General features: G+C 32.7%; 5 protein-coding genes across 24 annotated transcripts in view; 3 read left to right on the top strand and 2 right to left on the bottom strand.

Moving 5' to 3' along the window:
- LOC110605296 (pectin acetylesterase 8) overlaps positions 1–6,668 on the top strand; it is a 7,424-nt gene extending 756 nt beyond the window's left edge. Inside the window, exons 2-16 of one of the 9 annotated variants that reach the window (XR_002486371.2) lie at positions 245–331; positions 1,954–2,075; positions 2,176–2,258; positions 3,026–3,155; positions 3,249–3,328; positions 3,412–3,498; positions 3,583–3,707; positions 3,809–3,869; positions 4,033–4,086; positions 4,162–4,239; positions 4,332–4,437; positions 4,539–4,684; positions 4,829–4,951; positions 5,373–5,596; positions 6,288–6,668. Coding sequence is in view for 5 of the 9 variants with exons in the window: in XM_021743743.2 (XP_021599435.1) it covers positions 288–331; positions 1,954–2,075; positions 2,176–2,258; positions 3,026–3,155; positions 3,249–3,328; positions 3,412–3,498; positions 3,583–3,707; positions 3,809–3,869; positions 4,033–4,086; positions 4,162–4,239; positions 4,332–4,437; positions 4,539–4,684; positions 4,829–4,951; positions 5,373–5,474 (1,341 nt within the window). In the remaining 4 variants the exon portion in view is untranslated. Of the gene's footprint in view, positions 1–244; positions 332–1,794; positions 1,892–1,953; positions 2,076–2,175; positions 2,259–3,025; positions 3,156–3,248; positions 3,329–3,411; positions 3,499–3,582; positions 3,708–3,808; positions 3,870–4,032; positions 4,087–4,161; positions 4,240–4,331; positions 4,438–4,538; positions 4,685–4,828; positions 4,952–5,230; positions 5,293–5,372; positions 5,787–6,256 lie in introns of those variants that run through there. The other 8 variants (XR_006349267.1, XR_002486370.2, XR_006349268.1 and 5 more) reach the window with 8 other exon arrangements.
- Positions 6,669–19,972: 13,304 nt separating this feature from the next.
- On the top strand, positions 19,973–26,773 carry LOC110605411 (pectin acetylesterase 8). Its single transcript, XM_021743992.1, has 14 exons — positions 19,973–20,134; positions 20,185–20,357; positions 22,587–22,708; positions 23,168–23,250; positions 23,350–23,479; positions 23,555–23,634; positions 23,717–23,803; positions 24,317–24,441; positions 24,543–24,603; positions 25,629–25,682; positions 25,756–25,833; positions 25,939–26,044; positions 26,192–26,337; positions 26,459–26,773. The coding sequence occupies exons 1-14, from the start codon at positions 19,973–19,975 to the stop codon at positions 26,579–26,581; spliced, it is 1,530 nt and encodes a 509-aa protein (XP_021599684.1). The 3' UTR covers positions 26,582–26,773.
- A 3,149-nt stretch (positions 26,774–29,922) lies between these two features.
- On the bottom strand, positions 29,923–34,109 carry LOC110604779 (pectin acetylesterase 7). 3 transcript variants are annotated; one of them, XM_021743084.2, is made up of 13 exons: positions 33,972–34,109; positions 33,521–33,654; positions 33,359–33,441; positions 33,126–33,255; positions 32,971–33,050; positions 32,802–32,888; positions 32,579–32,703; positions 32,411–32,471; positions 32,085–32,138; positions 31,712–31,789; positions 31,474–31,579; positions 31,140–31,288; positions 29,923–30,271 (listed from the first exon to the last, which is right to left on the bottom strand). In XM_021743084.2, exons 1-13 carry the CDS (start codon positions 33,974–33,976, stop codon positions 30,161–30,163), a joined length of 1,203 nt encoding a protein of 400 aa, XP_021598776.1. In that variant the 5' UTR covers positions 33,977–34,109; the 3' UTR covers positions 29,923–30,160. The 3 variants fall into 3 exon arrangements, with proteins under 3 accessions (XP_021598776.1, XP_021598774.1, XP_043808237.1); XM_021743082.2 differs by having other exon boundaries at positions 33,736–34,085; XM_043952302.1 differs by lacking the exon at positions 31,712–31,789 and having other exon boundaries at positions 33,736–34,088.
- A 10,922-nt stretch (positions 34,110–45,031) lies between these two features.
- On the top strand, positions 45,032–58,389 carry LOC110605710 (tRNA threonylcarbamoyladenosine dehydratase). Of its 8 annotated transcripts, none has more exons than XR_002486441.2 (12): positions 45,033–45,204; positions 45,397–45,437; positions 45,955–46,072; positions 46,272–46,419; positions 47,620–47,832; positions 48,211–48,345; positions 49,539–49,673; positions 49,909–50,124; positions 53,538–53,662; positions 56,952–57,009; positions 57,762–57,942; positions 58,085–58,389. XR_002486441.2 is itself a non-coding variant. In XM_021744360.2 (11 exons), the coding sequence occupies exons 1-11, from the start codon at positions 45,113–45,115 to the stop codon at positions 57,870–57,872; spliced, it is 1,392 nt and encodes a 463-aa protein (XP_021600052.1). In that variant the 5' UTR covers positions 45,033–45,112; the 3' UTR covers positions 57,873–58,389. The 8 variants fall into 8 exon arrangements, 4 of the variants coding, with proteins under 4 accessions (XP_043808777.1, XP_043808779.1, XP_021600052.1 ...); XR_002486440.2 differs by having other exon boundaries at positions 58,039–58,389; XR_006349286.1 differs by lacking the exon at positions 56,952–57,009 and having other exon boundaries at positions 45,032–45,204.
- Positions 58,390–59,446: 1,057 nt separating this feature from the next.
- On the bottom strand, positions 59,447–67,724 carry LOC110605224. Of its 3 annotated transcripts, none has more exons than XM_021743638.2 (6): positions 66,950–67,722; positions 64,745–65,809; positions 64,201–64,395; positions 63,949–64,103; positions 61,612–61,722; positions 59,447–59,851 (listed from the first exon to the last, which is right to left on the bottom strand). In XM_021743638.2, the coding sequence occupies exons 1-6, from the start codon at positions 67,139–67,141 to the stop codon at positions 59,791–59,793; spliced, it is 1,779 nt and encodes a 592-aa protein (XP_021599330.1). In that variant the 5' UTR covers positions 67,142–67,722; the 3' UTR covers positions 59,447–59,790. The 3 variants fall into 3 exon arrangements, with proteins under 3 accessions (XP_021599330.1, XP_043808776.1, XP_043808775.1); XM_043952841.1 differs by lacking the exon at positions 59,447–59,851 and adding an exon at positions 59,858–60,014 and having other exon boundaries at positions 63,949–64,082; positions 66,950–67,724; XM_043952840.1 differs by lacking the exon at positions 59,447–59,851 and adding an exon at positions 59,858–60,014 and having other exon boundaries at positions 66,950–67,723.
- Between the last annotated feature and the right edge of the window lie 2,672 nt (positions 67,725–70,396).

Below are 70,396 nucleotides of genomic sequence, written 5' to 3'. Positions count from 1 at the left end.
TATAATTAAAATTATAAAAATTAAATAGTATAAATAATGATATTTTAATAAGGGTAATGTGTTAAATTTTATAAAATATTAAAATATTTTAAATTAATTTTATAAAAACTCATAGAGTTTATAGTTTTCTTTTTAGAGTTTTATAGTAATTTAAACTTTAAAAATGATCCCAAAAGCAAAACAAACAACCAGTGACTTGAAAAAAGATGGTATCAACTGAAAAGGGCTATTTTTTTTTTCTCAGGTTAAGAAAATCACCGACGGAAAAGAAAGAGAGTGGTAAGCTCATGCACGTGAGGTGGAACTATGAAACACGCGCCATAAATTGCATGTGAGCCCCATTTACCTTTGCATGCCTTCAATTAGTGTCACTGTTTGTTTAACTCCAAAATTATAATATTTATTTTAGTTTATTTTATTTTTCATAAACAATAATAATTATATTAATATAAATATTTATATATATATATATTTTTTAATTTTGTATATTAATATATTTTACATATTAAATATGTTATGCATTTAATAATAAAAAAATATGTTTAAATCTTATATTCTTAATATTATAATAAAAATCATATATTCTCAATTTTTATTAATTGCAATAATATTTCATAGTTGCATTATAATATAATGTATTTTCATATATTCTCAATTCTTTTAAAAAAGAATTCTACATATAATTATATTTAAAAATTAAAATTAGTAATTACCTTTAGATCTTCGCCTTACATTCTGAGTATTAAGTGTACGTAAATCGCTAATTTGATTGGATGGAAATTTGAGTCGAATCTAGTTGGTTCGATTTAATATTGATCCGAATCAAATAAATTAAAATTTAAAATTTTAGTATTTATAAAATAAATTTTAGTATTTATAAAAACCGAATTGAATTGATTTTAAGAGAAATCAATTTGAATTAAATTGATCTGATTTAATTCAATTCGATTTGACTTAATTAATTAGACTATACACCTTATTTTTAATATTTTAAAATTCAATTAAATTATTTTAATTTTAGTTATATTTTAATCTCTTTATATTATTAAAAATAATATATTATTATTTAGTAATCGGTTTGATTTTATCGATTTTTTATAATTAAAACTAAATCGAACTGAAATAACTAAAATTTTTAAAAATAAAAATCAAGCCAAAATAAAATTAAATCAAAATTTTAAATTAATTCAATTTTATCGGTTTTTTAATTTAAACCGAATACTAATCATAACTAAATAAAAAATCAAATAAAATGGAGCCAAACACTTTTTAACTGATAAGTGCTGACATATTAACAAATTTGGCACTAAAATAAATTAATTGAGATTAGAGAAAACACAAAATAAAAATTTAATTGATATGTTTGAAAAATCCAAAATTGAATCGAATAAAATTTTTAAAATTAAAAATTAAACTGAACTAAATTTCTGAATTAATTTAGTTCGATAAGTCTTTTTTCGATTTCATCAATTACTGCTCGCCCCTACAACGAACTATTCACTCTTCTTGTACCTCTCGTGTGCCCCATCTACACAATTTCTTCCTACTATAGAAGCTCATCAAATTTCTACTTCAAATCAACTCCTTGCCCAAACTCTCTTACAAGCTAAAGATCAAAGAGAAACTTAGCTTGAATTCAAGGTTTTTCAAGAGAGAAACTTAGGTAAATAGTAAACTCTAAAAGAAGAAAGCTTGGATAAGTAAAATATGGTTGGAAAAAGTTTTTTTTGCATTCTTTAAAGGTTTCCTATGTTGGAACTTAATTAAAATTTGCTTCTTTTTGTTTATTTGAAGAGCAAACCAATTTGGGAGTTAGGAGTTCTAAGGGAAAAGAGAAAGGATTTTAAGGAGACTTTTGAAGATCTTTATATAAGGTTTTGAAACTTTAAAGGTTGGTGCTCATTTCCCTTGTTCTCTTAATTTCTTTAAGTAATGATTTTTCCTTGTTTGTAGGATGATATATTCAAGAATGAGTCAATGGATGAATCTTCTTATTTGTGTTTTGTTGTTGAAGAAGATAGAAGGCCTCTATGTGGGAATTACTTATGTTAGGAATGCTGTGGCAAAAGGAGCTGGTAAGTATGCAACAATCTGATTAAATTAAATTTTATTGCTTCTATTTATTTTTCTTCGAATTAAAAATATTGAATTTTCTGAATTTATAATGTCCTACAGTTTGTTTGGATGGAAGCCCTCCAGCATACCATTTGGATAAGGGGTTTGGTACTGGCATTAATAGTTGGTTGGTTCACTTTGAGGTTTGTTTTCTTTAGTGATGTCCATTTAGTAATTTCTTGCAAGAAAAAAAGTTCTGATATTGTCCATTTGATAGTATGAACCAAAGCCGAAATTCAATAATATTAACTGTTATAATAGGTCTGGCTAAACGTCAGAGGAAGTAATGTTTTATGATCCACTTTCTGATAAAGTACTAATTAGACTCCGTCAGAAATTTTAATCAATATGGTTTGATTTTAACCAATGTCGTTTGGCTAAGACGATATAAATGAAATGATAGACTAGAAACCAAAAAATCTTATTGAAATTTTTCAAAAATTGAAAAGTGAATTTTAAATAGCTAAAACTATTTATAACGGAAAAAACCCTAATATGCAAAATTACAAAAATATTTTAAAAAATAATTAAAATGTAAAATTGATCTCTAAATGATGAAATTTTCGCATCCAACTTTATGACATGTATGCGGCCTTCATCATATTTTTGAAAGTCGTGTATCTCGAAATTTCTTTCTGAAAAATTATCGTGGGTTTATCAAATATCGGCAGTAAAAGTTAAACCCGATCCAAGTTTGCTGTAAAATTCAAGACTAATTGTTCCGTGTCTCCTTCTAATCATGTTAGATTGTGTTTTGAATCTGTTTAAAATACTAAATAAAATATATTATTGTCAGATACCACTAAATACCATAATTGGAAAGATGGATGAAGAGCAGTTGTTTACTTCTAGAATGATGAATGATTTTGCATTCTTATTGCAACATGCCTTTTTCTTTCATGGTTTTAAGGGAGGAGGTTGGTGTAACAATATAACAACTTGCCTTGCCCGCAAGAATACTCGTTTAGGTTCATCAAAGCAAATGGCCACACCACTTGCTTTCTCTGGAATTATGAACAACATGAGACAATATAATCCAGGTATCATCCAATATTTAAACATTTAGACATCCTGATTTGAATTTTGATTGTCACACATGTCCCATAAGCTTTATTCTGTTGGTATTTTTTCAGATTTCTATAATTGGAATAGAGTTAAGATTAGATACTGTGATGGAGCTTCATTTACCGGTGATGTGGAAGCAGTCAATCCCGTAAGTTGCTTAAAATTGGGAAGAAACCAACTTAAATATTTCAGAATTTCTTTTTTCCTTTAATCAAAACCTAATTTGATCAGGCTACTAACCTTCACTTCAGAGGAGCAAGGATTTTTCTTGCTGTCATAGAGGATCTATTAGCTAAAGGAATGAAAAACGCTGAAAATGTAAGATTCACTAGAAGATTTCTCCTTCTTTTTGAATCCTTTTAATCCCCTTTAATATTAAGGTTTTACATTATGTCATTTCAGGCTCTTCTTTCTGGTTGCTCAGCTGGTGGACTGGCTTCCATTCTACACTGTGATAGCTTCCGAGCTCTCCTACCAATGGGTACTAAAGTAAAATGCCTTTCAGATGCTGGTTATTTTATCAATGTGTAAGCTCATTAATGGAACCTTATGCCCTGACCCTATGTGCAAAACTACGTCTGCCATTTTAAATCTTTCCACAGTCTAATCACTTTAGGATTTTAAACAGGAAGGATGTTTCTGGAGCACCACACATACAAACCTACTTCAATCAAGTGGTCTCATTGCATGTATATCTTCTTTCTTTCATTCTTTCTGTTATGGATTGCATTTTTGTTCATCTCTTCTAATTGTATTACTCTGGTCTAGTTCAAAATATACATTACCTACTGTGGAAGAAGAGTTGAATTCTATGAAATATTCCTGATTCAGAATTTTTTATTATCTCTATAGGGATCAGCAAAAAATTTACCCCTTTCCTGTACTTCAAGACTAAACCCTGCATTGGTATGTGTATTCAAGCTTCTTTCCCTTTTCACTATTTCCTCTACAGACATGCTCATTCTTCTTAGTGTTTTATAGTGTTTCTTCCCACAATACGTGGTGCAACAAATAAAGACACCCCTGTTTGTGCTAAATGCAGCTTACGATTCATGGCAGGTAAGCACATTACTAGTTCTCTATGAACATATTCACAAGTTTTGGATACTGATACAGAGTTAGTAATCTTTTATATTATTTTATTGATTCAGATTAAGAATACTTTGGCACCAAGTGCTGTTGATCCCAGTGGCACCTGGAAAGCTTGCAAGCTTGACATAAATACTTGCTCCCCTATTCAACTTAAAACAGTGCAAGGTGACTAGAAGCAACCATATATATCAACAAAATTCAAATTCAATTCCTGATTGATTTCAGTAACTTTTTTCTTTTTTTGACAATCTTGGGTTTATTTTCAGATTTTAGGACAAAATTCTTGAATACATTATATAGATCAACAAACTCTTCTTCCAAAGGTGTGTATATAGATTCTTGCTATGTCCACTGCCAAACTGAATTACAGGAGACATGGTTCATGACTGGCTCTCCAGAACTTGGCAAAACAGTAAGAATTACTGCTTTCTTTTTCTCCCTATGATCAATAGACCAGTATTTGTTTTTCCCTTGAAACTTTTGGTGTCTTTCACTTTGATTATATTATTATTATTATTATTAAGATTATATAATTTTCCAAAAATATATCATGCAGAAAATTGCAAAGGCAATTGGAGATTGGTTTTATGACGAGAATCCTTTCCAAAAGATTGATTGTCCTTACCCTTGCAATCCAACCTGCCCAAGAAGTGATTTGGATAAGCAACATCACCTAGATGTATAGATTTTACTGCCTCAAAAGTCATCTCATTTCATTCTTATTATTTAAAGCTATAGCGGAAATAAGCTTAGGGGGGGAGGGGAATTTATTAAGGCTTTTTTAAATAAGCAGATGCCACCATTTGCACCAAACTTGTGTGCTAGGTGTTTGCCATCATTATTATTGTATTCAATTATCATTCATAAATAAGATCAATTCTTTTCTATTATGTCATCTACCACTTTTAGCTTAATCCACCATCAACTCATTTTTCTTTATATGTGTCTAACCCTACAGGGAAAAGAAAAGAAAAGAAAAGAAAAAGATGAATGGAAATAGGCACATGTGCTTCTTCACTTGTATAGCACATTGATTCCTATAGTATTTGATAACTTCTGTTTAAAGGAAATCTAAGAAGTTGATGGTTTTTGTTTGGCAGACAGGATTAGGGAATGGGATTGCAGCAACTGTAAAATTGAGTTTGGTGACAATGGTTTTTTGTTGGTTGATAATGGGCATGAAAATCAGTTTCAAGAACTGAAATCAAAGAGTAGATAGGTAGATGATGAAAAGGATGCAATATAGCACTTGAGCTCCTTGGCCAACATCTTTATACATTCAATATACCTCTACATCAATTGTACTCGCAGACTTACTCCAGTGGTAAGTGCATTGAAGTAAATTTGAGAAATCTCAAGTTCTACTATCCCAATTTCATAGGAGAATTCAAAAGTTGATGTTATTATTGAATAACAGAAGTTTACATTACAAATTATTTGTAAATACTTGAAACTTATTCTTTGTAAATAAAAAATCAACCCAGGTATATATGTATTATAACTTAATTGTATGATTTAATATATCTGGTTGTACATGATGAGTAGATCCCTCTTGCCATGGAGGAACCACAATAATTATGGAATGATACAGAAAAAAAACCTAATGTTAAGTGGTTAGGAAACCAATTTAATGAAGCTTAAATAAGCTTCATTTAATGGCATTAAAAGCTAAGGGAAAACTCTTTCCCATAAGTAGGCAAGAGCTAATGCCTTCATCACACACCGAGAGAAGATGTGTGAGAATGAGATTTACTTTTTATGTATTTTCTCTAAGATCTAGAGGGTCATTTGCTCATGTGAAGGTGACTTAAATACTGGATGAAGATAGCAGAGTCTTTATATTTATACAAGAGGAGTATACAAATATTGTAAAACATATTTAGTGGGAATTACTCAATTGATTATTATAATATTTTTATGTAATATTATTCATATAATAGAAGATATTTTATTATTATTCATTATTAATTTATTTATAAAAAAGAATCTAGAAGAATGTGGGTTTCAAAGTGAAGCTAAGATACTTACCGCCGAGGAAGAAGGCCGTTAGTGCTATAGATGATGGGTCCAAGGGAGAGCAACTAATTGAAAGTCCAAGGGAGATGGTGTTGTAGAAGCAATGGAGCCAAAGGCAACACTCCTTGAGGAGGAGCAATAATAGGTGTAAGGTTTAAAGGATGGCAAAGTCACCTAACCAGGATATATGAGAGGAGCACTGCTAAGGCGCAAAAAAAAACGTTAATGGCTAATAAATGCGAAATCAGCTTGTCTATATCTTGTTTATCTCATACATCATTTCAGTTTATCATATGTGTATTTATAATCTTAAAGACGTTCCGAAAAAAAAGACTGAGTTATAAGAGATCGACATTCAATTTTAATTCCTTCAGGTTGTACATGGTTTGTACGGTCTATATTGTTATAATATGATTAAACAGTTTATTTTATTAAAATATATATTATGAATTACTATAAGTTAAAAAAATAAAATAAAAATTGAAAAGTATAAAAAGAAAATTAGGATTTTTTAGTCATCAAGCCATTATTACACTAACCTTAATTAGTCATATATAAACTTTATAAAAATATTGTCACATAAATAATTAAATTTAACCAAATACTTGTAAGGAAGAAGATTATTGGAAATGTTCATAAAAAATTCCCCACACCTTCTCCACGCGCTTAAGCATGCGTTTTGGAATTGCAATTAAGGAATCACAAGCGGTCGCAACAGAACAGTGACCTTGAACTTTACCATATTTGGGTCCCACATAAAAAGCTAATCACCGACGATTACGTGTCCGCCTAAAACTCAACCAGTGGAAATGTGCCACATATAATTTGCGGTGGGACCATCGCCAAAAATGCGGGTGACGTGATGGTTGACATTTTCTTACGTAATTCCATGGCTAAATATATATCTACATATTTATATTTTAATATTTTTCTCTATTAAAAATCTTAACTCTAATTATGTCCTAAATTTTAAATACTTAAATATTTTTAAAAATTTACTTTTAAATATAATTTTGAAAATTATAAATTTAAAAAACTATTTATAAATACAAGTTTAAAATTATAAATTTAAAACGTAATTTTAAAATTACAAATTTAATAAAATCATGTTTAAAAGTATTAATTTTTTAAATTTAAATTTAAATTATATTATAATTTAAAATTAAAATATTTAATAAATAAAAATATTAAAATATAATTACACACACATGCATTTTAACCTTATTCTATTTATCAATTTTTGCAGCATCAGAAATAAATACAACTGGTCAAAGCCCATGCCTTTCACCGCACTTAAATTTTAGGAAATATTATTACATAATTTCTATGGTAGGAAAAAAAAGGATCTATCAATTTTAAAACATACAGTAAAATTTTTTAATATTTTAAAATTAAATAAATAAATTTTTTTATTAATTTTAATTATTAAATATTTTATTATTTAATTTTTATTTTTTTAAAAAAATTATTAATTAATTTCTTCAATTTTTAAAAAATTTATTAATTAATTCTTTCATATTAAGATATTTTAATACTTAATAATTAAAATTTTTGAATTAATATAAATATTGTAAAATTTTAATATATTTTTTTAAAATAGATGAACCAATTAATGAATTAATTAGTTTTGATTTTTTAAAATTTTAAATTAATTAATAATTTTTGTTTTAAATTTTTAAAATAAATAAATTCTATTAAAATAATATACTTTTATTGAACCTAGAAAGACGCAACCGCACGCCGCACCCAGCCGCAACCGCTTGCTGCTACTCTGTTGTTCGCGAGCTAGAGGATAATGACTTCGATGGAAGAGGATGATCTTCTCCAGCGTAGTGTACGCAGGAAACGTAAAGATGTTGAGATGAGTGTTTCATTGAATGAGATTTGTGATGATCCTGATTCTTCAGCTGACCATCCGATGATAGAGACTGAGAATAATCCTGTGAACCTTGGTTTTGTTAATGGACCTTCTTTTAAGGATGTAGTGACAAATAGAAACGGTTCAGGACTGCAGAGAGCTTCTGGGAGTGACATGGCTCCTGAAGACGATGAGTTTCATTTTGTTTCGGATGGTGAGGAGGATGATGAGGATGATCGTTGCCCTGTGATTAGACTTTCGAGTGTGGATAAACGTCGATTGTGTCGACCTTGGAAAAATTCCCTTATTGTGAAACTTTTTGGACGTTCAATAGGCTATACATATTTGTGTAGACGATTGAAAGAACTCTGGAAACCTTCTGCTCCAATAGATGTTATTGCTTTGGATAACAATTTCTTTTTGGTTCGTTTCGCTAATTCTGGGGACTTGGACTTTGCTAGATCAGAGGGACCCTGGATTATTGCTGACGACTACTTGACTATTCGTCAATGGTGCCCGGAGTTTGACCCTTTTCAGGATGTGTTAGAACGTTTAACTGTATGGGTTCGTTTCCCTTGCTTGCCTATTGAATATTATGCTGAGGAACTTTTGTTACGCATTGCCCATAAAATAGGTGAGCCTGTTAAAGTTGACTCTAATACTAGCCTTGTGACTCGAGGACATTTTTCCAGAGTTTGTGTGGAATTGGATTTGACTAAGCCCCTTCTATCTAAATTCAAGCTACACCGTAGAGTTCGCCGGATTGAATATGAGGGTTTGCATATGGTGTGCTTTGAGTGTGGTAAGTATGGGCATATGAAGGAAACTTGTCCTAGTATTAAACCAATGCAGGTTAATCAGTCTTATTCTGTTAATCAGCAAGGTGTTGTTGTTGGTCATGAGCTGAACCGTGAGACATACAAAATGTCTAAGAGTTTGCCTGTCAATCCCGCTGCTACTGAGGATTTTGGGGATTGGATGTTGGTTCGGAGAGATCGACGTAGGGATAATCGTCAAAGTATCAGGCCTGGGCCTAAGAGAGTTGATAGAGATGAGGTTCGAAGGGTAGTTGCAGATGGGTCTACGGGAAATCGTTTTGACTCTTTACTTAATTTAGAGGATGAGGTCATACCAGAGGAGCAGAATAATGGTAGTTTGGGCACTCAGGAGATTCACATGGCTGTCCATGATGAGCGTCCTAGCAACCGGGCAAATAATGTAGTATCTAGGGGAGGTGGAATCCAGAGAGGGAGTCGTGGTGGTAGAGGGTTGTTTCGTGGAGGACGAGGAGGTCAGGCTGTGGCTAATAATGCTAATATCGAGATAATTCCATCCTCTGCTACGACTTCTAGGGAAGTACGACCTAATACTAGAATTGGATTATCAAGGAAAGCAGTGGCAGAGATTGAGCATACTGTAGTTGTTGGTAATGGGAAGGAGAGGGTAGAATCTTGGGTTGTTTCTTCTGAAGATCAGGTGGGGTTGAGTGTCTTGAATCATGTGCCTCCAAATCCACCAGGTTTTCGTAACCCATCTTTCCCTCATCCGTCTAGCCCGAATATTGTCCCTGGACAGAAGACAGTCAATGGGAGTGAGGATGATGTCACGTTGATTGTGGCTGGGACAATTTTGAATGAGTTGAATAAGGCGACTTCTGCTAGTTTGGTTGCTCCTTTGGAGCACCAACAGCGTATGTGATACCCTTGTGAGATTAATCTGATGATGCTCTTTTTAATATTTATTTTAATGATAATTATAACCTGGAATTGTCATGGTGCAGCATCATCTACTTTTCGCAACGCTTTTCAGGAATACAAGAGGCTATATCATCCTAACATCTTTTGTTTAGTGGAACCTCGTATTTCTGGAGAAGCGGCTGATGAAGTTTGTGGTTTGTTGGGGTATGAAAATTGGATCCGTGTTGAGGCAGTCGGATTTAGTGGTGGTATTTGGTTGCTTTGGTCAGAAGATGGTTTTCGAATTGAATTAGTTGTTACCGATCCTCAATTCATTACGGTAGCAATTAATTTTTCTACTGGAGAGAAATGGTTGTTTAGTGTAGTTTATGCAAGCCCTGATATTTATTTAAGGAGGAAGCTTTGGCAATCTCTTTCTGGAGAAAATAGTCTATCCATTTCTAAATGGATTGTCGCGGGTGATTTTAATTCTGTAGTGGACTCATCTGAACAAAGTGGATATTCTTCTTCTAATCCTCCAGGAGCTCAGGATTTTTCAGACTGGATTTTCAAGCACTCTCTTATTGATCTGGGGTTTGTTGGGAGTGGTTTTACATGGCAGAGAAGTGGCGAAAATGTCCCCTATCAAGCTGCTCGGTTAGATCGATGTTTTGTATCTACTGATTGGAGACTGGATTATGTTGATGCTATTGTTGAACATCCACCTAAATTGCATTTAGATCATGTCCCAATTGTGATTAAATGTCAAGGGGTTCTAGCTTTTGGAGTTCGTCCTTTTTGGTTTTTAACAGCTTGGACACTACATGCTCAGTTTGATCAAGTAGTTGCATGCTCTTGGGATCCAAATCATTCCCTAATTCATAATCTGAGCACATTAAAAATTCAGCTTGGAGAGTGGAATAGGACTCAGTTCGGTAATATCTTTGATAACAAGAGAAGGCTTTTATGCAGGTTAGGTGGTGTTCAGAGAGATCTTGCTGAAAGCCGGACAAGGAGCCTTGTAAAGCTTGAATTTAAATTGAAACGCAGATTGGAAGAGATTCTACGCCAAGAGGAGATGTACTGGTTTCAGAAATCAAAAGAGGAATGGATAGCGAACGGCGAACGGAATACTCATTTCTATCATCTAGCAGCTACTATCAAACGGAAAAAAATTCTGTATTTCTGCTTTAAAGAATGATTTGGGGGAGGTTGTTACTGATCCGTCGGTTCTTAAAGGTATGGCCATCAATTTTTTTCGCAATTTGTATACTTCTGATTTGGGTGAGCTTTTGGATATTCCTTTCCAATATGCCCATCCTGTGCTCTTCACGACACAAATTACAGAACTTGATAGACCATTTTCTCCAGAGGAGGTTAAGCTAGCATTGGACCAGATGGCGAGTGGTAAAGCGGCTGGCGACGATGGTTTTACTGTTGAATTTTATAAGAAGGCTTGGCCAATAGTTGGGACTCAGGTGATTGATTTTGTTCTTTTTTGTTTACAAGGCAATGAGCTCCCAAGCATGATTAATGAGACGGTTTTGGTATTGATACCCAAGGTGGCTACCCCTGAATTTATTACTCAATTTCGGCCAATTAGCCTCTGTAATGTGCTTTATAAGCTTATTACGAAGGTCTTGGTGAATAGGTTACAACAAGTCCTTAATTCATTAATTGGACCAGAGCAGAATAGTTTTGTTCCGGGTTGGCAAATCACGGATAATGTAGTCATTTACCAAGAGGCTCTTCACACTATGGGGAAAATGAACGGTGGCAATGAATTTATGGCTTTGAAAATTGATTTAGAAAAAGCCTATGATAGGCTGGAATGGAGCTTTATTGATTGGAGCTTGGAGAAAGCTAATTTTTCCAGTTTATGGAGAACGAATGTGAGACATTGTGTTCATTCTGCTACTATGTCAGTTCTTTGGAACAATGAGAAGTTGGAGTCTTTTTTGCCCACTCGTGGGGTTCGGCAAGGCGACCCTTTATCATCCTATCTTTTTGTGCTTTGTGTGGAGCAACTTTCCAATATTATTAAACATTCGGCGGAACAAGGGGAGTGGCATCCACTTCCTATTTCCAACAATGGTCCGTTGATTTCACATCTCATGTTCGCCGACGATATGGTATTGTTTGCTGAAGCTACGGAAGAACAGTTGGATGTTATTATTAATTGTTTAACTGTCTTTTGTAATGCTTCTGGACAAAAGGTGAATTTTTTAAAGTTAAGCCTTTTTGTTTCTCCGAATGTGAGTACATCTACAGCCTCTCGTTTATCCTCTAAATCAGGAATTCCTTTGGTCTCTGACCTTGGGCGCTATTTGGGTGTACCATCTCTTCATGGTAGAGTATCTCAGGTAAAATTTCGTGAATTGGTTAATGATATGCGAAGCCGGCTTGCTGGTTGGAAGGCGGGTGCACTTTCTAGAGCAGGGAGAATAACGCTGGTCCAATCAGTCTTGAACTCCATTCCTATTTATACTATGCAATCTATTAAATTGCCGGTGTCTATTTGTAAGGAAATGGAGCGGCTTTGCCGTAATTTTATTTGGCATAGTAACAGTGGGGATTCTGCTGTTCATCTGATTAATTGGCAAACTGTGCTATATCCAAAGCAAAATGGTGGGTTGGGCATTCGGAATTTTGGATTAATGAATCAAGCTATGATGGGTAAATTATGTTGGCGGGCATTTATGAACCCATCTGACTTATGGATCTCATGTCTTCTTTGGAAATATAATAATGGTAGAATTTCTTGGAATCTTCGAGTACCTCCTGGTGCCTCTATGAATTGGAAGGCTTTATGCTGGGGCCTCCAATTAGTTTCTAGCGGTGTTTCTATTGACGTTCGTAGTGGTACTGATGTTAAGTTTTGGCAAGATGATTGGCTTTCGGTTGGACCTCTTTTCCGATTAGTTTCTGCTCCTATTGATCCTTTGGAATTAGAGGTGGTTGTGAGATATTATTGGATCCCTGGATATGGATGGGATTGGAATCGGTTGTCTTTATGGCTACCTGATTTCGTTTTAGCATTTTTACTCCCCATTTGCCTACATGATGATGCTAACTCAAGGGATGGAATAATATGGAGACATTCCATTAGTGGACAGTATTCAGTTAAAATGGGGTACTCTCTTCTGGTGGAGAAATGTGGTTTACCAGTTGCCTTACCATTATGGAAGCTTATTTGGAAAGCACCTGGCACGCAGAGGATGCGGGTTTTTCTATAGGAAGTTGCCCATGAGAAAATTATGGTCAATGTTCAGCGGTTTCGGAGAGGATGGATTAATTCAGACTTGTGTATGAGCTGTGGTACTCAGTCTGAGTCGGTGCTACATGTTTTAAGAGATTGCAACTTTATTAAGAGTTGCTGGCTTAATTTATTACCTGCTAGTGAAGTCCAAACCTTTTTTTGCTTCGTTGATATCCGGGAATGGTTGTCTTGGTGTCTTAAAAGCTCTTTTTGTATTGGTGAGCTTCCCTGGCCTGTAGTTTTTATGGTTACAGTTTGGTGGGCATGAAAATTTCGCAATGAACGGTCCTTCCATCTTGGAGTCCAAATATCAGTTCCTCGCCCACTAATCTTGGGCAAGGCTAAGGAAATATATCAAGCATGGAATGGTTATTTTCCTTCTTATATTCAACGTCAATGTCGAGTGATTAGATTGGCCTGGACACCAGCAGCTATGGGGTGGATTACAATCAACACAGATGGTAGTGTGCGTCAAAATTTAGGAGCTGCAACCTGTGCGGGTTCTTTTCGAGACAGTTTTGGTAAATGGCTACTTGGTTTTCGTTGTGTGTTGGGAGTTTGTGGTGTGGTTGAGGCAGAATTATGGGCCATATATCATGCTTTGAATGTGGCTTGGAGTAGGGGATGGCGGAAAATTGTTATTCAAACTGATTCTCAAATTACTGTTCAGCTTCTTCAAGGTCAGGGCAGTGGTGTTTATAGACTGCAGTCTTTAGTTATTAATTGCAGAACTCTTATCCGGCGGGAATGGGAGGTTAAGGTCGAGCAAATATATAGGGAAGCTAATATGGTAGCTGATTATCTTGCGAATAGTGCGCATGGTGGAGTTTTTGGTATGAGTCTTATTGATTTGCCTTCATCTAGTATTAAGCTCCTCTTGGATGCTGACTGTATGAATATTTTTCATGATCGTATAATAAATTAAAGGGCTCTATCCCTCCTTTTCAAAAAAATAAATAAATAAATATATATATATTATCAAATAAGCAAATATCATATTAACAAACCACTTTATATAAAAATTAATTTTTATAATATAAAATGAATTAAAATTTAAATATTTTAAATAATATCATAGAATATATTCTCACATGAATTAAATTTAGAAGAATTACACTCTTAAAAATATAACTTTAAGTTTCATTTAAAAAAAAAAAATCGGAATTGGGAGAGTAGAATATGAGATATCAGATTTACTTAGATGTACTTATCTCCTGTGAGTGCAAGTTTCATTCTTTTAAAAATGTATTTAATTTGAATTCCACTCTCTATCATAATAGATCTTATAACCGTTAAATCAAATAGAAATTTATATAAAATCACGGGTTGCATTTTGGGATGTGGTCATGAATTAACAATTCTAAATATTCATGTGGAATAGTTGTTTTACAACTAAGGTATGTTTATATTGTGAACTTTTTTGTTTTAATTCATGTTTTACAACATATGATTAATACATTGACAGATGAAACAAATATAATGAAATTTATAGGTTGTTTACTTAGATTCATAATTTAGGATTCACATTTTTTTTTAAAAAATTTTTATTCATTGGTATTAGAGCTTATATGTTTGTTTTCTAGTTTTTATGTATTTTTTTATCATATTATATGTGTTATAATTAATTATATTTTTGGTATTGATATTGCTAAAAATGCTTTATATATAATCTGACAACCTACAAAGAGGAGAAATGAGGTAGATATTGTCTAGAGGCAACTATTCTGTTACCCAAGTTAGAGAAAGCTCAAATGGCTGAGTGAAATAAGAAATTGTAATCAACTTAAATAAATAGCAGAATGTGTACCTTGAACTTGCATTCTGAATTGCCTTTATACTGTAAGAAGAGTAGGTTAGTTAGTAGTTTCTCTAGCAATCCGAAATGTATCGGCTAATGATAAGGGTTATCGTGACTGTAGAAATTCTGGTGATTGCATCGTAATAATCCTCAACAGTAGGAAAAGGATGGAGACTTTGCCAAAGCGAGGTGAGTCTTCTTAAATTTGTATGTTCTTGTGAATGTTATGTTCTTATGAATGTCATGAGAGAACAGTTTCATGTCTTGGGTACATGAGCATGGATGTCCAAGTATTCTAACCACCGACATGTCATCACATGGTCTAATGGAAGCTCGCCAACATGTATCATAATTTCGACGAGCATTGTGTCATATAAGAAGTCTCATGAAAAGTCTTTGATTCTTCAGATTTAAAATTTCATTGTTGGCGCCCATTACCATTGCCTGAACATGTGGTCCATTTGGATTGGACACATGTCCCGCGTCTTTTCACATGTCCAAGAGTAATTTTTCATTATACTCCTCTGATTCGTCATCTTTTCATGGCCTTTTCATATTCCTGCTCCTATTGTACCCTTAAGAGCTCATCCCTTGGAGAGTGAGTCCTTCTGATCCACAATATTCCATCCATTATTTTAGAAAGAGATGTACATAGGTTATTCACCCTCTACCAAATCCCTAGGGATTCATTTGAAGTAGTTCCACCCAAATCTGAGGCTCGGGCGAATGGGCATACTGATCACAGAATCATTATGGTATAAAAACTAAAGGTCGTACTATTAGGAAAACCAGAGATTACTGCAACCTAAAACACGCAGCGGAAAATAAAAAATCTTTGTTTCCCTACCAAGATCCAAGTGTTTCATTTATTTCAAAAAGAAGAATAAGAGACTAACTTGTTAGACTCGACGAAAAGATGCAGTTCCGGACTAATGGTGCTGCTTTTGAAACGAACACTCTTAATGGTATCCACATGAACGTGTTTTATCCTTCTAGAGTGCTAGCTCTCTCAACGGATGGATAAGCTATGTGCTCCCCAATCTGCAACTCAGAAAAATGATTTCTCCAAAAAACCTTACTCCTATAATTCGCAGAAGAAGTTTTATTCGTTTTTTAGTCTTTTGTTTTCCCACACTTTTTTTTGTAAAAGAGCTGTATTCATAACCAACTATCACAATCTCGCAGATACTCAAATATCTTATATGATAGTTTATTTTGAAAAGAAAAACTGAAAAATCTTTTATCTGTAACAGTTACAGATAAACTGTAGATCTTTTAAATATTATTATTTTATAATAATAAATAATTAATATTAATAATAATAACATCTTTATTATTATTAATTGTACTAATGGACTTTTAGCCCATTAATATGACATAGCACATCAACAACGTTCTTTTGTGTGTGACCCAATAAGTTCACATTAATTGGTAATAGGTCCAGTTCCACAAGGCCTATAAATTATAAGCGGTATCTTGCAAGACATTATGACTACCCAATTAATATGAGGATCAATAGTTCGATAAAGCATAATAAATATAACATATATTAATTTCTTTGTCACACGATATCTAGTTTGAACATAAGTCATGGTCAATGCCAAACTTATAATGTTCAAACTTATGATTTCTCGATCTCTAAGTAGACTGATAAAACCAAATGATATTGATCACACTATCAAATTATTTGTGCACGGCAATGCATTTCTCAGTCTCACTTATCGAGGGGCCCAGAAGATATATCTCTCAAAGAGAGGGACAAATTCTATATTGATTGTTCAATATCCTTTATATAATTTCTATTATGCTCAATCATAACCTTTATGATTATCCGATTAAAGATAATGTTTGGTTATGTCAAAACATAACAGTCCTTATATTAAAAACTATGACAATCTCAAGTCAAAGGCTTAAGACATAACTACTTTGAGACTCACTTATGACAATAATCCATGTAGTGATCTCTATGCGGGTCCATCCAATACTTTCTTCTCTAATAAGTATCTATGATTATTGAATTATATCAACATATACATAATCATCTCATGATTATCAATCAATAATCATACTAGTTATATTTTATTATTATCACCATAATAATAAATAATCAGGGATGTCAATCATTATTATGTAACACGCAAATAAATAATAATAATAATAAAACATCTTTTATTAATAACTAAAATGACATACAAAAACGTCCAAGATAATGGGTTAGGGCAAATACACTAACACGTACTTCACTTCACTATAAATCCTTTCTTTTATAGGTCATAAGTGTTAAAGCCACCAAAAATAAATTCTGTTGAATCTAAGGCTACTGAGGCCGACAATCGGTTAAAAGACGCTGAAAAGAAGGCAGCTTTACTGGTAGAGAAAGTAAAGGTGCTTGAATCTAAGGCTACTGAGGCCGAGAATTCTATTGCCTAGGGGGTCGCTAGAGTAAGAGCTTAAAGAGATAATGGCTTGGGGTGGAGAGATGTTCATTGAAGGCTAAGTTTCGGTGAAGAAGGAGCTCCTTAAGTATTTCACAACTGAGGACTTCTTATGGATCAACAACATCCTCCTTGAGGAGGAGGAGGAGGAAGAAGATGAGGAGATAAAAGGCTAAGAGGGTGAAAATCACAACCCTATCAACCCAACTTCCACCCAAGATCATGCAATCATCTTAGAGGAAAATATTATTGTAACAATGACCAAGGAGGAGGTCGAGAATCCTCCTACCTAGTGATTATGTATTATTTCAAATGAAAAGATGACTTTGTCTCCATTTTTGCTTATCATTGTATTTTTAAGTCTTGTTGCATCTATATTGGCTTAAAATTCCAAGGACTAACACCCGAAATATTATCCAACAGTGGCCTACTTTACGACAACCTGTCAATAAAAATGACTTGGTGCATGATTTAGGGACTAATACTCGGAATATCAATCAGCAATGGCCTGATTCATGACAATCTTAAATAAAAAATGACCAAGTAAAATATTATGGGGCTAATACCCGGATGCATTAAGATGCTCGCTTCTTGGCTATTTTTGGCAAAAACTTGCTAAAAAAATCTTCGTAACTATTTTAGTTGCATTATTCAGGGACTAACACCCAAACGCCCGTCTAGCGATTACCTGCCTTGTGGCTATTTTTGGCAAAAACCTGCTTTGGTTTCGCTCATTCCATTAAGGGAATACCATTAAGATGCTCGCCTTGTGGCGATTTTTTGGCAAAATTGTCTTAATCATTTTAAGGGATTAACATCCAAACGCTCGTCTGGCAGTGACCTAAATTGTGGTGAATTTTTAGTATAAATGCCTTAATCATTTTAAGGGACTGACACCAAGACGCTTGCCTGGTGGTGACCTACCTTATGGTGAAAAAACTGCCTTAGGTGTAATATTTAAATACCAACGCCTAAAGATTCGCCGGGAAATTACTCGTCCTGTAGCAATTTTTTTATCTATGTTTTCAACAACCCATCATTCCAAATAGCTTTGGTACAAACACAAAAAGAATTAAAAAATACATCATAATTTTATTGATAAAAATTTTATAAGAGCTACAAATATTCCAAGAATGAAAAATGACACGGCCATCTAATGTGGCCAACTTATGAGCACTAAGACAAATGACCTTGGAGACCCTGTATGACCCTTTCCAATTCCTGCCCAACTTACCAAACCCAACATCCCCTCTCGTTACATCAGATCGTTTAAGGAATAGATCTCTTATGTTAAAGCCTCGGGATTTGACTCGAGAGTTGAATATTTGTAATATTTTATTTATACAAATGACCATTTTGATAAATATTTGTTCTCTCAAATACTCTGATCAAAGTTAAATTGAATATCTTCAGGATTCCCTAATAAGTTAGGGGGTTGGACTCTAAACCTGCTCACTTGGACTTCCACAGGAATGACTGCTTTGGCCTCGTATACCAGTGAGAATAGGGTTTCCCGCGTAGCTGATCGTTGAGTCATTATATATGCCCAAAGAATGTGAAGCAATTCCTCGAGCCACCTACCTGTAACTTGGTCGAGTCTTATCTTCAACCCTTGGAGGATTATTCTATTCGTAACCTCCATTATATCGTTGGTCTATGGGCGGTAGGCTAAGCTGAATTAGGAGTGAGTATTCGGTTGGTTCGATTTAAAATCAAATCGAACTGAATAAATTAAATCGAATCAATTTTGGGCAGAAATCAATTTGAATCGAATCCATCTGATTCAATTTGATTCGATTTGATCGGTTAGGATTTTTATTTTTTTTTACCTTATTTTTAGTATTCTAAAATTTGACTAAAATATTTCAATACTGGTTATGGTCTAATATCCCTACATTATACAAAATAATATAATATTTTCACTAATCAGTTCGATTCAGTTTTATTGATTTTTTCTGATCAAAATTGAACCAAACTGAAATAACTAAAATTTTTAAAAATAAAAACTGAACCAAACCAAAAAGAATAAAAATCAAACTGAATTTTTAAATTAATTCAGTTTGGTCGATTTTTTCAGTTTGAACTGAATATTGCTCACCCCTAAGCTGAATTGTAGGTCAATGTCCCCTATGTTAAAGCCTTAGGAGAGTTGAATATCTGTGACATTTTGTTTCTGCAAATGGTCATTCTAATAAATGCTAGTTCTCTCAGGTACTCGGCTTGATCAAGGTTAAATTGCATCTTTTCAAGATTCCTTGATAAGTTGGTGTGTTGGACCGTGAAGCTGCTTATTTGGACCTCTCTTGGATTGACTGCTTCAGCCCATATATCAATGAGAATGAGGTTTCCCTCGTAGCTCATCATGGATTCATTTTGTATACCCAAAGAATATGAGACAATTTCTCGGACCACCTACCTTTGGCTTGGTTAAGTCTTTTCTTCAGCCCTTGGAATATTATTCTATTCATAACCTCCGTCATATCGTTGGTCTGTGGGTGATAGGCTAAGTTGAACCGTAGGTCAATATCCCATTTCCTGCAAAATTCTTCGAACTTGAAACTTGCGAATTGCATCCCATTGTTAGTAACAATTATTTTCGGAATGCCAAAATGAGTAAAAATATTCTTGCTGATAAATGAAATTATTTTTTAAGTTAAGATGGATTTGACTACTTCTACCTTTGTCCATTTGCTGAAATGGTCTAATGCTACTATCATGTATTTCCTTAGTCCTGATGCTTTTAAGAATGGGCCAAGAATGTCCAACTTCCACTGCAAGAAAAGCCAGGGGCTTCTTATAGCGGCTTGCATCTCTCCTAGGGTCTGAGGTATGGTGGCATGGACCTGAAACTTGTGACATTTCTGAATCAGCTCCTTTGCATCTTGTATCACTGTGGGCCAATAATAACCTTGTCTGAAGGCTTTCTGGGGGATTTTCTAAGCTCCCTCATGGCTCCCATATTCACCCTCATAGATATCACTGGGATGCCTCGTCGTTCATCCTCTGTTACGCATCACAACCATGGTTGGGAGGCAGACCTCCTGTATAATTAGCTATTAATCAATGCATATTTTAAAGATTTTCTTATTACCTATTTGGCTTTCATCTATAGGTAACTCTTCCTCTGTTAGAAATTTGTAGATTGGTGTTGTCCACGTGTTTGCAACATAAATTGGTAATGTCTTCTTAGTCTTGGTCGTTGGGGCTTGTAGTACCTCAAATGATAAAGAGTGGATCAAAATGATACTATCCTACTGCCGCTATTTTTGCCAACAAATCTACTTCACTATTGTCCCCTCTTGCTACCTGTCGAAGTTCACAATCACCTTGCTTTCCTCTAATTTCTGCTAGTAGTGACTACCCGTTTTCTTCATACTTCATCAGGCTCGGGTCTTAGACCTTGAAATGGCTCTAGTATTGGTTGACAACCAACTATGAGTCACTATAAATAATTTAACTTTGAATACCTACTTCATTTATTATTTTAAGTGCCATGATCACAGCCTCATACTTAGCAACATTGGTTGTGGCGTTAAAGACGAGTTTTATAGTATATCGTAGTTTAATGTCCACTTGTCTTTTCAGTACTATACCAATCCCTAATCCTCCGACTCTGCATACCCCATCCGCCCATACCTACTAAATCTCTACATTAGGCTCTAGAGTCTCGGGAATTGGAGTCATTTTTGCCACAAAATCCTCTAAAGCCTATGCTTTCATAGCCTTTCTAGGAATATACCTGGTGTCATAAGCTAACAATATGATTGACTAAGTGGATAGCTACCTTGATAACTCTAGCCTATGTAGCACCTTTCACAATGGGTGAGACTCAAAGTATTGTCGAAGCTTCCTCTCTCACCAAGACTAAGCTTATTGTTTCCTATGTTAGAGCTAAATACAAAAACAAAACTTCTCCATGCTTGGACGAGCTAAGCAATGGAGGAGAAGATTTATAAAAAAAAACCTTCAGGTCATTAAAAGCGTTAACACACTCTTCCCCTCAAATAAACTTATTCTTCTCTTTTAATGCTTTAAAAAATGGGAGACATCTTTTGACAGAACATGTATGAATCGGCCTAAAGTTGTCACCCGCCCATTTAGTTTTGGACATCATTAATGCACTTAGATCCTTCCATGTCCTGAATTGCTTTGATCATTTTATCATTTTTGGGTTAGCCTTTATACCTCCTTCAGAAACTATGTATACTAAAAAATTTTCAGCCTTTACCTTAAAAGTATATTTTTCAAGGTCTAGTTGCATATCTATTTTGTCTAACGTGTCTAGGACTTGCTGGATATCTCTCGAATGGTCTAGTTGCGAAACTTATTAGTTGATTTTTCAGTTTTAAAAAATATATTAAAATATTCCTTACGTTTTAGAATGTTTACTGGTTAGTCCATCTGTAAGTTGTAGCTATTAAATATTACAAAATAATTTAAAATGCCTCTGTAAGGATTAATTAGTAAACGTTTTATAAATATTAGAGACGAATTAATAAATTTTTTAAAATCATATAGATTAAAAAGTAAAATATTTAACGATAAAATTAATAGAAAAATTAATTAGTAGATTTTTTAAAATGTTAGAAATTATTTTAATATATTTTTTAAATTTGATAAATTAATTAGTGAAATATTATTTTTTTTTAACACGTGGAGCTTAAGAAATAAAAAATGAAATAAAATTAGTAATTATCTTTACATCTCTGCCTTCACATTCTAAATATTGAATATAGAGCGGGTAAACTGCCGAGATTAACCGCAGTAGTTTAGGCCAATAGAAATTTGGGTGGAGCTGTTGGCTCCTTACCGAATAAAAACCCATATAAAATGGAGCCAAACACTTCTTTGCTATAGGTGCTGGAATTTTCAGTGAATGAGTGTCAGCCATTGGGTTCTCTGCTTTTAATTAAAATAAGCGCTTCGTGAAAAGTGCAACAGTAACCTGTAATTCTCGCCATTTTCGTCTCCACCATTCTTGGAAGTTTATAGTTTAAACCTTAATACCCAATGCCCTGAACTGGGTTTGCATTTCTTCTATAGCAAACGCTTCCTTATTGCGATTTCCAGACATGTTTATTGATTTTATGCAACAAGCAAATTGGACTTGTTTGACCATTGAAAAAAAGTATAGGGATTTAATTGAATTTATACTCATAATAATATTTTTTTTTTGTTATTTTCATTTGTTGATTCATTTATTTTATGTAAATTTAGTTTCTTTTAATGTAAATGACTGTTTGTTCAAGTAATTTATTTTCCTTATTTGCAGGATGGTATATTCAAGAATGGGTCAATGGTTGAATTTTCTTGTGTGTATTTTGTTGTTGGTGAAGACAGAAGGCCTTACTGTAGAAATTACTTATTTGACGAGTGCTGTGGCTAAAGGAGCTGGTAAGAATGCAATTTAAGTAAACTAAATAAAATAGTTTAGTACAAATTTATTCAAATAATTTTTAAATTTATTTTTTATTTAATTTAAAATAATTAATTAAATTATTTAATAATTTCATACTCTGTTATATATAATTTGAAATTACCGTAATTCACCAACGTAGCAACCAGCTAGATTTGATAATAAATTTCATTGTTTCTTTTTTACCCATTGATTCAAAAAGACTCAAACTTTATGAATTTTCACATTTATACTTTAAATTTTTAATTTTGGATCAAAAAGTTTCTAACTTTTAAATTTGTCTAATTATAGTAACTTTTTAAATTAATTTTGATCATATTTAAAATTAAAAATTTAGACTATAAAAGTGAAAACTCGTAAAGTTTTTTTTTTTTTTGGCCAATAGACTTTTTTTTAAATAAAAATATTGAGTTTTCTGAATTTATAATGGCCTGCAGTTTGTTTGGATGGAAGCCCTCCGGCATACCATTTGGATAAAGGGTCTGATACTGGTGTTAATAGTTGGTTGGTTCATTTTGAGGTTCGTTTTCTTTAGTGAAATGGATAGAGAGCAGTTGTTTATTTCTAGGATGATTTTGCTTTTCTTATTGCAATATGCTTTTTCCTTCATGGTTTCAAGGGAGGAGGATGGTGCCACAATGTAACAAATTGCCTTGCCCGCAAGAATACTCGTTTAGGTTCATCAAAGCAAATGGCTACACCACTTGCTTTCTCTGGAATCATGAGCAACAGAAAGCAATTTAATCCAGGTAAAACCAGATATTGAAATATTTAGACATCCTGATTTGGGTTTCTATAATTTTTTTTTTTTGGGTACTTTGTAGATTTCTATAATTGGAACAGAGTTAAGATTAGATACTGTGATGGGGCTTCATTTACCGGTGACGTAGAAGAAGTCAATCCTGTAAGTTGCTTAAAATTGGAAAGAAACTAGCTTAAATATTTCAGAATTTTTCTTTTGATTAATTAGAGCGTAATTTGATCAGGAAACTAAACTTCACTTCAGAGGAGCAAGGATTTATGTTGCTGCCATAGAGGAACTATTAGCTAAAGGAATGAAAAATGCTGAAAATGTAAGATTTGTCCTCCTTTTTGTTTTCTTTTATTCTACTTGAATAATAATCGATGATGACCGGGCTTCTGGCACCCGGGCTGAAATCGGACTTGAGGAAGAAAACATGTCCAAAACCCAGTAGATTCCACCGAGCAGTCCGACTCATCAGCGCGCCATTCAGCCCGTGACTAAAATAGGCCGGTCTTGGATCAACGGAGGAGAGCTTGGCTCAGATGATGTGACGGAAGGTAGAAGAGCATGCTCAGTTACCCTGCAGCAAAATGAGAATTAAATGACCGTCTGACAAGAAAGAATGGGTACAGTGATACATATGTGATACATCTGTGCGTACGAGTATATATGGTAGGTGACATTGTAACAGAGTGACTGTTATGCTTCACTAGAGGATAAGAAAAAGGAAAATAAAGAAGAATACATGATCCTCCCGTAAAAAAGTTTACCCATACATTTGTAAACCCTATTTCTTTTGAATCTTTGGACATCAATAATTTTTCACATTATGTCATTTCAGGCTCTTCTCTCTGGTTGTTCAGCTGGTGGGCTGGCTTCCATTCTACACTGTGATAGCTTTCAAGCTCTCCTACCAAAGGGTGCTAAAGTAAAATGCCTTTCAGATGCTGGTTATTTTGTCAATGTGTAAGCTCATTAATGGGACCTTATTCCCTGACTCTATATGCAAAACTATGTCTGCCACTTTAAATCTTTTTGCAGTCTAATAACTTCATAATTTTAAACAGGAAGGATGTCTCTGGGAAACCACATATGGAAACCTACTTCAATGACGTGGTCACATTACATGTATATCCTCTCTTTTTTTCATTCTTTCTATTATGCATTACAATTCTTTTTCACCTCTACATACTGTGTCGGTCGGTTCTAGTTTAAAATAAATAAAATTTATTATTTAGTCCTTATTTTATGAAAAACTCACTAATTAGTCTCTCTATTTTGAATAAAATATTAAAACGTATTTAAAATTTTAAAAATTCTACTAATCAGTCGGTCACTTTATTAATTTTAGTTGCAAAGTGTTACAAAAAAGTCTAAAATACTTAGAGGTGAGCAGTACTCGATTCAAACTGAAAAAACCGACCGAATCGAATTAATTTGAAAATTCGGTTCGGTTTTTTATTCATTTCAGTTCGGTTTGATTTTTAATTTTAAAAATTTCGGTTATTTCAATTCAGTTCAGTTTTGATAAGAAAAAAATTAAAAAAATCGAACTGAATCGATTAGTGATAATAGTATATTATTTTCAATAATATAGAGAGATTAAATCATATTAAAATTAAAATATTCTAATTAAATTTTAAGATACTAAAGTGTAAAAAATAAAAAATTTATTAAAAATTTAAATCGATCAAATCAAACTGAATCAGATCGGTTCAGTTTGATTCAATTTCTAATCAAAATCGATTCAGTTTGATTTTTACAAATACTAAAATTTCAGTTTTCACTTTATTCAGTTCGGTTCGATTTTGAATCGAACTGACCGAATGTTAATCACTAAAAATACCCATGATATGAAAGTACTAATTAATATATTTTTTAAAACACCCGAAGGATCAACTAATGAGTTTTTTAAAATCAGACAGATTAAATAGTAAAATACTTAATGGCTAAAATCAATAAGAATGTTTTAATATATTTTTCAAAATCGAGTGATAAAGTAACGAGTTTCTTCTTATCATATAGACTAAATAGTAATTTTTTTAAAAAAAATAATATATTAGCTAGCAAGGGAAAAGAGTTTAATGCCATAGCACATTCTATTAGAATGAAGAGTAGATTCCTAATTCATACTTTTTTTATTATTTTTGTAGGGATCGGAGAAAAATTTACCCACTTCTTGTACTTCAAAACTAGACCCTCCATTGGTAGGTGTATTCATATTTCTCCCCCTTCACCATTTCTTCTATAGACTTACAGATTCTTCTTTGTGTTTTACAGTGTTTCTTCCCACAGAACGTGGTGCAACAAATAAAAACACCCCTGTTTCTTCTAAATCCAGCTTATGATTCATGGCAGGTAACCACATTACTGGTTTTTCTCTTGTTAATGACTATTTTTCTTGCTGTGAATTGCAAGTTCAGTGTTGTGCTGGTAATCTTTCATATTATTTCTTTGATTCAGATTAAGCATGTTTTGGCACCAACTGTTGCTGATCCTGGTAACACTTGGAAGGCTTGCAAGCTCGACATAAAGTCCTGCTCCGCTGCTCAACTCAAAGCAATGCAAGGTGATTAGAATATTGTAAAGAAATTTTGTGGAATGGTCAATAATTTTTGTTAGTAATTCCATAAATAAGATGGAAAAAGTTTTTAAAAAATAATTTCCATATCTTGGAGGGCATTCATTCTTTTAATTATCTTGGTTTTATTGTCAGATTATAGGACACAATTCTTGAGTGCATTACCTAAATCAGCAAACTCTTCATCCGAAGGTATGTACATAGATTCTTGCCATGTCCACTGCCAATCTGAATTGCAAAGGTTATGGTTCATGGACGGCTCTCCAGAACTTGAAAAAACGGTAAGAATTGCTACTTTCTTTTTACTCCCTATGATTAATTCACCAATATCTGTTTTTTCCTTTAAAATGTTTGATGCAGTTTTTCTCTACTTATTTTGTTTTTCAAAAATATATGATGCAGAAAATTGCAAAGGCAGTTGGAGATTGGTTTCATGAAAAAACTCCTTTTCATAATAAGATTGATTGTCCTTATCCTTGCAATCCGACCTGCCCAAGTAATAAAGATTTGGTTAAGGAATTATGACCAAGATTATTAGATTTTACTATCTCAAAATTCATCTCATTTCATTCTTATTATTCAAAGTTATAGCAGCTTAGAGGAAATTGATTAAGGCTTCTCAATAAGCAGATTCCAGCATTTGCATTAAACTTGTGTGCTGGGTGTTTACCATCATTGTTGTTGTATTAAATTATCTTTAATAAATAAGATCAGTTCTTACATGTTCTGTCATCTACCACTTTTTAGCTTAATCTATCATAATTACTATATGAAAAATATTCATTCGCGAGAAAAAAATTGTTAAATAATAAAAATTTATTGTTAAAAAAAAATATTAATTGTAAAATTATCATTATAAATCTTCTTATTGATTAAAATTTTTTAATAAAAATATTATACCACTGAAATTATAATAATAAGAATCAAATATATATCGAAAAATTTATATATTTAAAAATCTAATTTAATACTTTTATCCAATTTTTTACCATTTTTGTCGTTAAAAGACCATAAAATGACCAAATTACAAATGTTAATTAATTCATCTTCTTCCTCCAATAGCCAAGACATTTCTCCCACCCAACAAACAATTTTCTTAACGCCAGCAACCCCACCTCCACATCCAATGGAAATGTCGACTGTCCATCCCTTCACATTTCTAAACCGACGCCGATCAGCCTCTTTCTCTCTAGCACCATATGTCAATAGCTCCTACACACCAGATTGCAATATTTCCTTCATTTTTCTTTGATTCGCCCCACCATTGATCTCCTAGGTATAGAGCCTTCGTCTCAGCCAACGGAAATCCTTCGCATCCCTTGTTCTTATTGTCGGTGTTGTGGACGGATATACACTAGTGTCTTCATGGATTGCTTTCGATTGAGGTTTTGATGGTCAAGTTTGGAGGTTATACACTCATAAACAACCATTGCTCTCTTCTTCCCCTTTTGTGGTAGGTGGGGCTGTTTGTCGATTTTGGTTGCAATATCTCTCCTCTGCTTCCAATCAATCTCATCTCTTAATGCTGTATACAGCTCCTCATACGCAAGTAAATTGGATTTTAGGTTTGGTTTGGGTGATTGATTGAAGAAATTTTAAGCAACTTTCTTGTACTTGAATTTTTTCAGTAATTATAGTTGTTTGATTCTACTTTTCTTATTTGGGTTTTTATTGATGCTTTTGAATAATGGTTTGATGGATGAGATATTTGGTCTCTTCTTACCCTTCAATTGGAATAATGGTTTACCGGATTCTATTTCATTACTGAACTTTGAACTGACTGATGTGAAAGAACTATAATACCAAAATTTTTAAGAAAAGTTCACCAGAAACAACCAAGAAAAGTCTAGATCGTTATAATGCCAACTTTTTCTATTATTTTTTATGTATATCTGACCTTACAAGGAAAACAAAAGCAAAATGAATTGCAAATAGGCATATGTGTTTCTTCACTTATATAGCGTATGAAATTTTATTATATCAATTAACTTGTGTTTAAAGGGATTTGAGAGGGTGATGCTTTTTGTTTGGCAAAAGGGATTCGGAAACGTGAACAGGATTCGGTTCAAATCGAAAAAATCGATCGAATCGAATTGATTTAAAAATTTGATTCAATTTTTTATACATTTTAGTTCGGTTCGTTTTTTAATTTCAGAAATTTCAATTATTTCAGTTCGGTTCGATTTCGATCAGAAAAAATCGAATCAAATCGATTAGTAATAATATTATGTTTGTTCACTAATATAGAAAAATTAAATCATATTAAAATTAAAATATTTTAATTAAATTTTAAAATATTAAAAATAAATTATAAAAAATAAAAAAATTATTAAAAATCAAAATCGATCAAACCGAATCGAACCGAACCGAATCAGACCGGTTCGATTTGATTCGGTTTTTGATCAAAATCAATTCGGTTTGATTTTTATAAACACTAAAATTTTGATTTTCGGTTTATTCGGTTCAGTTCGATTTTAAACTAAACCAACCGAATGCTCACCCGTCAATGACAATAGATTTTTGTTGGTGGATAAAATTTTTCTATATTATAGACGCTAAATAATAATTTTTCTTTATTGTTATCAAAAACATATGTCGGTATGTTATAACATTTTTCAAGGAGTTTATTCAAATTTTAAATATTATTTTTCATATTTGAAACATAAGAAAACATACGATATATAGCAACGCTGGCCATTCTTGAATTCAAAGTGGATATTACCTTTCCCTTTTACCAGTCTTTGTGAAAAATCATCAAAAGTGATATTATTTCTGTAACTTTCATCAAATTTAACAAAAAACTCATTCACTCTACACATGATTTGATACTTATGTATCAAGATACCAAGTGCTAAAATTATAGGAATTAAAGTCCCCACATGCTAATAGCAAGGTTGGTTCTTTTTCTTCTTCAACTTCAACAAAATTCATCTTCTTGTCTTCAGTTTTGTTGTGATTGTAACCATAAGAATAATGACCAAATTCCTTACAATTGTAGCATTGAATTTCAGAAGCATCTTGTTTGTCCACCACAACCTCAGTTGTGGCTTCTGCCACGTCCCTTGGTATTGAAAAAATTTCGATTCTCAGGGCATGCTTGTGATATGCCACCTCTTCCTTTTCCTCTAAAACCTCCTCTTTGGAAGTCTCTTCTATAAAATTCATCTTTGTCTTTCAAAGTATCTTTGGCTTGTAGTGCTTGCTCAAGGGATTTTCTTTCACCTTTCTTAACAAACCTATGTTAATGGGCTTCAAGAGAACCCTTAAGCTCCTCTATTGTCATTTGCTCCAAATCTTTTGATTCTTCAATTGTCACTGCTACATAATCAAATTTTGAATCCAAAAATCTCAAAATTTTCTCCATCACCCTAACATCATTAAATTCTTCTCCATTTCTTCTCATTTGATGAGTAATCGAACTTACTCTTGTAAAATAATTAGAACTCGATTCTGCAGCTTCTTTGTGCAAGCTTTCAAAATCAACTCTCAAGGCTTGTAACTGAACCTTCTTTACTCTCTTCTCCGCGCTGAATGCTCTTTCAAGGGCTTCCCAAACTGCTTTGACTGTTGTTTCTTGAGCAATCATCTCCAAGGTAACTTTATCAAACCTTTGATAAATTATAAAAAAAAAAAAGCCTTTTGATACTTTTTCCTCAAACTTTTAATTTGTTTCTTTCCATCATTATCCATTCCTGCTTCTTCTTGAGAGGGTTCAGTATACTCATCTTGAATAAGTTCCCATATTTCTCATAAGTGTTTTCACTTGTAGACACCACAAATCATAATCTGTTTTGGTGGTTTGGGGACTTAGGGATTTGGACTTGTGTTTGAAGCCATCTGTTGTTAAGTGGCTCTGACATCAAATTTGTTGGAAGAAAGGAAAACTGATTTCTATATTGTATTATAATAAAAAAACAGATATAGCATTACAAATGACTCTTTAGATCAAATTTAGAATGACTAATACACTTCTCAAAGACAACGGAAGTATGTATCTAAATAGAAACATTGAACTTAACTTTGATATGAAAACAAATTTAATATTCAACATAATCATGAACTGGGTATACTTTGTTGTTATGGTTTAGAATTTGCTTGTTGCTCTTATGAATCAGAATCAACTTTCACACAGGTTGGATTGCAAGGATAAGGGCAATCGATCTTCTCAATTTTGGCTCGATTGAAAAACCAGTCTCCCACTGCAGTTCCGATTTTCTGCAAAATATTTTTTAGATAGAAAAGAGACTTAGAAACTGAAATTAAGTATATAAGAAGGATAAATTATAATTCAATCTCTATTTTTTAAACATCTACATATTAATTAATGTATATTTAAAAATTAACTATTTGATTCTTATAATTTTAAAAAACCAACAAAATAGTCCCTATCGATCATAAAAAGACAATCAAGTTAAATAACGATGAGCAGTATTTAGTTCAAATTGAAAAAATCGACCGAATTGAATTAATTTAAAAATTCAGTTTGGTTTTTTTATTCATTTCGGTATGGTTTGGTTTTAATTTTAAAATTTTTAGTTATTTCGGTTCGGTTTGGTTTTAATTAGAAAAAATTTAAAAAATCAAACTAAACCGATTAGTGATAATAATATATTATTTTCAATAATATAGAGAGATTAGATCATATTAAGATTAAAATATTTTAATTAAATTTTAAAATACTAAAAATAAAGTGTAAAAAATAAAAAATTTATTAAAAATTTAAACCGAACCGAATCGAATTGAATCAGATCGATTCGGTTTCTGAACAAAATTGATTCAGTTCGGTTTTCATAAATACTAAAATTTTGATTTTTGGTGTATTCGGTTCAGTTCGATTCGGTTCACCGAATGCTCACCCCTAATATTAAATACAAGGATTAACTTGAAAGTAAAAAACAAAATAATCCAATTTGTGTATCTAATTTATAGTTTTTTTAAATTATAAGGACTAACATGTAAGTTTTATTATATTAATGGACTAAATTGTAATTTATCATAAGAAGAAAGAATTGGTGCAAATGCAAATAGTAATAAATTTGGGGGAAAAATGAAAATGGAGAAAAAGCAGTCTTTTTAAACTTACAGTCTTGTTCACTTGAGGAGACTTGGAATCAAACCAAGTAGCAGTTGCTCCAGATTGGCAGTGTGCATAGCAAGAATCAATAAAATATCCATTGGCTGGTTTGCTGCCTGCTCCAGAACTCAATGCATTTAAGAATTGCGTCCTGTAATCTGTTTATAGCACAACCCAAAACTCAGATTTTGTCTGAAAGTTTAAATGATTTAGGTTCTGTTTTAAGGTTTTAGTATGAAACCAGTTCTGATAAACCAAATCAATGATGTTACTGTGTTTTGAATCAAACCGTAAATGCTGTTGATTCAAGACAATAAATCTGGGTTAGATAAGAATAGTAAACCTTGCACAGTTTTGAGTTGATCAGCTGAGCACTTTGTTATGTCAAATTTGCAGCTCTTCCAAGTTCCTTTAGGATCAACAGCACTAGGTGCCATAATATTCTTTAACTGAATAAATAAATTGAAGCATTAGAAAAAGTAATTGAAAAGGAGAGACATGTCAAACCGACCAACATCAATTTTGAAGAATGAATCAAATCGGGTTTTTCTTAGCTGAGTTAAAAGATCAAATTAGCTAACCTGCCAGAAATCATAGGCTGGATTCAGGACAAAAAGTGGAGTTTCCATACTCTGAGCCACATATTGTGGGAAGAAACACTACAAAGTTACCAACAAAGTATTTATGAGGAGAAAGAATTCAATCGAGAACCCTAATATTCGCTCCGTCTCATAATTTTTATCTATTTTTTTATTTTAAATTATTTTTTTAATAATAATATACAAATTAACTATTATAATTCTATTTAATTTTATCTTTTCAAAAAATTCTTCAAAATATTTTTTAATATTTAATAAAATTTAATATTTTTAAAGTGAATTTTAAAAAAATTAAATATATAAAAATTATGAAATAAAGAGAGTATGAATATTAAAATAACTCGAGCTACCATACCATTTCTGGTTTCATTTTTGAAGTGCAAGATGGAGGAAGGCTCTTTACTGATCCCTGCCAATTAAAGAGATTCAAAAGAAATCACCAATTTGGCTTAGCTAATGACATAAAATTAGATAAGTTTAATAGATTACAATATAAGGTCAATTACAAAAACGTCCCTGAATAATATTATTATTAGCAAATTAATCCTTATATTTTCAAAATTTTATCAAAATGTCCCTGAATTAACTCTTAGTAATGGCAATTCTCTGAGAGGATTTTGTTATGATATAATAGTAAAGCATTCATATGTGGGAGGGAGAAAGAAAGAGAGTAGAAGGTACATGTAAGCCAACTATTCGACCGAAGAAATTTTCGATTTCAAACCCACCAGCAACATCCTTTCTGCAAATGAGATCTACAGTGTTAGAAAAGTGTTTATGACAAAATTTTGCAAATTTTACAAGGTCTGTGATGGTAGCAAAGAGATCGAATCGACAAGTAGAACTTACCCATGAATAAAATAACCAGCATCAGAAACACATCCTACTTTAGCAGTAGCAGGTAGGAGAGATTTGAATCTATCACAATGCAGAATAGCAGCCAATCCACCAGCTGAGCAGCCGGAAAGAATAGCCTGTAATTACAGAAACAAAGAAGAAAATCAAGTGAAATGAGATATAAATTCAAGAGAAAAATCAAGAAATGTCATTAAAAAAGAGTAAGTGTCAATACATTTTGAGCATTTTTCATCCCTTTGGCCAATAAATCATCAATAACAGCTTGCCAAATCCTGTCTCCTCTGAAGTATAGTTGATTTTTCTGATTCAGAATGATTGATACACACATGATAAGAATAACAATGTTTCAAGCGAAATGTGCAAGCAGAAGAAATCGATCTTACAGGATCAACTGTTTCCACATCACCAGTAAAGGATGACCCATCACAGTACTTGATCTTGATTCTATTCCAGTTGTAAAAATCTACATTATAAAACAAAACCCAATAAGAAAAATAACTCAATAATTAAAAAATGGGTTTATATTTTGAAAATTTACCCGGATTAGATGCTTGTTTTTCCCCCAGTAAGCCAGAGAAACCCATTATCTTCTCCATTTTTGAAGATGAACCCTTGTAAGTGTCCTTTCTTTCTAAGCAGCTTTCAATATCACCACACCATCCTCCTCCCTAATTAAGCATATATATCACCATTTTAATGGAAGAAGAAGAAAATGATTCTGCAAATTTAAAAAACTTACTGTTAGAAGTTGATTAATTAATTAATATATACCTCCATATGCACCAACCAGTTGTTAATCCCAGAACCAGATCCCTCAACCATGTGGTAAGCTGGTGGACTTCCATCCAAACAAACTGCAGAGAAAATTAAATTTCATTCATTACAGAAAAATATATATTAACTAAAAAATATTGCGTAAAAATAATAACTCACCAGCTCCTTTAGCTTTTGCAGTTTCAACAATAGTGATAGGAATGCTACCTCCTTCTGCTTTGAGCAGTAACAAGCAGACTAGAAATAGAAGAAAACACCATTGATGACCAAATCTTGAATCACCCATTTCAGTTCTGGTTGATAAAGAAAGAGACAAGCATTTAGAAAAGCAAACTAACTAAGAGAAGAGTGTATGCAAATACATATATACATACAAAGTTAGGAGAGAGCTATAAATGCGGGAGAAGCTGAAAAAAGAAAGGGTCTCCGAAGAATGATCAGAAAAAAAGGAGCTGAAGATCCGCTCCAAATCTTCCTTCTTTTCTCTTGATCCGTTCATACAAGAGGACACAAGAGACTGGTTGTTTCAGACAACGTGGGCAACATCTCAATAGTATTTATAGAAAAGATGATGATGAAGAAAAGAAAGAAAGATCATGCAGAAGCCAACCGCATTTACTAGGGGCTTTCTTCCAATGTGGAGTCAAAAACATCGACCATGAGCATTCAGCAGTAATCTTCAAACAACACGTCTTGTTGGTAGTTCAGCATTCATTCATTTTTCCTCTTCCATATTAATTGTCATAAAACCACTTTTCATTTCTGTGGTTTTTTTTAATGGGAATCGAAAATAAAAAATAGGAGAATAGAACTTAAAATTTCGCAGATTTATTTAAATATATTTATTATCAAATTAAGTCGATTAATTTTTTTTTCATGGTTGGATATGATGCAAGTTATTAAATACTCCCTCCCTTTTTCTTCTAATTTTAATTTTTTTAAATAGTTTTAATATTTTATTAAATAATAATAATAATAAAACACTACTTATTTAAAAATATCTTTACTTAACTTGAATTTCAGATATTTTTAATTTGAAAATGTATACTAGAAATAATTTAATTCATTATGTATTTAATTTGAAAACTAATTTAATTTTAACAAAATTTAAAATTATTAATAATCATAATACTAATAAAATAATACATTAATTAAAAATTTCATATTATTACTTATATGATTTAATACTCGATCAAGATGTATCACACGATGGCACCTTTCATTGATCCAAGTGGTAATATCTTCGTAATTAACTTTATTGGGATAAATATATAATTTTTTTATACAATTATTTTTAAATTTTAAATAATTTTTTATTTTCGTTTTTTTTAGTTTATTGATAATTAAAATATAATTTTTTTTATATAATTATTCTTGAATTCTAAACAATTCTATATCTTCATTTATTGATTTAAACATTAGAATGACGGTTCTAAATACCAAACTACCCACATTCTCTTTTGTATAGATCGATCACTAATAGTATAATTTTATTTTGACTATATTAATATTAAAAAATAAAATAAAAAAATTATAAAATTAAAAGGAAATATTATTTAAATACTATTAAAATAATAATTTTATATTCGCTATTAAAATTTAGATTTAAATCTTAAATGTAACGGTTTATAGATAAGAAAATATAGGAGAGTTCCAAGTGATGAAGAATGAAAATGAAGTAATGTCAATATCTAATTGGGGTTATGTTCTTTGTATTAGCATGTATTAAATTAGCGAATTGGTCCTTTCATTTTGAATTTTAAGACTCTTCCATTTGTAATAAGACAATATGGACAGCTGTTTCCCAAGTTAAATAACCAACACCGTCTTGTCTATTGGATATATACACAATATATTTTTTTTATATATATAAAATTTTTAATATTTTATTTATTTTCAAATGTATCATTTTTTAATTTTATAATAAAAATATTAAAACTGTACTTATAGAAGCATAATATATATTTAAAATAAATATTAATTAAATATATATGTAAAATCATTTGTATATTGATAAAATTTCTGATGATTATAAAATTTATCATACATTATAATTTTGATGGTATAAAATATTATATCAAAAAATTGAGTAATTATAATGATGTTTAAAATAAAAAAGCTTAGTAAATTTAATATAAAAATATAATATTTATTTTTATAAAAAATATTCACTGCAATAAATATTAAAAATAAAAATAAAAATTTATTGTAATATTAATTTTATCATTATAAAAATCAATATATAATATACAATATGAATAAATTATTATAAGTGATATATAAAAAATATAAATATTAAAATAAATTATTTTAACAATAATATTTATTACTATTAATATAACCATATTGTAATAATTGAATAATTTATATATTATATATATATTTTTGATGTTTTGATATTTAGAGAAAATAGAGTTATAAGTGTGTGTAAGGTTAGTATGAGAGTCGTCTATTTTTTTTATTTTTTTTTTCATTTGTTTTCTAATGATGATATAATTGCCATTCTATACACTTTTACGTATGCACGTACTTTCTTTTATGTATGTATATATTTTTTTATTTATTTTCGTCAAATTACTATTTAATTTTTTTCGGCGTGTATGCTGATAGAATCGTAGGATAATCCGCCTGTTTTATTACTTTTTATTACATTACAGGGGTTAGGCTTTTTTCTAATAAGTTTAAATTTTGAGTCAGTCCATCTACTTAGATTACGAATTAAATGATATACTAGTGAATCGGCCTAGTGAATTCTAGTGGAATTTGAGCCTATGTTTTTTCTGATGATATATTTTATATATTGAATTATTACCAACAGAATCTATCCCAGGTTTCATGTACACATATAAAGCTGTTTTTCAATTAACAAACCTCTGACCAAAAAAAATAAATAAATAAACATACCAACACCGTCACACTTTATTGACCTTTTCTTTTTGAATTTTAATTTGACTATTAATTTTTAGTTCTTAGATCTAAACTGCAACCCACGGACTTTTTAGCTTTATTAATTCACTATAATTTTTTTTTTTCAAAAGAAGCAGAAAAGACCTAATAATGAACTACATAGTAAGAGTCAGCACTCTCTTTTTTTTTTTTAATTATAAAGATAAAATATTTTGAAATTAATAGTTGGAGGACTTAAATTCAATATTCACTCATTTTTTATAATTCTTTTCTATCTACGTCAATCTTAATTCTTTGAAGAGTTTTGAAATTACAAGAATCTTTTGATAATATTATATGTAAATCGGATTTAAACCGTTAGATCAACTTTTAATTAAATTGAGTCTAAATTGTTATTTTGATATTAAATTTCAAAAAAAAGTCCATTGACCTAAAATAAATTTGACCCAAAAGCATCAGACACTTACAAGGAACCTATTCAGATGAGAAAAAAAAGCCATTTAAGAACCTAATCTAGACGGGCTACTTGACCCAAGTAGCAAACCTGGTGTAGAGAAAGACTCATTGCAGCCTCACTACTCTACACCAACTCTAGATGCACCCTTCCTAGCCATGAAGATCGGACTCAACTTAACAACTCAAAGGCTCCAGCCATTAAACCTATGACCTACAATGACATAGTTGACCTTTAAACTATCAAATCTTCAAGTTGTAGAGCATTGGGCCACTTAATTCATCAAGAGCTTGCAAGAGTTGAAGGGGATGACCTCAAATTTGGGAAGTTAGTCTACCTATCGTGATACGAACGACCAACTCAGCCTTGCCTAAATCGAGGAAGATGGACCTAAGTGTTCTAACACTTGCAAATACCATATACTAGATCAAACAAAACAACTCATATCTAGAACGTGCAACCCATCTAACAAAAATTATAAAAAAATCACGACATACAAAATATCTCTCTCAAATAAAGGCGTTGTTTCTTAAAGAAACTTCAATAAGAAAACCTATCAACATCCCAACCCATTGGTGAGGAGGGAGACTATGGCCGTGTCAGGTGAAGAGGTGGCCTTTCTTTGTTTAGAGATGTAAAGAAAAATTGCACAATGTACCATAAAATAAGGATTGAGCCTCATGAAAGAAATAAGAGTTAATAGAAAATTTCTCTTTTAAAGAAGGTAAAGAGGGAGAAATAAATAGTGTCTGACTCCTATATAATTGCTTAAGATATTAAAACTAGCCCTCTACTCATAACCCTTGGTTTGAATTGATTTAATGAACTGTTGACTAAAGCTAGGTGAAATTTAATTCTTAATCCTAATGTAATTTAGGAATTGAACCAACCATAAATAAATATATCTAATATTTTAAATTAAAGCTTAAGTAAAAAAAAAATTATTTTCCTATGATTTTTAAAATTATATTCAATACTTTCAATTTTAGTAAATTTGATTAGTTTTAGAGGGTTATTGCTTCTGATGGCCCTAGTTTTCTTGTTGTTGACATCGTGTTGTCTTTGTCTCTATTGCCGATTTTTCTTTCTTGTTTAGCTACTTTCCTTCCCCTTACCTAAAAGAATTGTGTTGGTTTTAGTTTAACTTTGTTTTCTTTAGGATTCCTTCTGGCTCTCCCTCATGGTGGATGAGACTTTATTGTATAATTTGTTTATTTTATTCTCTTTTATTGTCTATTTTTTAAAGTCTGATGCAAATATAAGAGGGAGTCTTTGATGGACTTGGCTAGGAGAGTGTTTTGGTCTAGCTTTCGGAAAGAGCTTCGTATTGCTTGAAGCTGGTAATTGGAAACCAAACCTATATGTTCAGTGGTAACATTCATGTCGATCAATTTTTTGACTCAGCTCTAGTGCATCTCTCCCCTTTTGGTTTTGGTCAAAACTATGATACTACTTTAAAGGTGTTTCTATACTTGTATATGACTATGTTGCAGTTGCTTTAGCGATGGTTTTTTTAATCAATTGTGACTCGTCATGTTTTTTTCATTTTGTTCTTTGTTTCTGCAATGGAGGATGATGAGTCGATGCTTGATTACTATTTGTATCTCTAGATTTAAGTAGGTTATTTGATTTGATTTGATTTGGGTAGATTGATTTGATTTTCAATTTTAGTTGTATAATTTGATTGGCTTTGATTTTGTGTATGGTGTGTTTGGGTAACCGTAGCTCTCTTTCTTTTAATCCGTTAAACTTTAAAAAATATAATATAGTAAGTATTGGTGAAAAAAAAACTATGAGGTTAAAAAAAATTAAAATTAAAGTAAAAAAAGTCCAATAGTACAAAAAAATCTAAATATTTTTAACCTTTGGAATTTAATTTATTAATTTTAATTTTGACATAACTGATTAAAATTCTAAAATTATAAAAAAAAATTATTCAAATTTTGAAATTTATAATATCGGATATATGTTTAATCCTAGATGGCATGCCACTTAGCTTTTTTAATTATTATTAAGTGAGATGAGTCATTTGTCACATCATTTAAAAAAGAGACTATTAAGTGAGATGAGTCACTTGTCACATAATTTAAAAAAAGAGATGTATAATTTAATCTTTAAATATTATTATTATTTACAAATTAATATATGTATTTTTAAAAATATATTAAAATATTTTTATTCAATCTCTATTTGATTTAGTAAAAATCCAAATTAATAACAGCTATCCAAAGAGTAATTCACCCACACTCTCAAAATTGTTCATAACTCCAAACTTTATTCATCCTCGTAAGCTCCAAGTTAGAATAATCAACTCTTCAAAAAGTCTGAGTCTTAAATACAATATCTTTTCTTATTTTCAAGAAAGAAACCAAAATATTCATGCAAAAATTAATCAATAATAATTAATAATTAGTGATTACTATAATCATATTACAATCCAAAATGGAAAAATATACAATAACTAATAACCTGTAGCAACAAAAAAAAATGAAATTAAAAAAAATCAAAAGAAAGGAGGAGAAAATGTTTGAAATAATTAGTTCTAATCACACAAAAGCTGTGGATGAGACAAACCATGGACTAAATCACAATGAGTTGTTTTATTTACGAGAACCGAGACTAGCAGCAAGGAGTTGCAAGAACTGAAACTAGCAGCGAGGAGAGGGTAACATCCTGAAACCCATAGTCAAGAATAGTGGCATGAGTATATATGAGTTAGGTTATTTCACTATTAGAGTACGTGGTATTAAAGGAGGTGCTAGATTATCCCGAGCTACTTAGGAGAGCTGCTAGCATAACTCTAAATTGCTAATAACTGAATTATAGAAAACTCAAATAAAGAAATAGATATATCTAGAAATAAAGTAGACAGTGTGATTAGCAAGTCGGAAACGGGTCACTTTTGGGAGGTTCTTACGGTTTTCCGACGTGCTTACTTGAGATGCTTGTTAAAATCTGAAATGCTTACTAAAGTGAAAAGAACTTCTAAAGGCTAAAAACATAATTTAGCAGGTCAATCTATGAATATTAAAAGTTTAAAAACTAAATTGAAACATGGTAAAGAGTTTAGTAGGTTAAAGTGTGAATATGGAAAGTTTAAAGACAAAATTCAGTTTAGTGCTTCATATTTTTTACTGTGCGGTTGTCGAAGCCGATAAAAATAACATTTTTAGTTATCCACAATTTTACAACTGTAGATAGTGGTAAAATGATCGAATTCAAAGGAAATTGATACTCACATATTTTTCTTATCAAGGACCAAGTAAAGAAATTGCAAATAAAAAAAGGAGGATTTGAGATTTATTGAATTAAACTAATACTGAAAGCAATAAAGTAAAGCAAATAATAAAGTAAAGAAAATTCAAATATGAGAAAATGTCTAGTTGAAGAATTGGATCCACTTCAGTTGTTGGGATTGATCATTGACACTTAGGTTCTTTTATTTGATTCAATAAATTAGTTATGGAGGTGGAAGACGTTTCTCATCACCATATCCCTCCTTAAGCATAGATTAACTAGGAAATATTATCTAATTAATCACTAATCAACAAGTTGCTAAGGAACATCCTTGGGGCTTTTAGCATCAATCAACCGTTAATTGCATTAAGAAATAGAGAGACCTAATTCTAGCTACCCAAACGTATGGTGATATCGCTAGATTATGCAATCTCCTTGATTTTTACACCAAGAGTTACTTATGTTTGAATAATCCAAGCAATTACGGACTTAAAACTATCCAAACTAATAAATTATTACCTTGCAATCAAGAATCAATGTGCCCTATTGATCTAAACAACAAAGCAACAATGGAATTAAGCATGAAATTGCATAAATATTGATAAACAAAAAGATAAATAATATATGTTCAGATATCCCAATCCATAAACAACTTCAAATTTCACCTAATCTTCAACTAGAAAAAGAGGTTTTAGCCACTCATGGCTGAAACAAAACACAAAAAAATAAAATAAAATAAAAGAAAGAGAGGAGGGAGAGGAACCGATCGGCGGAAGGGAGAGAGCGGCGCGCGGCTCTTCAAATCCGAAAGTGTCCAAGCTTCCCTCTTGCTTGTTTGTAATCCTTTTATAGCTGAAAGTGTTGCCCTAGGTTTCCTTGTTGAGATGGAGTTCTCTTTTGAATTTTAAATTCTTGGAAGGCAAGTGTATCTTCCTGAGATTTGGCTTCCTAAATATGTGGGATTGAGTGCTGAGGTGTCTTCACATTTTTAATAAGGGAAAGACTTCTTGAAAATTTGAAATTTGAATTTCCCACTACTCTGTTGTCTGTATTTTTCTTAGTTATATTCACTTCAGCTGCAACTTAGTTTGGGCAAACAACTTGAACAAACCATGCTTGTTCTCCTTTATCCTCTTTTAGGCAGTTTTAATAGCATTTTCACCAAATTACCTTTTTACACCGTTTTCCGCAAAATAATATCAAAACCACATAATTAGGCAGAAAATGTGTAAATTAACATTAATAACAATATGATAAATGGGTCTAAATTTAGTCTGATCAGTTTTTCACCTCTTCGCCTAAACCCTTCATGTGTCACCTAACTAAGCATGGAAGAAATGACAAAGCAAAATGAAAAATGGGTTATCTTCTCCACCCACCTTATTTTCATACCTTATGCCATTGAAAAGAATCCAAGCCAAACTATTACCAAATCAACTTCTTACTTTAATTAAAATTCACCCTAAGACCAAGAGCTAAAGGAAGAGCCTTATATTGAAGGAATTGAAGAAGAAAAGTCTAGGATTCCATATACACCAAGCTTGAAAATCAAAGGTGAGCTTAGAAATGTGTAGGAAATAGCATATTCTCACTTCTTCATGCATGAATTTGAATTATAAAGCTTTAATTTTCAATTTATTCAATCCTTTCCTAAGATATGAATTTACCTAGGTAAAGGAACATTAAAGAGAAAGGAGATAGCTAGAGAGTAGAAGTGGAAAAGAAAGAGAAATTCAAGAAAGGTTTGATATTTGTATGATTTTCTATTTAACTTTGATTTTATCATGAATATGTGAAATTAGGGATTGATTTTACTTGCTGAAAATATTTTTTAGATTGTATAAATATGTTATATGAATGTTAAAATGGTGTTTGAAAGGTTTAAAGTAAAGAAATTTAACATGAGAGCTAAAAGTGCAAACCTGGCATGATAGGTTTTAACAGGGCAGCTTGTGTTAACAACTTCATAACTTATTATGTAATTATTAAAATTGGGCCTAAAATGTACCAAATAAAAGCTGAGACAAAGAGATAAAATTCATGAATTGAGGAAATTTTGAATCTGTAGGTAACATAATGTAAATTACAAGTGAACCTAAACTGAACATAGTGATAGAGCATCCAAAATAGAGTGTATTAACTATACCATAACTAATTATGTACTCAATAAAATTAGTTAAGACTAGTGTCAAATGAATCTTAAGAAGCATACCTAAAACTTTATAAAAGACACTTAACCTTGAATTTGTATGAAAATACATGAATCTGATATGTTTTGTGATACTATAAATAAGTACTAATACTGGACTGATTAAGACCTTATTGAGCAGCTTGTAAAGAAAAATTCATAATTTAAGATACGATGATCATATTTGTATGAATTATACCTTGTTGGAAAGATAAGACATAAATATACATTTATTATGAGAAACTAAAGTCAAATTGTAACTCTAAGCTGCTTAAAAAGTTTATGCAATATATGGCAGAATGCAGTTATCTCAAATTGGAATGTATAAAAATTGACATGCTTGCTTATTCGGTAAGAATTATGCATGTTCTTGCTTATCGTACTTGATTTTCGCATGTTCTTGCTTGATAATAACACCTATTTATGCACGCAATATTGGAATGCTAAATCAATAAAGTTTTGTACTATTTGCCATAAGTTTCTCATCTTGTTAACCTTGGTATATGATATATGTACTTTGGTAATGAATTCAAATAGTTTCAAATGACATGCATTTACATTGAACAATTGATATATTGAATTAATTATACTTGGCCATAGTAAACTTAATAGGAGTCGAGGTTAGCTTAAGGGTATGATATGTCATATAAACATACAGAGTTCGTAGTACTACTATCGATACATGATCTATATTTGAAGTTACATATCATGTATTTTATAAGTATGGCCACAGAGCCCTGCTATCACAGTTTTGGCCTCTGAGCCTACCGTTTGGCACCCTGTATCTATCGTTATAACTCTTTATCTACCTAGTCAACTCTACTATGTGTTTATAGGGGCTGAGAGCCTAATTAAGATTGATACTCGATTTTGTGAAATTATCAGTGAATGTTGACATGTCAGTATCTATTGCATACACTAAGCTATGGTGATTTGCTATAAATATAAAATGTGCAATAGAGGCAAAAGAAGATATTTTTTTTATTTGAATGTGAAGGAAATTCTTATCGTGCACAAGGATATATATGACACTCATATTTTATACCAAGAAGTTTGATAAGTATGTTTTGTATCATGTTAACTACATTTGACAAGCTTATAATTGTTTACTTAGTTATATAAATGTGTTTACTCTATTTTATTATTTATTTGCAACCACTCATTGAGTATTAGCTCAGCGTTTTAGTTTTTAACTCATGCAGGTTGTAGATAAAGTAGGCACAACGGAGGTCGTCAGAAATCTTCATCAGACATCAAGGCCATTATCATAGCTAGTCGTTTTGAGTCTCCGAGTCATAGTACAATTATATTTTGGCATGTACATATTAAATAGAGTGGGTTATAAAGGTTATGTAAATCAAATCATGTAATTATGTATGGATAAAGAAAAAGAGCTAAGTGTTTGCATATGATGATATCCATGGAAAAATAAAGGGTGATATTGTTATGAAATATGTGATAAATTAAAAAATAATAAGATATCAAATGACAGTTGATAGTATAATTATAAGTGTAATTTTCATATGTACTGCAGGTAGAAATGCTGATGAAACAAAAAAAACTCTGCCAAAATTTTGGTTTAAAATCTCACATTTACTTTAATCACTTTATGAAATTTACTTAAACTATTTAATAACTTGATAATTACAGATAAATGAAATTGTTTAGATTTGATATATCTAAAAAGGTATAGTTTGTGACAGTCCTTACTCTGTCTACACTTTGTTGGGGTAAGGGGTGTTACAGAGGGAGCGACGATGGGTCTTCTTCTTTACGAACAACAGAGAGCTAAACCATAAAAGGGTAAGAGTTCTCTTCTTGTGAGGACAGAGGATAGTCTTTGGATTTGAACGAAGAAATTGAAGAAGAAAAACAAAGGTTAGGACTTGGGAAGAGCGACGATTTCGTTGATTTTCAAAGATAAGAGAGAGTTGTTGAGGGTAAAGAGAAGATTGAGGGTTGGAGAAGAGAAAGCAAGGGGAGAAAGAGGTAAAACATAAAAGGGTAAGAGTTCTCTTCTTGCGAGGACAGAGGATAGTCTTATGGATTTGAACGAAGAAGTTGAAGAAGAAAAACAAAGGTTAGAACTTAGGAAGGGCGACGATTCCGTTGATTTTCAAAGATAAGAGAGAGTTGTTGAGGGGAAAGAGAAGATTGAGGGTTGGAGAAAAGAAAGTGAGGGGAGAAGGAGGTAAACCATAAAAGAGTAAGAGTTCTCTTTTTGCGAGGATAGAGGATAGTCTTGTGGATTTGAACGAAGAAATTGAAAAAGAAAAACAAAGGTTAAGATTTAGGAAGAGCGACAATTCCATTGATTTTCAAAGATAGAGAGAGTTGTTGAGGGTAACGAGAAGATTGAGGGTTAAGAAGAGAAAGCAAAGGGAGAAGGAGGTAAGGGTGGTGTGACTAAAAGAAAGATAATATATTATTGTTAGGGTTTTGTTAGGCTGTATATACAGTGGTGGTTCAGTTCGATTTTTTTTTATAATTTCGATTAATCAAACTGAAAATCAAACATTAGAAAATAAAAGATAATTTAAGATTTTAAAAATTTTCTCCCATGTGAATTAACACTGGGCCGTTTCATATTATCAATTTAAAATTTGATTTTTTTTAATTTTAAAATTTTGATTAATTATATTAAAATTAAAATTAATAGATTAAATTATAAAAAATTGAGAAGGTTTAAATTTTATGTGCATCAAAATATATGGTACTATAAATAAGAATAAACGTTCCTAAAAAAAAGAAAAAGAATAACGAAAATTTCTTTGTTTTTTATTTTACTAAATTAAATTATAATATTAGTCTACAAAAATTAATATTAATATATAGCATCATAAACGACTTAAAAATTATCATGCACACGTGGCTAAACCCTGGAGCTGCCCATTTTGGAACCCAAAACCCTTGCGGACATTATACTGCACTGGAAACGGCATTCCTGCGAAGAAGAGAAGCGAAAATGGAGGAAAGAATAAAATACTTGGCATTGGTAGGAGCTGGGGCTCTTTTGGGCGCTGGTTCTACCTTGTTGCTTCTCAAGCAACTTCCAAGGCAAGGAAATCGAACTTTTTTCTTTTTAATTTATCAGGTTTTCTTGGCAATCAAACATTTCCTATTTTCTTTCTCTCTTTTCTTTTCAAATTTCAGTTTTATAATTATTTATTTATTCTGTTTCCTCTATTAATGTAATTGTGAATATTTTTCATGTTAATGAATGCTAGAAATTGATTTTCTATCCTGCAGAACCTTCGCGGGAAAAAGCAGTAAAAAACCTATGGAAAATGGTATGCTCTTATAAGTGGACTATTTCCTTATTGCATTTTTAAAAATAAAAAATAAAAATTAAAAATCCGAGTATTATTTGCAAAAAATGCAATTTTTTGTTGAAATGAAGCACAATTTTCTGTTTAAATTATAAATTTCTTTCAGATTCGAACTAATTACTTCTTAACTACTTGTATATAGTTTCCATATTATGTATTCAATTGATAAGTTTGAGGGAAGTTAAGGTGCTATCATTGAAAATGAAGTTACAAGTTAAAGCTTTTTAACATGTTATTCATCTAAACACATCATCATATCTATATCCTAGCTTGGGTAGTGCAGAAATATGCCTGAACATATTGTTTTCTCGATAAGCTTAACGTCCCCTGGTTAAAAAAAAATGGAGCATATCAATAATTGAGGTTTAGGATATAAAAAGCATCTCTAGTGCCTGGGACGCACTTCAACTTTTTATCTTAACCCTCCATCAATGGAAAACTTTTGCAAACATGAATTTCTAATTGTATTCATTAACAGGTAAAGAACTTGTACCTGAGATGTCTTCACGAAGCTGCGCAGTTGCTGGTGACGGGAATTCTGGGACGTCTTGTCCAGACCTTTTAACAGATGAAATAGTTTCTGAACAATTGACCAGGTAAGGTAATTCAATTTTTCCTTTGTTTAGAATTTTGGAGATATGGATATGCCTTTCCTTTTTCTCTTATAGTAACTTCAAGTTACAAAGATTGCCTGATATTTGGTCAGAACTACCTGCTCTATATATTTAATGCAGTTCATTATTATGTTCTAAGGCTAGTTTTTGAGGGTAGTAACATGTATACTGTGGCATTTAGGAACATACAATTCTTTGGCCTTGAGTCTCAACGCAAAGTGACCGCATCCTATGTTGTCATTATTGGTCTTGGAGGAGTTGGGAGTCATGCTGCTTCTATGCTTCTGAGATCAGGAATTGGGAGGCTTCTCCTTGTGGACTTTGACCAGGTATTTTGAATCTCAGCCTTTATTTCTTTGTTTCTTGGTCATGATTTGTGATTATTTGACATTTGATTGTATTTATTCCTGTAATTTCTCCCCCCTTCTCTCTCTCGTCTTCTTTTTGCAGTTTTATTATTATTTCTATTAGGTTTATGTCCTTTCTCAATATATCTAAGTGTGGTTATAACAATATCAAATTATGGATTGGTGATTTATTCTGTAATGTGTCCCTCCTAATTACGATATGTTAGCTATAAATTGTGATGATGTAAAGAACAAGGGCTTTACACAGTGAATTTGATGCAGGACTCAGTTGTTTTGCTTCATATGGTGTGAAAACTTGAATGATTGGTTAGGGTTTTTACTGAGATTTGAGCATAAAAGAAGTGCTGGTATCAGAGGAACAATTGGCAATCTGGATAGCAAAGAAATTAGGGTTTGGAAGAGAAGTTCATATAATATGCAGATCCTAAAAAATTCTGTTGCCACTGGATCGTGCTAGCTATTAAGCAAGGAACTGGGGCAGGCAGCGCTGTTGGCTCCACTTGAAGTGCTCTATACTGGTGCATGCTTTGTAGGCTTAAGAGCACACGTTATCTAAAATCTAAAACCACAAAAGTTGTGATATTGATTTTTATTTTCACTATTAAAGTTTTATGGTCTGGTGAAGCAGACCCAGTTGTTTCTTTAAACTATTGTGAAGCTCAAAAGTTTAGAGGATCAAAGAGGACCAAAAGACCACCAACAAGGGGGAAATAAAACATGCTTATGTGCTGATAAATCCTTGTTGCTTTCATTGCCGCATGATTGGTTATTATTTTATAAGAGTTGAAATACTTCATTGCAAGGTTCAAGTTTACATTTTTGGTGACTTATTTACTTGTTTACTTTGCATGCTATTAGTTAAGAATTTGTAACCAATTTAAACATTTGCAGAAATAGCTAATGGACCTAGTAAATTAATATCAAGATTTGCCAATACTTTCTTTTTTGTGTTTCATAAATCTTTGTACCCATTTTATTTCAAACTTTGTAAATACCTAGTGCTTAGGATCCAAGGTATTTGGTTCTCAATTTTAGTTGCATCTATTGTTGATACGAACACTGATGGCCAAAACTGAAAAGATAGAAGAAATTTGCCTTTGTCATGGCCGTAAGTCATAATTTATATGATTATCTAATGCCTGCTCTTCTTTGCACAAAAAGGTTTCTCTTTCATCCTTAAATCGACACGCTGTTGCAACACGAGCAGATGTTGGTATTCCTAAGGCTGAGTGTCTCAAGAAGCATTTCTCATTAATTTTTCCAGAGTGCCATATTGAAGCAAAAGTACTATTATATGATTCATCATCTGAAGAAGAAATTCTCTCAGGCAACCCTGACTTTGTTTTGGACTGCATTGATAACATTGATACAAAGGTACATCCACACACTTTTAAGCTTTAACTGGCAGCAGATTTGTGGTTCTTTAGGGTTAGGACTTGGGAAGATCTGATGCTAGTTTCATACTGTATTAAGGGCTGTGTGAAGAGTTTAGGATGCAAGAGCAAATCATGCTAACCTCTTTATGTGTTTAGTGTTAAGGAAGCACTTCCAAATTATTTGATAATTTTCGGACAACTTTCAGGCCCTGGTAATTGTTTATTTTATGATGGACTACTAAAATTGAGTCTATAAACAAATCAAACATTTCACACTATATAATGTGACATATTCTGATTGATTGTAAACTTCAACTTGTTACATATTAACTATAAGACATTCCACTTTAAAATGCTTAAAGTTTCGTTGTAATAGGTGGCACTTCTTGCAGCATGTGTGCATAGGGGTTTAAAGGTTCTATCTGCAACTGGAGCTGGTGCGAGAGCTGACCCAACAAGAATCCGTGTGGCCGATTTAAGAGAGTCAACAAATGATCCATTATCTCGATCTGTAATACTTTTTGCTTCCTTTCAATTTTAGATTTTTTAGTGTCTTCAGATTTCAATTATTATTTGCTGTTGTACAAGTATGTTGCATAACTATTTCGTTTTTTATAGACAGTGAATACTGAGGATTCCCACATTAATTGTGTGTCAAGCATGCTCATGCTTTTAGACAACTGAAACTTTAGGTGTTGCTGGCATCAGAACCAGCATTTATGTTTCTTTCTTTTATTTTTCCCCTATTCTATGCCTATTTGCTGTTGTCAAATTCTGGTTTTGCTGGTCTTAGTACATGAGGGGTTGTAGACTTATCCTATTAGGTTAAATATCAGGTTTGTTAGCTTACAATGTTAAGATTTTGGATTCCATGTTTTAGAAATAGTAAAAAGTTGGCTGTGTGGTCAGCTATGTTTGTTAGCGAACCACTGTACACCATCTTAGACAGCATTCTTCTTCTATAGTGCAATAATACTATTTGTAACTTGGACATCTGCGCTAATTGCAAATCCTGAACCCACAACAGCACAATTTCTGTCAGCCTTATTTGGGTTTGCCTGTAATATTGCATGAGATTTTATTTTAGTTATTTTCACCTTCTAGTCTTTGTTTTGGATGTTTGTGTTGAGTTGCTTTAGTGGTTAAAAAACGAACCTCATAAAGGGAGTAAAAAGATATAAATGTCCCCCACAACTGATTTTTTTATTGCAACACAATCCAGTTTTTGGTGCATAGAGCATATGTTGTGTTCACTGGTCTACTTCAAATGGGCATACTTCTAGATTTTACGCTTAAAAGCCAATTGTGTTATCATGTGGTTGCTTGATCTTGTCTATTAGGCTAGATTGGCCCCTGCATATTATAGTTGTTTCTTTTTCACTATTACCTTTCCATTTTTCCTTTTCCTTTTTTATTTGCAACTACTATTTTACGAAAGTTTAAATAATTACCCCAAATTTTGTTTTTGACGTGGAGCTGTTTTGCAAGACAGAAGAAGTTGAAAAACTTGGGACTTCCTTATTTATCCTGAATTCTGCCCATGACTATTATCTTTTAGCTAATCCATTAATGAATTGCTACAATTTATGTTATTTGATGATTTATGCAGAAGTTAACTGAAATTAAATGTCTTTGAATCCAGTTGATATGCTTTCCTAGTTCCTATTTCTTGCACTAGATCTTAATGTACATTACACCTTTTAGGTAAGACACCGTCTGAGGAAAGATTATGGTATTGATGGTGGCATCCCTGTTGTGTTCTCACTTGAAAAACCTAAAGCGAAGTTGCTTCCGTTTAAGGGACCGAGTGGAGAAGAAGATAATCCTTCTGATTATCAGGTGAAGATGACTACTAATCCCTAAAGCATATACTAATTACTACATCTCGTCAGTAAATTGAATAATTGACACTTGAATAATGTGGGTGATTTGATACCGCAACTCTTAGAAGCTTTTGCCATTAAATTACATAACAAAGTAGTTATTCACATCAATTCGTTTTTTAATACAAAAAGTTTGTATTATTTCCAATAGGTCTAATGTCAATGATTCCAACTCCTTACCTTGATATCAGATAGTACCAGGCTTTAGGGTTCGCATAATACCTGTCCTGGGCACCGTCCCAGCAATTTTTGGCCAGGTCATGGCCTCATATGTTGTGACACAACTAGCTGGATTGCAAGTTCAAATGGAGCCTGTGGTAAACTTTGATTTGGACCATTATCGGATGCTTCATCAGCGCCTTGTTGAGCATGAGGAGTCACTATATGGTACAGCAATGGAAGTGCAGGTATGGGATTTACCTTTAGAAATGCATTGGCTTGTTCTTTCATGGTGCTTGGATTAGATTGTCTCTGAGATTGCTGCCACTTTGATTTTCATGTAATTTTTTAGGGGAGTCCGATATGACCATATGATTATCTGAGTTTCTTTTTGTACTCCCACTAAAGAGCTAGCTGGAGGATTTAAAGCATAAGAATTGTTTTCTTTTTCTTCCTATTTTCTTTTATAAAGAGCTAGTTAGAGGATTCTGTTACGTATTATAGAAAGAAGAAAAGAAATGTAAAAGAGGGAAACATGTAATTAGAATTGGAGAGTAAATTGAGTATAGATTCATAAAGTAGTTGAACAGCTGGAAGTTTGTTATCCCGCTGGTATTCTATTAGAGAATAGTATATAAAATGTGTAACACACATGTAGAGAGGTATTGAATACTATTCACGTTTCCTCTCTAATTTTGACTTCTCTCTATTTCATCTGCTGCTTCTTCCTTTCTTCTTCTAATTCTCTCTTGAATCCCTTCCTCTGTAGTGTTTGGCAATTCTGCTACAATATAATTGGTATCAGAGCAATGTTTTGAAGCAAGCCTTGTGTTGATCATTTCAATAGAGTTGCAACATGACTAGATGGTGGGTGCTGATTCTCTTAGATTGGGTGGGTTGGAGGAACAAATTAGAGTTTTGCAAGAAGAGTCTAGGAGAACTATGGAATTGCTGAGGGAGAAAATCAAGCAGAATGTTGTAGTGACAAAAAATTCCATTATGGAAGTATTTTGATCTCTTCTTACTGAAATCATGAATGATGAGGGAAAAGGTGTCGTCAATGAGGAGAGTGTAACTAATGGGATTTGAGTGTTGTGGGAAGAGGAATTTTACCCATACCCAGAGAGATTGAACCACAAGCAAGGATTGGGTTCTGGGAGTGGAAATTCTGTTGGGGGAGCTGTTTGGGTCTTTAGTTGATCATGAAGCTATGGAAAAATATCTTCCTAAAATTAAATTAATGACTTTTGATGGTAAGGAACCTAGAGTGTGGGTGAGAAAATGTATCAAGTTGCATGGGGTTCCTCTATCTTTAATCACTGACGGAAACAGTTAATTCCAGCACTTTTTAGAAGGAATTGTTTAAATTGCTGGGCAGATCTCTCTGTTACAGTTCAGCTTATCACCCACAAAGTGATACAAAGTGATGGCCAATCTAAAAGGCTTAATCAATTTAAAGGCATACTTAAGAAGTGACTTTCACAACTCCGTTTAAATGGAGTAAATGGCTGTTATTGGCAGAATGGTGATAACAACACTGTGTAATTGGCATGCCACCCTTTGAAGCGCTTCATGGTTATCCTCTAGCTCTATTGACATTTTTGCCTACTACCGAGACATCAGAGGCTGTTGTTTCTGAGTTCTTTCAGAAGAGACAACATATATCGCAGTTACTTATAGAAAATTTGCAGGCTGCTCAGATGAGAAAGAAGCATCAAGCAAACAAGAAGAGGACTAAGAGAGCATTTGAAGTTGGAGATGGGGTGTTCCTTGAACTCCAGCCATACAGACAGACGTCCTTGGCTGTGAGAAAGTCCTTGAAACTCTCAGCCAAGTATTATGAGCCATTTCAAATTGTTTCAAAGATTAGTCAAGTTGCTTATAAGTTAGAGAGCTGCCTCCTAACTCTAATACACATCCCGTATTTCATGCCTCCTTATTGAAGAAGAAGGTTGGGGATAATACCTATTCAAGACCTGCCCACCATTTCCACTGATAATTTTGCAGTAGCTCTTGAAAGCATTCTGCAGACAAGAACTATTTTGAGAAATGGACAGCAGGTTCTAGAAGGCCTTGTTAAATGGGTGTCAACCTTCTTGTTGAAGATGCCACTTGGGAGAACTAGACTTTCATCATAGCTCAGTTCCCTGATTTTAAACCTTCTTATCATGGAGGGGGTATTGTTACATGTTATAGAAAGAAGAAAAGAAATGTAAAGAAGGGAAACATGTAATTAGAATTGGAGGATAAATTGGGTATAGATTCATAAGGTAGTTGGACAGCTGGAAATTTGTTATCTGGCTGGTATTTTGTTAGAGAATAGTATGTAAAGCGTGTAACACACACGTAGAGAGGTATCCTAAAAGATCAATACAGAAATACTATTCTCCTTCCCTCTCTAATTCTGATTTCTCGCTATTTCATCTGCTTCTTCTTCCTTCTTCTAATTCTCTCACAAATCCCTTCTGTTCTGTTTAGCAATTCTGCTACAGTACAGATTCAAAGCTTAAGAATTGATTTCTTTAAGAATTGATTTCTTTTTCTTCATATTATCTTTTTCAATCATATAAAAGGGACAGCGTAGGAATTGCCGAGTGTTGTGTGGAATGAGTTGTTTTATGCCAACAATATAATTTTATTACCGTGTTCGGATATAAGATGTACTTTTTGGAGATCATTCCACCTTTGTCAATGAAAAATGTGAAAATTTCACATATTAATTGTATTTAAAAGTACGTATTGTTGCTTCCCAAGTGCAACTCTTTCTTTTTCTTGAGATTTCCATGCAGATGCATTAGTAGACCTGGCCAGGCACTAGGTCAGAACTTGAACAGGTCAAATCCAGGGTTGACTTGAATCATGACTAGACTGACTGGTTAGATACTGGGTCAGAACTGGATTTTTTTCATTTAAAAATAAAAAAATTGAAAAAGTTTAGACACTTGGATTTGATCAAAACTGGATCGAACTGGGTTGAACAGAATTGGAACTGTGGGAGGACCTTGGGGGATAGTTCATGTTCATACACCCGGTGAACTGGAGCTGCCAATTTCAACCAGGAACTAAGCTTTGATTTCTCAACATAAACCAACATATTGGAAATGTTTGGATTCTACTAAGACTGTTGGCATCTATTAGGTTTGTGTACAATGTATATAACACTTTTGATTAACTTTTCTGCCTTAGAATTAGCTTTTGTTAAATCCCACATCGGTTGTAGAAAGGGGTAATGTGCCTCTTATATGAGCCATAGGCACTCCTCCCCCTTGAGCTAGCTTTTGGGGTGAGTTAGGCCTGGCCCAAATTTAACATGGTATCAGAGCCTCCCCATCCGATGTTGGGCGCCCTATAAATGTGCCACGTACCAGTAAAAAATTCTGGGCGTGAGGGGTGTGTTGAATCCCATATCGGTTGTGGAAAGGGGTAATGTGCCCCTTATATGAGCCATAGGCACTCCTCCCCCTTGAGCTAGCTTTTGGGGTGAGTTAGGCCTGGCCCAAATTTAACAGCTTCAAATAATTGGAAGCATTGATGCTGACCCATTTTTGTTTCCCCTGTTGGTCAGCATGCTGGCCTTTTAAGACAGATACACGTACATCTGAGGTTGGTTGTGCTTCTTTTTAAATATATTATTTAATATACTTTGTGCCATTTGTTATAGGTAGACATTGAGGAAGTGAAGTATATTGCAAAAGAGTTGTGGCATGGGCGAAGTGCCAGGGACCAGTCTGCAAAAGATGTTGGACGTGGAATGTGGAGATCTGTTAACGAGTTAATGCTTGTGAGGTATAACTCGCTTCGTACTACATCTGTCTAAGCATCTAGCAATCATTGATATAATGTCTAAAGCTGATAATCATTCCTTTTTTTTTTTCAAATTATAGTAATCCAGAATTAATGTGTGGAAAACTTGTTATCATTAAATATTCAGCTAATGTCAAGAATTTCAGCCACTGATGGACATTGTTTTCTTATTTTAAAAACCTCAGCATTATGGTTTGTATCGAGTTAATGCGGGATTGTTTTTTATTGAAATAAATACCCATTTGGGACCACGGTTTCAAATCATAGTCACAGCTGTGGGTAACGGAAACTTGCGTGTAATGGTCATAACATAACGGTAACAGTCTGCCACTATACAAATTCTTTTGAAAAATTTGCAAAGATCATGAAATTAACAAATATTTAAAGATATAATCACAAGTTATACATCTTAATAATAAGTACAAATATATCTAATAAACACAAAATCTATAATTTTTAAACAACATACATAATAACTAACTTCAATTACCACTAGAATGAACGTTTAGCATTTATATTATGCAAAATAATTTAAAATATTTGAAGAAACTATATTTTAATTTAAGGTCATGTTCTCTTTTATACTTACTGCCTATTTTTCATAAATTTTTAATCTTGTAAATTCTATAATTATATTTTATACTTAATACTTAGTTATCGTTTATTACAGCTTATAAGATCATAAAACTCATTTAATAAATTAGTAGCAATGATATTAGGTTATAATTCTAAACTTTTAAAATTCTGCATTTCTAATCTAACATTCTAACTTCTAATTATTTTTATTTATATATTCACTAAAAAATGATTCAAAATTATCTAAAAACATGTTGAAAAAATAATAAAAACTTATGTCCTGAGTTTCTAATATAAGTTATCTAACATTGTAACTTCTAATTATTTTTATTTATGTATTCAATAAAAATGATAAAAAATATCCAAAAATTGTTGAGAAATAATAAGAACTAAATTTTTGCTCAATAGCACTTCAAAATCACTTAGTATCTTGGATGATTTGAGCTGTTGGTTAATAGCACTTGAAGAGTCTTAAAATTGAGAGAAAATTTAGAGAAACTTGAGAGAAATAAAAAAAGGTAAATTTTGGCGTGGGAGGAAAGTGGAAGGCTTCAAAAAGTGAAGAAAAAAGAGCCTTCTACCTTAAATAAGTCATTCACTACATTGCAAGTGGTCTCCTGTAGTAATTCTAAAGATTTCTACCCATCAAATGAAGGTAATGGCCTTTATGGCCATTAAGTTGTGGCCAATAATTGCAATAATGGCCGTTACCGATTCAATTTTTTTATAGCCGTGAAATAATGGCCTTAATGGTCACTGTTCTTTGGAAAACCTTGAAGTAACAGTCGTTAAGTAACGTAAAGGCCATTATTTAAAATCATGTTTGGGATGTAAAAGTACTGATTACTAAATGAGCATTTTAGTCCTTGCTTTTTCAAATAGAACTTTTGTTTTCAAATGGAACTTTTATTTTCATCTTTAAAAGATGAAAAGAAGAGGGGCTAAAGCGTTGTTTTATCTAAATAGTCTTTGACTAAAAAGTTCTTAAGAGAATGGCTATGTGATTGAAGGTCTAACATGTATGTTTTTACATAATTTGAAGATTATTGAATTTGATTTCAGATTTGCAAATATTATTTTCCAGACTGATCTCTTGCAGTTGACTGCAATTAGTTTATGCATTAAGGCTTAATTGTTGTTTGTTGATTGAATTTTGATTTTTGAGAAAGCAGGGGGGAAGTATGAATTTTACTAAATTTGGGAGTTTTTCTTTTAGTGATTTACCCTATTTCGTGTGCTTCTTTTTGTCCCCTATCTTTGATTTATTAGGAGACACAATAGAATTATCATTCCAATTCTATGCCATAAAACTCCTTCACCTTGTGAATTCAACTTTGAATCTAGGACTCTGGGTTTAAATTAAAGTTGTATCCAAGGTCACAGTGTTGAAATGTTATATCATTTCTTTTAACAACTAAAATAACTATTAGTTATAAAAGCCAAATGGAAAACTGAAAAGAACTTCAGTACTTGCAATTTTACCTATCCTTTTTTTTTTAAAAATACGTATTTATAAAAGTAGTTGCAATTTACACAAGAAGTCAAAATTGAGTTAAAAAAATATTATGTTGATTAGAATGAAAAAGAAAAATTTTATAGTTTAATTCCCTTCCACTACACTTGCTGATCTTTGTCCCTCCATTCCTCTTTTTTCTTTATCATCCCTACTTCCTAGCACTGGTGAAATCACTAGGATCAAATTTTCATAAAGTTTGAAAATTTAGTAAGATCGTGTAAAACTACATGTGCAATGATTTTTTTTAAAAAATAATTAGAACATCTAAACACATTAAGAATGCAGAAAAAGCTAAAAAGTTATCTTGTTTGTCTAGAAATAGTCTTCTAATGAAGTATAGGATTTCCAGGTTGTCTTGGAAAACAAAGCAGCTTAGAAAAGCTCTCTTGTCCTATCGGTCAGTGAGCAAGCGATGTTGCCAATAAATGGCAAAAGATATAGCCTTTTACCTTTCTGGTGTTGCCTGGAGTATGCTATGCTAACTGCTAAATTATCACTGAAGTAACTCAACATTCAATCAAGGAGCATTCCTGTCCAGTTACTTTCTGAAGCTTTAGGACGAGCAGACTTGAATCAAAACCAAAACAAACTTATTCGGTATTTGTAATTTGGTTCATTTTGGTTTTGGTTTCTAAGAGGTTCAGTTAATTCAGTTTGAATTTTATGGTTGAAAAACCAAAATAGAATAAATATATTGAATGGAAAACTGATAAAAAAAATCAAGCCAAACCAAATTATTTCAGGTTCACCTGTCTTTGATATCCGCTATAGAAGATTCCTCTCTCTCTCTCTCTCCCCTTTTGCTATTCATTTCCGGGTCTGGCCATATTCTATTATGTTGCATCAAAGGTAATGGACATGTGTAATTATGACCGCAGGGCTGGACTCTTGATTCTCTTGGCGCCTCTATTTAATTTGAAGTGTGTTCTGGGGATTTCTAATTCTTTTGTGCATTTTACATTTAGTTAGGCAATTTTCTTTCGGTTTTAGTAGATCTAAAGTGAGAATTATATAAAATACATGAAAAACTCTGGAATTGCTGTATGTTTATATGTTTCATAGCTTAAAAGGGTCTGCTAATACAAGATGTTATCACTGTGAAAGGTTGTTGTATTATTTTTTACTCAATTATTATTTAAATCTTTTTTTTATTGGCTTAACAATTAATTGTCTTCTCAGGTGGGACATGACTAAGCCAGCATCTGTGTCAAACTTAATTCTTTTAAAATTTAAAGAGGTATTGTTATTAAGTCTTCTAGCAAAGCATAGAGCTTTTAGAGTCTTGGAAGCAAACAAAGTGCTTATCTATTTTTGCAGTAATTCATTGCAAATTGTGCCTTTTTCTCCTTCTATGTACCTCTTTATTAAATTGTATTCCACAATGTGAAACGGTCAATGAAAAACAATTAAGAGCATTTCACTTATGCTTACTTTGATATATGGGTTCTTGCAAAATTCTGTTAGGAGTTCTATGATTTTCCTTATATGCCTTTTTGTCCCTTTCCTACTAGTGCTGCAAGTTGCATGATACCAAATTTAACTTTGAAGCTTCTTCAGCCGTTAATTAAACCCTGTTTACCATAATATCATCCTTCAGTTTGATCCTTAAAATCAATTTTGCTATCATGAATTCTTGAGTGAGAAAAGAAATTCAAAGTTCGCATATTCCCTCATTCCTGACGTCTCACCATAGAATCCTAAAGAAGGCCTTCATTTGGACCTGGAGAAAATAAAAGGTTGCAGTTCTAGTTTGAATTTACATGATCTAAATTTCTGTTGAACAAACATGTACAGGTGATTATGTGAAGTTTTTATTTAGTATGTAATAAATATTTAATGTATTTGTTTGCCACTTTGGGACCACTGTTCACTGCTCTGTACATATCTTTTCTCGAGAGAAAAGGCAACTGGAGTGACAGGAATGTAGATTATTTTGGAAATTTTGAATTACAAGTTTAGATACTAATGGAAGTTCTTCCCTGGCTGCAGGCAGATGAACATGAATCGAGGACACTTGATGACATCAAGGAAAACGAACCAGAATTTTTTAACCAAGTCACGGCAGTTTTGAGACAAGCTGAGTTGGACTTTAATTTGTAACAGCATCAAAATTTAGATGGAGGTGAGGGGAGAGCAGCTTCTCGGCAAAATGAAGTCATCCATAATTTTGGTATTTGTTCCTTACCTAATATGACAAACATAGCACAGTGCTTTCAGTTCTTTTCCAAGAAAAGTTGATGTGCTGTATGCAATTGTATTGGTGCAGCATGTGATCTGAGGCTATACATTAACAGAGTTTTCTTTTGTTAAAGCTTAAAATTTGGAGACTACAGGATCAACTCCTTGCTGCCTTGTGGAATAAGAAACCATTTTTTCTATTCAGTTTTCAGGATGAGAGAGAAATATGTGTAAGAACAATGAAATGTCATGTTATTTTTCGTATTACATCTCCCTTTATTCATAGATGCAGGTGTGATTGTTAAGGGTTTAGTGAGGATTGTACTTGGTCAGCTTCCAACTCGCAACTTTGGGAAATAGTATATTGCAGTCAAAACTATCCATTGAAACCATTACATGATTTACCACGATTGTAGATTATCTATATAAGTTGTTGAATGAATCTCCGAGCAAGTTTATTCGATAATCTAAAGTGTTTTTGGAGTCGATGGAGGGATCTACTATAGCTAGTCAGTGGTATCTTTGGGGCTTTTATCCATCACGATTTTGGTTTCTTTTCTTTCTTTCTTTCATCGTATTTTACGGCTGACTTGTTCAACTTTCAACCACTTGTGAGCTCTACCTATTGAATCTCTATGTAATTCATCTTTTGGAAGACTTCTACTCTGCTATGAAGTAGTGGTGTGTTACTGGCTGGCTATTTTTTCCTTCTTCCTCCTCCACCAGCGATAGAGATCTTAGTGCTCTATAGACCCGATTCCTTGTTCTTTATTGGTCCTGTACGTAGCAGTCGTAGTTAGAGCTGCGAGGAACCTTGGTGTGTGCACCCTTTTCTGGCCTATGAAATCACGCTCGGTGGATGGTGGTCACCGCTGCTTTCGATTTTGCTTTATTGTCGGGCTGAGTTGGAAATCCGTTCTAACCAGGGCTTCTCTTGGGTCGAGTAGTTGATGATTGTAATGGGCTCGGCTGGACTGAGTGGAGTGGATTATGGGAGGTAATGAGTTAGATTGAGCTATCGTTATTCTGCTTGAGTGTTGCCAAGCTCTTTGTATTCTCTTTCAACTTTAGGACCTTGCTTAATGAATCATCTATTTGTGGGGGAAAAGAAAAACAAAATCTAAGGGAATCAATTTTCTTAAATGTTATCAAAAGGTGAAATATAAAATCCTATGTATGTATTTGAAGCTAATATAAACTCTGACATCATATAAAATCAAGGTTTTTTTTTTTTTTTTCAATACATATAACATAAAGTTTAATGGGTGTCAAATTAAATATTTATATTGAAATTTCTATATATAAATGCATGAATTTAGTCTTCAATAATTTCACGAAAAGTACTTTTTGAAAACATTTTCCATGATTTCTTACTTTTGAAACAGAATGGGTCATGAAAAACATTTTCCTCAAAATGACTCCTTTTGAACAAGAAATCATAATAATAATTTCTTTACATGACCTTAATCTTTCATTAAACCTTGGGAACTAGATAGTAAAGAAAAAGGAAAAATTACCTTTACCTTAATATTTGTGTTTTATTTATGAAAACTACATGTAAAGATTACAGGAAAATGATGATGATCATAATTAAAAGATGAGAGGACCTTTTTTGATGAAGTCACTACCTGAAAACTCTCTAACAAGTGAAGGAAAAAAAATATTGCAAATTCCATCCAACCATTAACACCCAACTTCACCCCCTTGAGAAATAAATAAAAGATCCACACAACTCCCAAGCTACGCTTCTAACCTAAAATGTCATGAAGCTGCTGATCCCTTGATTGGAACCAAGTCGACATTTCAAAAACTTAACATCTGCAGAGGAGACGTAGGTTCATCAACTGGCAGATTGCAATGAATCTGATCTGCAAACATCCCCACGACAAAGTGGACATACCCTGTAGCCACAACCAAGTTAACCAAATGCTTTTATATTAGATCACTGCGATTAAATTAGCAAAACTGAAAAAAAAAAAAAAAAAAGGGAAAAGGATAAGGGACGCATCTTGGAAAAGGAACATATACTTGCAATTACTGTGCAATGCATGAATTGGATCACAGCTGTGGCACCAATACCCATATGAACACAGTAATAACAAAAGCAAAAGTTAAGATATGATCTCCATATTAATCTTCTCACTGAATTGGTAAGAAGTAGAATAATGTAACCTTACTTCAAGAATAATGTTGATACTGACTTATCGGATACATGGTTTGCTTAAAGATTATTTCACCAAATAAAGGACTAATTCAACATCAAACTGGAGGTTGGCTTTTATATTTGTTGGCATTATGATTTGGAGACAGAGTGAGGGCGGCAAGGGGAGAAAACAGGTTGTTTGAACTTCAAATGTGCAATTCTTTTTAAAAAAAAAATAAAAATAAAATCTAGACAGAAATTTTTTTTTATTTTTTATTTTCTAACATATAAACAGTTGCTGTGTGTGAAACTATGTGATAGCTAACAGGTTCTAATTTATTGAATTAGGCAAGCCTAAATGAGGTGAGGGTAAAAAATGTAAAAATTAATAAACAACCAAAATTAACACCAAATAATCATAGATATAGCTACACCTAACCAAACTTGGAAAATAACCAAATATTCAAAGCATTCAAAATAGAAAATACATAAAATAAAAATAGAATACTATAATAATTTTTTTTTCCCTGTTTAAGAGAAACTATAAGAACAACTTCAACAATGAAGCCTAGAACACTAAAATAACTTGTTAGAAAATAAAATAAACCCAAATCATGGACATTCAGAAAACAAACTCCAGAATTTTGATACCACAAACAAACTCAAAAAGCATTAATATGTTGTTAGAATAAAGAGGAAGGGGAAAGCAATTCTAGATAGCAGCAGATGACCTAAATCACATGTTACTGTTTCATATTTTAGGAAGGACAAATAATCAAGAAATTGATGACTTCATAGCAAGTTGGTAAATCCTAAAATGAAAGACCCACGTAGCATTGTCAGTGGTGTTAAAATAAAAGAGGATAATTTCATATAAACTAGAAACTGGAGTCTGACAAGCATTAAAGATGACAGAGATAATGAAAGTAAATTGAAAACAATGTATGAGGAGACGGATTAAAGGAGCATGAGTGTTGAAAATGGAAATATAAATGGTCTGTGATCTTGGGTGGTGGTTGAATGAGATTCCAATGACTTTTTACCACCAGCAACCAAATTTTGATGACTTCTTGGTGTGTCAACCTAGATTCAAGTGGGTCCTCAAATTCTGAGCAAGTGGTACTGTCTTTTGCAAGTGGCAGTGCTGGGAGGAGGCGGAAATTAATAAACACGGCTTTCTAGATCCACGTGCTTGGAACAAAGTGTGCTCCTAGGCACATAATGCGAGTACCCCTTAAAGGTTGCCTGCCTTTCTCCTGTAGTGGGATTAATATGGAGCCTTAAGCTCTAGGCTTGCCTAAGGCACACCTTTAATAATATGGAATTGATCACCCACCACACCCTCCCGAACACAAACTTGAGGGAATTCTATTGATGATATTAAGGATGCATGACACATGCATAGATGATTACTTGTATAGTTTGCAACATATTTGCTTATCAGGGGGAAAAACTATTTTTAGTTATAATTCAGGATTCAATATTTTTAAAATGATGCAATTACAAATACACTCATACCTATGGATCTCCTTGAGCCATTTGTCTATGCATGCTCTGTGAAATTCATGATGGCAAGGCAGTAACCGCATGCTGTCCCCTTCCTCATACTCCACAAGGCATATATAGCATCTATTATCAGAATAAATAAATAAATAAGGGGTTTAAGAATACAAAAATATATATTAAGGCATGCAATTTGAACTACATTGATTTGAACAAGAATATATTGTGAATAACTAGACAAGATTATGTACAGCACACTAAGTATGAAAAAGGAAGAAACATGCTTTCAGTGACAATGGCATCTACTATTGACCGTCATTAATACTAAAATAAAACATTACACTATCTAAATCCACTTAGCAAACAGAAAAATATTTAAACATTTTGAATGAGTTTCTATAAATATTTATCTATAGATGATAATATATTCAACGCATCAACACCTTGCATCTATCATGCATGATATCACAAGCAGATCAGATGTAAATGCCTACCTGCAGGTTGCCACATGAAGTGTTTGGAAAATGTCCTCCAATTTTATATGATAGAACATTGGTATCTGGTTGGTAGGTGCAAAGGATTTAATTTTGGCAACTACAACTGAGAGCTAAATTGTTGAACGGCAAGCCATTCCTCAGGGTTTTATGGGAAGTCAAATTGTTCTCAAGTTCCAAAGATACAGACACTATTTTGGCATGGAAATTTAAGATTTTTAATAAGTAGGTTTCAGGCCTCATTTCATGTAGCAATACAAAATTAAAAGCAAAATAAACAAAAAAAAAAGAAGTTATGCTGCTTGAGTTTGAGGCACAACACATGCACGTGTTTGCATTAAGGGTATTGCACGGTTCTTGGGGATCCAAACTGAAGTACTAAATTGAAGAACCGTATCAAATTGTTAAGAACCATACCAGATCGAACTTATTTTACAATTCTAGTTCAGTTATGGTTTTCCACTAAGAACCTAACCAGAATTGAGAATCGATTTTTTCCACATGTTTTTCTATAATTTTTTGTAGATATATTATATACTTTGAACATAATTATATATATTTATATGCACTAACATTATAATATATGAGTATTATAACTATTATATTATGAATTACGATTTACCTATTATTATTATCTTCTTGTTGTCTACTTTTACTTAATAAATTTAAGTTATAAAAATACTAAATCACTTCATCATTTTAATTACAAGTGTTTTACTATATTTATAATACATTTAATCTTTGTTACTTATGTACCTTATAATTAAAGATTATATAATAAAATGGATTAAAATGTATATTAAATGATATATTATTGTTTTCATGCCTAATTTTGTAATATATGCATTATATATTTGTAGATAGTTTAAATGTATATTATGTATATGATATAATTTATATTAAAAAAATAACTTTAAGGCTTAAATGGTTATTCTAGTATGATATTTCTATGGAAAAATTCTATAAATTTATTTTAAGAACTGAGAACCGAATCAAAACTGTACAGAATGAATCGGAAATGAAGAACCAATAATCATACCAAACTGGAACCAGAATCAAACTGAAACTGTATTGAATTTTAGTTTGGTTTGCGGTTCCTCGATAGAACCTGAATTGGAATTGGAATCGGAACCGGAACCGCACACCCCAAGTTTGTATGTGAGCATTAAGACTTCATTACTTGCAGCTTAGCATATAAAAGTTGTCAAATTTGAAGTTTTGTGAACATGATTAAAAGTAACATACTGCAAACTAATCCACTATCCTATAGTACTTATCATGAAAAATGATGATTCTTGAAGATTCTAGAGTTATGCTCCAACCCGACAATCTTACCACCAAAAAGGCATAACAAAAGAACAAGCCTTTAACAAAGAAAAATACACACATTTCCAATTTTTCTTATTTTGTAAGCAATTTTTCAATATTTTCAACATCTAAAATTATATATTCACTCAAGTAGTTTGGGAACCAGATCCCAGTAAAGAAATAGGACTAATATCCAGTTGAGTTGAGTAAGTCAAAGAAAAAAATAATCACCTGAAGAAGAAAATGGCTATAGAGGTTCAAGACTAACTATAGTGCAGACACATCCCTATAGCAGCCATGGATGACAAAGAACTCAAGATAATTGATGGAACCAAAAAAAGGCAGGCTTTCTTGAACATGCTTTTGTCTGTAGTTCAACTTACATCATACAAATTGTTCTAATAAAACATGAAATAAGCAATCCTCATATATAGATAGATGGAAATAAACCTTTGCAGTTACTTTTAATCACTCATTCAAATAAGACATAAGAGCAGTTCCATCTGAGATAAAGTAAACAAAAATGTAGATGTAAGAAATAAATGCTTACTGAGCTGCCTCTTCATGCTGTTGCTTTTGCAACTTTGAGTATAATTTGACTGGTAAGGATTCCACTACTTCAGTAGGTGCAGGTACAGATCCAAGCGAAGACATTGATGGGCGAGAGGATAGCACCACAGATTGCTGGTGAATTTCATCCAGAACCTAATTAAAATAAGTACAAGATATTCAACTTATAGAGATTTTCTTGGCATAAAAAAAATACTAAAGGATGACTATCACTGAAGGTAATAGCATTTACCTCAAACAGAGCTTCAGCTAACATGACAATTCTTGATATGCTAGCTCTAGCACTTGTGTCATCATTTAAATTGGCATCCCTATTAGTTACACGACATGTACAATGGCCTGTTCGGTGATGACCGGATGATATACAAGACCTCTCATGTCCAGACAGATTCTCGAAACGACTTCCCAGTCGCTGAAGAGCACGAACCTACACCATTTATATGCGGTCAATTACAAGACAATGTCAACCATTAAACACCGAGGGAGGTACAAGGGATGATGAAGGGATGGGATTTAGTGCAAAAGTGTCCCTTTTATTGCTTAACAGGTTAAAAAAGGAGTTCAGGCAGTAGGAAAGCAGAAAATATCAAATCTAGATAACCAGGTGGGAAAATCTACCCAAAAAGTATATCCTAGATTCTCTCAAATGTTGGCATCTCCATACTACATGTATTGCACATCAAACAACAGTAGAACAGTAATTGTCATAAAAATTTTCCAAGCCAAATATGATGTGTTATCTGCTAGGAAAAATGCCTTAACAGGGACTTACAAACCTGAGATCGTATTCTCCTCCTCCGCTCAAGGAAATTTGACCTATGTTCCAGTAGGTCATGATACCTGGCATCTCTTGATCTTGTAGTTTCTAGATCATGATCGTTTATGCTGAACAAGGAGCTAGAGGTGCCAGGAGGAGGATAACCAGAGGTAGTTGGAGATCTTAGAGTATTGCCTTCAGATTCGGACGGCCTCATTTCACCACCCAAAGTTTGTCTCCCACTAACCTGAACGGCATCTCTCACTTGTCTCTCTTGTTGCAAAGGACAAAAAGTAACGTCAGATAGTGATGACCGACGAAGAACTCTGTCACGAAGTCGTCCCACACTGAGGGTGCGACTAAAACGAACATTTCGGTCAACAGGTTCTTGTGCTCCAATCCGTCTATCAGAAATTCTAGTCTCAAAACTATCTGAATCACTAAGAATTCTTGGAGAATGTGAGGTTAAATCAATCCCCACTCTGGTGCCACCGCGATCTCTGCATTGATCATGAACAGAAGAATTCAGATTGCCTTCATTATTGTCCAAACCAGATGCTCGATAGTGACATCCCAAATTTGCAGAAGAGCCTTCACACTGTTGTGTATGAGTTCTATTGATCAAAGATGTAGGCAGCAAGTTGCTACTTTGACGAGTTTCATTCCCATCAATGATGCCATTGGCAGATCTTGGTCGAAAGCGAATCTCTTCTTCATCATTGAGCATTTGGAGACTTGTAGAAGGGATGCGGTAAGGCCTGGATGACCCTAAACTGGTTGCTCTGCTTAGTCTAAAGCTTACATTACCAGGAACAAAACTAAAGCGAGAGAGAAAGCTACTTTGAGATGTCAAGGATGGAGTGGAAGCAGCTCGGGCAGAGCTGTTACCCATCCTTGAGGTAGTATTAGTGATACTTGCTTGATTCCATTCATCAAGCTCAAGATTAGAAGATACACAAGTTTCATCAGATTGTTCGACTTTAACCTTTCTGTAACATTCAATTTTGACCTGATCTGACTCTCCTTCCCTCTGGCTAGTAGATGAAGTATTGCCTCCAGTTTCTTTGCTCACATGATCAGAAACCTGCACCATTAGAAATACAAATTTAGTCATTGAGGACTAGCATATCAAAATCTACATTGGTCATAAATCCATTAGCAGCAAAGCAATATGCCAAAAAAGATCACTCTTTGGTAGTCCAACTAAAACAGCATTCATCCTAGTATACAATTAATTGTTACAGTTTTTTCCTTTCTTTTCTGTGTTCCAGTAGTTAAGCTGCACAATAGCAGATAAAATAGCTCCTCAGGCGGTAATTTGGACCTAAGAACTTCAACCATGCTTTAACCGCTTGGATGTCCCCTCAAGGACAATTTTTTTTTTTCCCTTTTGATTGAAACTGCTGGAAGCATCCAGATCAGTCCAAAATTATCAGTTATTCAAGTTAAAAACTACAATTTTAAATTGTCTACCAATATTGAATCTGTATATAATTTAAACCAAAGGGATTAAGATACTATTTTCATATAGTGAGACTTTGTAGAGCAACCATATGTTTAAACAAAGGTGCAAGACACATAAAGCAATAATACTGAGGCCCTAGCCTACCGTGGGATGTGAGGCACAGATCTATTAAATTGTGTATAAAACAAGCACACAGCTATGTCGACTTGTAAAGACTAGTAACAAAATTCAACAAATCAAAACAATCCATAGTAAAACATCAACATTACCATGAAAAATAATTGATAAGTTTTGTTCAGCATTCATCATATGCACATAATAGTGCAAAAGAAAACTATTACTACTCTGCATGGTTCACCCAAACACAAAACACACACAGAATTCTAGTGTCCGAGCTATTCCCAGATCAGTACGTAAAGAACTCATAATTTGTTCTTCCTCTTGCGTTAATCCTTCTTCTAGAATTTCTGAGAGTAGCACTAAACCTGGAAGCACTTGTGGATGGTTAAGGACAGCTTCAATTCAGGAGTAAAGCGGAGAGCCAATCATGTTGTGAAATTCACTTTTATATGTTAATTTTATGTAATTATGTTTATTACATTGTCATTGGCAGGACCTTTCAGAAGTTAAAATCTTACCACAAAGGCATTGAAAAAATATCAACCAACCAACTGATCACTGGACAAGAACCATATCCACATTGCATTTCAATTCAAAAGATGGAAAATTTGAAGAGAGAGGAGTAATAAAGTGACTGACATTATTATCATCATTGTTAGTATCACGAGACCCAGAAGGCGCTCCAAGACAAGAAGATTGGAAAACCCTACTGCCTGTACATTTCCCCTTTCTTCCGCTCCGACCACCACCGCCACTTTCACTTGACGATGACGATGACGATGGCGATGACGATGCACCACCACTGTAGGCCTTGCTCCCACTGGATCCCATCTTCGCTACAAACTTTGCGATGAAAATGTCACTCTTAATTTCATCATAGCAACATCAGAGAAGTACCCACTACCTTATTATTCTCCAGATCTGGATACTGGACACATATAATTATACCATAATAATGGATTTGAAAATATACAAAAAGAAGCAAATTTGGTGATAGAAAAGGATATTGAGGAGGGTTTTGAATTGGCAGATCTAGAAAGCGAGGGAAAATTGCAATGTGAAAGTGGAGTAAAGGGCAATTTAGGGGGTGAAAATGGGGATGGGATTAGATGGGGAGAGGGACAAAGCACCTAGCAGAGATAAAGAGAGAGAGATTAGAAATATTTCTGTTTTTGTAAGGAAGTGAGTGAGTGTGGGTTTCAGAGAAAGGGGAAGCAGGAGAAGGAACATGGCTTGTTGCCCATTTTGAGGCTGGATTTTTGGGAGTGTGTCCTGCTGGTCGCTGTATCACCACTTGCCATGGATGACCTGGTGATCTGCAATTGCCTGTTGCTGCCTGCAACCTCAATTTTGCCACATCACTTTTCTTTCGTACCAAACATGCCCTCAGCCTCAGGGTTCTTGACTGCAGTGTCTGTGTGGTTGAATTTAGACAAAGCTGTTTAAATTTTAAATAAATTACATTTTAATCCTTAAATTTTAAGAAAAAATATTTTTTAGTCCCTAAGGTTTAACGTAATTAATATCTTCCATTTTTCTTCTCTTTCATATCTTATCTATTTTCTTTTAATATAATTAATAAATTGATATTCATAATTTCTTAAATTTTAAATTTATCCAAGTTAAAGTCATTTCGGCCATACTTTTATCAATTTCTCAATTAATCTTTTTTGAGAGAATTATCGAATCTCATAAACTGATGAATAATATTTTTTTAAATATCTTATTTATTGATATCAAGTGCCTTTTTACCGTGAAAGCTACGCTTAAATTGTATCAACATTTCAATTCAAAATACTTCCTAGTTTCTATTTAAATTTAAAATTTAAAAATTAAACTAAAAATATCAATTAAAAAATCAAATTAGAAATAACATGCTAAAATACTTATCTTATTTATTGCAACCACTTTAATCAAAATCTATCAAATATAAAGATAATGCATATCCATAAGATTACCTCCTTGAAGAAAAATCTTGTCCTCAAGCTTGTACCCCTGGTTCAATAATAGGAGACTCTAGATCCTTCAACTCTATCCAAAATAATTTTTTGCACTAATGGTTAAAAGAATATGTCTTATTACAATTGTAGCAAAGGCCTTTAGCTCGACGTTCAGCCATTTGTGTCCTTCTAAGTCTTTTAACAAATGGAGTTGATGTGCTTCTGACATTTGAAGATGTTGCATTACTATTCGCCTTGGACTCTTGAAATAACTCGTAAGTTGTTATCATCTGCCCAATTATTGTTTCTTTTGGAATGTTTGAGCAAAATTCATTGTTGTAACTAAATTGGGAGGGTTTTATAGTCCCACATCAAGCTGAATAGTCTCAGACAATCCTGCAGTAAAAAAGTCAACTTGTTGGTTGGTTCGAACAGTTGTCGTTCTTGCCAATAAGGATTGAAATTAGCATTGATAATTTTCTATTGATCCAACTTGCTTCAAATTCACTAACTCCCTCAAGGGATTGCTACGCAAAAGAGGACCAAATTGCAAGTTGCAGTTCTCCTTGAACACGTGTCATGTCATTCTAGGTTCTTTATGTTCAAGTCTGTAAAACCAAAATTGAGCCTTACCAATAAGATGGAAGGCCGCTAGATTGAATTTATCTGCTTCCACTGTTTGTTGATTTTGAAAAAATTATTCACAAGGGATTAAGCTATTCAAGTGGGTTGTTGGAGCCATCAAATGAGGGAAAATCAAGTTTTACATATCTAGGCACTACACACCCTTCAGAACGATCATTATTTGGTTAGACAAAATTTTATTGATTGTTACTCGTTCTATCTTGGTTTTGGTTTGCTCATCTATTAAAGGTGTGAATAAGCTCCGAAACGTGATGAGCCAAGTCGTTAAATCGATCATCGGTTTGTTGCATGAAAGAGTTCAACTTCTCTTCCAGATTTGTTGAATCACCCATGATGACCGGCTTAGATACCAAGTTGTTATGGGCCCTTAAATAGGATCTTGTCATAGGTCGATTAACTAGAAAATCCTCCTTTTGCCAGACTGATTTCCTGGTTAATGTTTTTGCTTTTCTTTGAGTTCCCTATTGTGAAATAAATTGAGAACTCGTTTAAGAGAATTTTCGAATATCATAAACTGATGAATAATATTTTCTAAATGTCTTATTCAATGATCTCAAGTGCCTTTTTATAGTGAAAGCTACATTCAGATTGTATCAACATTTGAATTCATAATATTTCCTATTTTCTATTTAAATTTAAATTTTCAAAATTAAACTAAAGATAGCAACTAAAAAAATCAAATTAGAGATAACAAGCTAAGATATTGATCTTATTTATTGTAACCACTTGATCAGAATGTATCAAATAGAAGGGTAATGCATGTCCATAACATTTCTTCATGCATGAAGAAGAGTATTAATCACTACGAGCAGACCCATCATCCTCTATGATTCAACGATTCCTTTATGTCATTGAGGGAGCAAATCTCATCTTAAAGTCTTCACCAAGTTTATGCATCAGATGTAGATGAACAAATGAATAGATCTTATTTCATAGTCTTTAGCCAAGTTTGCATTTAAATCTAACACATTCACAAGATGCTCATTCACAATCCTTAGGTCTGTAGTTATTATATATTGAGGTTTAAGGTTTAAAAGATATTGCAAGTAATGATTAACTCCAAATTTGAAATACAGGTTATTGATTTAATATCAATATGTTTGATTTTTCTATGATATTTTGATAGAACATATTTTAGTCCATTTTATCATTATGTTCTTGATGTTTATTTACATCTTTTCTACTTAATTTTGTGGTTTTAATTATGTTTTGCAGATATTAGGTGTAAAGAGACAATCTGGAGAAAATGCTCTTAAAACTGCCAAAAAGTGCCAAATATGGAAAGTGCCAAAAAAAGGAAAGTTTTCAAATGAGGAAAGTGCAGAAGCAAAAGCAAACAAGGAAAGCTCAGTCAGAAGATTATTTGAAATTCAAATCGCAGATCTTTCTTTCCTTGTTCAAAGATGTGCACACACTGCAACAGTCATATCTTCCTATTTAGGCAGCAAGATCTCAAAGAGATGCTCTTTCTCTTCTGCATTCAATATTCAAATTTCAAAAG

The sequence above is a fragment of the Manihot esculenta genome, chromosome 17 (genome assembly GCF_001659605.2).
Source record: "Manihot esculenta cultivar AM560-2 chromosome 17, M.esculenta_v8, whole genome shotgun sequence".
NCBI classification, from domain to species: Eukaryota; Viridiplantae; Streptophyta; class Magnoliopsida; order Malpighiales; family Euphorbiaceae; genus Manihot; species Manihot esculenta.
This window is presented reverse-complemented; position numbering and strand designations above follow the sequence as displayed.

What these genes read in the sequence shown, in the direction of transcription:
- LOC110605224 (XM_043952840.1), bottom strand. Translation starts at nt 67,141, where the DNA reads ATGGGATCCAGTGGGAGCAAGGCCTACAGTGGTGGTGCATCGTCATCG. An exon ending in CTAACAATGATGATAATAAT is followed by an intron (nt 65,810 to 66,949) that starts GTCAGTCACTTT and finishes CTAATGGTGCAG; the next exon opens with GTTTCTGATCATGTGAGCAA. An exon ending in CAGCATGAAGAGGCAGCTCA is followed by an intron (nt 61,723 to 63,948) that starts GTAAGCATTTAT and finishes TTCTGATAATAG; the next exon opens with ATGCTATATATGCCTTGTGG.
- LOC110604779 (XM_021743082.2), bottom strand. Translation starts at nt 33,860, where the DNA reads ATGAACGGATCAAGAGAAAAGAAGGAAGATTTGGAGCGGATCTTCAGC. An exon ending in GGATGAAAAATGCTCAAAAT is followed by an intron (nt 32,704 to 32,801) that starts GTATTGACACTT and finishes CTGTAATTACAG; the next exon opens with GCTATTCTTTCCGGCTGCTC. An exon ending in CAGCCTATGATTTCTGGCAG is followed by an intron (nt 31,580 to 31,711) that starts GTTAGCTAATTT and finishes TTATTTATTCAG; the next exon opens with TTAAAGAATATTATGGCACC.
- LOC110605411 (XM_021743992.1), top strand. Translation starts at nt 19,973, where the DNA reads ATGGATTTGACTACTTCTACCTTTGTCCATTTGCTGAAATGGTCTAAT. An exon ending in GAATGAAAAATGCTGAAAAT is followed by an intron (nt 23,804 to 24,316) that starts GTAAGATTTGTC and finishes ATGTCATTTCAG; the next exon opens with GCTCTTCTCTCTGGTTGTTC. An exon ending in GCTGGTTATTTTGTCAATGT is followed by an intron (nt 24,442 to 24,542) that starts GTAAGCTCATTA and finishes AATTTTAAACAG; the next exon opens with GAAGGATGTCTCTGGGAAAC.
- LOC110605710 (XM_021744360.2), top strand. Translation starts at nt 45,113, where the DNA reads ATGGAGGAAAGAATAAAATACTTGGCATTGGTAGGAGCTGGGGCTCTT. An exon ending in TAAAAAACCTATGGAAAATG is followed by an intron (nt 45,438 to 45,954) that starts GTATGCTCTTAT and finishes ATTCATTAACAG; the next exon opens with GTAAAGAACTTGTACCTGAG. An exon ending in TTGATAACATTGATACAAAG is followed by an intron (nt 47,833 to 48,210) that starts GTACATCCACAC and finishes TCGTTGTAATAG; the next exon opens with GTGGCACTTCTTGCAGCATG.